The sequence below is a fragment of the Corapipo altera genome, unplaced genomic scaffold, assembly GCF_003945725.1.
Source record: "Corapipo altera isolate COAL_440 unplaced genomic scaffold, ASM394572v1 110, whole genome shotgun sequence".
In the NCBI taxonomy this organism is placed as follows: Eukaryota; Metazoa; Chordata; class Aves; order Passeriformes; family Pipridae; genus Corapipo; species Corapipo altera.
The window spans coordinates 777103-847656 of NW_020884960.1; the positions used below are offsets into that span (position 1 = coordinate 777103).

Sequence of the window (70554 nt, forward strand, 5' to 3'; positions counted from 1 at the left end):
GTTGGAACTGCACTGAGGTCTCCCCTCAGTCTCCTCTGCTCCAGCTGAACACACCAAGTGCCCTCAGTGTCCTCACACACCTTTCTCTCAAGGCCCTTCCCCATCTTCGTTTCCTCCTTTGGACACTCTCCAATGGTTTCAGATCCTCCTTATACTGTGTCCCCCCAAACTTCCCCAATATTCAAGGTGAGGCTGCCCCAGGGCAGAGCAGAGCAGGAAGTGAAATATTTGAAGTGAAATGACAAAATCTGCATCCAGGAGAGTTGCAGACCAGCTGCAGTGTGTGTGGAAGCCATGCCAGGGCCAGGCCCCTCCTCCAGAGCAGTTTGCCAATGCTGGTTTGGCCATGACCAGCAGTATGTACAGGGCCCAGCATTCCTTGTTGGGCCTGACTTGGGATCTCCCCACTGCTCTATCAGATGTTTCCACCAATGCACATCCCTGGTTCATGTGAATCCTTGCTGCTGGGCACCATCCTGACCACGGTGTACAAGTGCTTCTGCTTGGCAGCTCTCTGTGTGCTGTTTCAGTGGCATCTTAGAGCTAATTAAAACCTTTACATTGGTCCCCTGCATAGCAGGTGCCCTTTGAGCCTTCCTCTTTTCTACAGGAGACTCTGACAAGCCTTGGGGACTGAAGATGAATGTGAGAGCTGTACAGGACAGGGCAGGCTGTAACTGGGTACACGAGTGGGCCTCACTTGTACAGAGACAGTGAATCTTTAGTAACTCCACTCATGCAGGAGATGTTACATTTCCAGCATATGAATAATACTGCAGTCCCTATTCTGCACCTTACTGTCAGATTCTCTCTTTGTGCCCTAGCAGATGTATTCATCAATTTAGATACTACTCCTGTATTTTTCTTTAAAATAGAGGGAGAAAGGATTAATGTCATGTCTCCATCTTACTGCTCATGGTCATCTCTGTAAAACTCTATTCTTGCTCTCTTCTCCTCTCAAATTGGGGAGTTTTTGGCTTGTTATTTTTGGAAGTCCAGAGCTGCCATTGATTTGAGTATCTCCATCTGTTTGCTGTGCCTGAGAATCAGAACCTCCCCAGCTTCACTCCCTTTAGAACTCTCTGCCTCTCCAGCAAGCAGTTTGAGTACAGTGACTTCTTGGATCCCTCTCAGACAGTTCCTTGGACAGAGGGGTGCCTCTCAGCACTGCAGAGTGCACAGCTTTCCCTGCTCAAGGGCAACAGGGTCCTTGGAGTCCTCCTTACAAACCCTGCTGTGAACCTGCTGCCTCCCACCACACAGGGATCAGTGCTGGAGCTGGTGGCACTGTTCTGCAAACTAACAAATAGCTGCCTGATGAAATTATTCCTCTGTATCAGTTAAACTGACCACCACAGAGGCTTTTCTGAGCCATCTGTGGCAGCAGAAATGCATCTCTGGTTTGGTCAGTGCACAGCAGTGTTGGCCTTTTGCAAAGGGGAGGGAACGAAGAACTACAGCTCCCTTCTGTTTGTGTAGCAATGTGCTATAGCTGATCCTTGTGTCAGCCTGTTGGCAGGGGAATCTGATCCTGTAGGACAGGCATTTGAGATTTTCCAGTATTATTTACCAAACACATCCCCTCAAAGCCATGGGGAAGGCAGCACAAGAGTGAAAGGGTCACGCTGTTGTTTAAGGAGAGACTGCAGTGTTCAGTAAATCGCTGCTTCTTGTCCCCTTGCTTAGGTCCCAACTTGCTTATCTTTCCCTAATGTAAGAATTTCCTATCTTCACCAAGCCTGTAAATTGTTGGCTTTCAGACTTCATTTACTCAGTTACTGTCACTGGCACCAAGTGCCATATTTGGCAGCCAAAACAGGTTGCTAACTTCCTGCTCCTTTAGTTCCCCAAAACAGGAGCTGAATGCTGCTCCCACCTCCCGTCTGAACAACCCAGAACCCTGGCTGGCTTTGTGCAAGGTCTGTCTGGGACCTCTTTCCCAATTCTCAGCCTTTCCTCTGCAGCTTGTCCCACTTGTAGCAAGTCAGTCCTGCATCCATGAGCTTTCCAGATGCACCAGATGTCCAGCTGTAAGGTCCTGTGTCTGTGTGAGCTGAAACAGGAGCCAGGCCAGAGCAAACAGGAATAATACTAGCACATCTGCAGATAAATGTATACAAGTGTCTCTGGAGATACATTTTGAGGTAAAAATGAGTCAAACATCAGTGGACATGGTGGGAAAACATTGGAGCTAAAATCTGAGATGACCTCTAGAGGAGAGAATGAGCATTTTAAGGTAAGCTGAGGGAACCAGTAGTGGACAGGTTGGGAAAGTTTTGGAGTTAAATCTGTAGAAGAGAAAATGAAAACATTGAGGTGAACTTAGGTAATCAGTAGTGGACAGTTTGGGAAAATATTGGGGGTAAAATCTGAGGTAATGTGTAGAGGAGAGAAAGAATGTATTGAGGTAAACTGAGGTAACCAGTAGTGGACAGTTAGGGAAAATTTAGGGATAAAACTTGAGGTTTTACATTAACATACAATGGAATATCTAGGGATGCTGTTAAGTAAATAGGATGATGAGGACTTGACACCCACTTGGTATAGATTTTGGGGAAGGAGGTGGTTTTGTGGATCAGCTCTTGCTCTGCCCTGTGGTGCCTGTTTGCAGCTGCAGCATCCTGGATGTGCTCCAGAAATGCATCTTTGGATTTAGTTTGGTCCAAAAAGGATGCATTTCATGAACTCATGTGTGACTCAAAGCACAGCAATTGCAAAGGACAGGACATTTCTCCAAAAGCACCTCCTTTGGTGCACCCCTGATCATTTGCAGCAGCAATATCAGAGTTTGGGAATTTTATGGTCTGCTAAGTTACTGAATGGGCACTGACCAGCTAAGAATGGAAAGGATGAGCAATACACAGCATCAGTATAACATTTTTATTCATTTCATGTAGACAGCTTTCCGAGGGTAATTATCAACTGAGAATCCTCATCTAAAGCAATATTTGATGTCTTTTATTAAAGCTCTGGAATAAAGTAAATGAAAATAGTTGCTAATAAAAATTGCACATGGCACAAAATATCACACTGTGAGGACAAGTTACCTTGAAGAAATATAAAGATCCATTAGAAAAGCTTTAGAAAAGTGGTCTGTCTAAAGATCTTAAAACCAAAAGCCGTTGCAGCACCAGACCAAAGGAACTGCTCTATAAATAGCAATTCTCATTAAGGAGAATGTTAAAAGCATCTCCATGAAGATCTATAAATGATTAAATGTTGAGACACTAGAGATAAGAAAAAGAACGATGAAGCTAAAGCTGCACAAACTGAGGCAAGGGGTAGCACACAGACTTTAGCAGTGACAGGGGTTAATCGTTGACACAGTTTGCTGTGCATTATAAAGGATTTTCTACACTTGAAATTTGGAAAATGTGCTGTATCTGCCCCAGAAACACTGGGCTCGTTGCAGGAGTCACAGGTGAAGGTTTCTGGCCTGGCACTGCAGGAAGTGGGACTGTATCATCCAAGTGGTACTTTCTGAACATAAAATCCATGAAACCCACACACAAGATTCTTACTGTTACATCCTTATTAACAATTAATAGAATGGGTTTCTCTGATGACTTCTTTGTCACTGGCTGTGAGAATTTTCACTAACCCAGTCACCCTTCCAGGACGTGTTAAGCACTCATTCATTCTAGGAACCCTTTGAAAAAGGAATGTTTAAGAGCTAAGTTACCATGAGGACTTGGGCACCTAACCATCATTTGAGGCACATAGTTAAAAATGTTTATGTACAAAAGTCCTCTTCTAACCCCACGGGTGTGTGGCCTCCGTGGGTATCTCAGTCCTTCCTCATACATCCCTTCCCTGGCTATGAGCAATCACACACCTTGGGGTAACCCTTGCTGTGAGGATGAGCTTTGTCCAGGGCAGGTGTGCAGTAACCCCAGCTGGGCTGTGTTGAACCCCCAGACTGACTCTGAAACAGCACCTGTGACAGCCAGCCCCAGTTCTACCCACAGCTGGGGGTTTGTCCTGCAGGGTTGGAGTGAGGTTGAAACCCTGATCCCTGCAAATAAACAATCCTCAGATATAAAACTCACCAAAATCTCTGGCTTCTGTTTATTGCAGATTAACTCATGGCCTTCTCTGAGAAGCAACAAGAAATTGGTGACTCTCTGAATGAGATTTGGTCCAGACTTTATCACTGTTAATGAAATTGTCCTCTGGCAGAGGCAGTTTAAGAGCAGACCTCTGCTCCAGTCTCACTCACTGAGTAATTTTATAGCCATGTCCATTCCTGCAGCCTTTAAAATCCAGAGCTGAGCTGGGGAAGGATTGAAAGGGAGATCTGTGCTGGGAGGGCATCACTTTAATGAGAGCAAGGTCCCTTGTCACAGCTGTGTGTCAGGGAGCTCTGAAAGCACTGACTGGTGACTGAACTGTGATAAAGTAATTGCTTTCTAATTTCTAAACTCCCTGCAGTTCCCCTTCAGTGTAGCATTGGTTTTCTGGTTTTGCATTGAGTTTGGGGGGTTTTTTGTTGCCTTTTTTATGGTTTACTAAACATTTCTTTTCAAGGCTTATCACCTTTCACTTCAGCTGGGAACATGACTGGTGTGGTTCCTCCTTCCATTTAGCTCCAGCCTCCTTGGGAAGACCTACAAAAACATTCTGTCTCTTCTTCAGTTCTTATCACTCATCTGTTTTGGGACATCTTTCATGTGTGGATGCATCTTGTTCTGCTCCCCATTTCTAGGGAATGAGCTCTGCCTCAGGAGTGTGTAAATCCCTGGCAATGCTGTCCAGCCACCCCGGTGCCTTTTAAAGCTTGCAAGGGAAGCACGGAAAAGCCAAACTTGTCCACTTTGCTGAATATTTTCCTTTTCACTTCTAGGTCCTCCCATTGAGCCCCTGGAGCCAACCAGGCCTTTACCAACTCTTCCTGTTCGCAGAATTCACTCGACTTCGGAAAGGAAACACGAGAGACAGCCACGACCCCCCAGCCCTCCTCTGGGTGACAGGCCAGCTCTCCCTGGCTCCAAACCGAACATCTGTGATGGCAACTTCAACACTGTGGCTCTCTTTAGAGGAGAAATGTTTGTTTTCAAGGTACTTGAAAACTTACCCATGAGTCTCCCTTTAATTTTATCGCTGGAAAAGGTTAATAGAAGTATTTAGTAGTGAGATCTGAAATGTCTGTGAAAATAACTCTGTTCCTCTGAGGCTGATGAGTGAGCAGTATTAGAAGGACATGTAAGCAGTTTGGCTCTGTAATATTTGGAATCTGTGCCTGATGGGATTCACAAAATTCCGGGGCAGTCTTGTTCAGAAGTCAAGTGACACAGAGGGGGCACTGTGGAATTGTGGAGATTGCCCAGGGAAAGCCTCCAACACCTCCTGTGCCCACCCTCAATCCACCTGCAGACCACCTCCAAAACAGCTCAATCCATCCACAGACCACCTCAAAAATCTGCCTCAGACCAGCTCAATCCATCTGAAAAACTAGCTCAATCCACCTCAAAACCATCTCAGTCCACTCACAGACCACTTTAAAAATCCACCACAAGATTTTTCCGGCTCAGTCCACCCTTAAACCACCACCAGTTCAAAATGTGAACTGGGTGCACTGGCAGAGAATTCAGGCACCATCCAGCCTGAGAGGAGCCACCTGTAAAGCCATAAAGCAATGCCAGTACCTACCCACAATTAATCACAGAATCCTGGAGTGGTTTGGGCTGGGAGGGACCTTACAGACCATCTCATTCCACCCCCTGCCATGGACAGGGACACCTTCAACTGGATCAGGTCGCTCCAAGCCCCATCCCAGCTGTCCTGGAACACTTCTAAGGATGGGGCAGCCACAGCTTCTCTGGGCAGCAAGCCTCATTGTCTTGAAGGTGACCTGCATGGAACCAGGGCTTCTGGAGTGCTCAGCCTGCCTGAAGCTCCTGGGTTGTTTGAATCAACCTTCCTTGTAAACTACAGCTGGGGAGGAAGGAGAGGCATTGCTCATTAACCTGTTAGAGTGCCTTGAATATGGACATCCATGGTCCCATTCCCAAAATACCAGTAACTTTCACTGTGTCCAGTGGGTATGAATGTGGAGAGGGATATATTGAAGGTCATTAAACGGACAAACCACATCAATTGCAGAAAATTCTTGAACTGAAAGTAGTTGAAGGCTGGGACACTGTCTGGGAGAAGTCTCACAGGTTCTGTCCTGCTTGTTAAAGCATCCACTGCAGCTTTAACTAATGATCTCATATCTGAAGGGATATTTAATAACTCCTTTGTGCCTTTAGACCTTATGTGTTTCACACAGTCACCAGGTACTGGTCAGGCTGTCCTGGGCTCAGAGAGCTGAGCACCACCTGCACCAGGACAAGTGTGACACCTCAGTGACAGGACACGCAGGGATCACAGTGCTTATAACTTTGGAGTCACTTCCCCCTGCTCCTTTCCCCTCTTTTTTCTGCCCTTTTTCACAGCACCAGCAATCAACTTCTCACTTTTTGGGCTGCCATCTTCCCCACGTGGCACTTTGCTCTCTGGAGACAGTGCTGGGTTGGAGCTGTCACCTGAAGCAGGACATCTGTCTGCAGTGGGGCCTAGGCAGGGATTAGGGATGCTGGATGCCCAGCAAGATAAAAATACTCACTCTGAAGAGGCTTCTGGTTTTCCCAGGATCGCTGGTTCTGGCGGCTGCGCAACAACCGCGTGCAGGAGGGATATCCCATGCAGATCGAGCAGTTCTGGAAAGGCCTCCCCGCCAAGATCGACGCGGCCTATGAGCGCTCTGATGGCAAATTTGTTTTCTTCAAAGGTACAGTACAGTTCAGTACAAGCCAACCCCTCCTGCCTCACCTCACACACTGCTTTTATGGCTTGAAGATGGTGAGAGCAGGTACGCTGCACCCTTGGCCTTTTCCCAGGGGGCACTTCAAGCAGCCACTAATCCTTAAAATATAGTTTAGTGCGGGCTGGCCTTGCCAGGACAATCTCTGTATAGAGCTAATATCAATTAAGGGAAGTTGGATTTCATGTGATGGCAAGAAACAAATCCTGTTTCCCAGGAAGTGTCAGTCTCCTGCCTATCCCCTTGAACACATTTCAGCAGAGCATTGTGGCCTCTCCAAGTACCGGGTGCTCCCAAATCACATTTCTGGACAGTTGTCTCCTAAAGAGACAAAATGACCACCTTGTGCTGGGGCCCCACTTTAGCCCTGGCACCATGACAGTGTCTGAACAGGATCCTGTAACTTGAGAGCAAGTTGTGAGCAAGGAAGAGTGGCTGGAAAACATCAGCACGGCTGGTGCGAAATCACAGTACCTGGGCTTCTGAATTTGTGTCTGCAGCTTCAGCACCTCAGCTCACTAAACTGTACTAAAACTTGACAAGGCTCAGGGAAAGGCAACATAAATGACTGAAAAGTTTGGGCTGACCTGGAAGGAACTCCTCAGCCTGAGTGAGGGATTCCAGACAGGGGATGAGAGATGTTTTTGAAATCATGACTGGCATGAGAAGGTAAATGGAAAAGGGTTGTTCAACATTTCTTCTGAAACAAGAGTTGAGCAGCAAATGAAATCAGGTTTCAGGTTCACAATGAAGTGGAGGAGCAGCTTTTTCACAGTTCAGGCTGGAAGTCCTCAATGTGCTGTGGTTCTGGGGCTATTCAATGTTTGTAGCGATTCGACTCCTAACTGGGCAAACCTGTTTGTTGTTTGTGTCCCCCCTGATCTCTAGGAGATAAGTACTGGGTTTTTAAGGAAGTGACAGCAGAGCCAGGCTACCCCCACAGCCTGGTGGAGCTGGGGAACTGCCTGCCCCGGGAGGGCATCGACACGGCCCTGCGCTGGGAGCCCGTGGGCAAAACCTACTTCTTCAAAGGGGACAGGTACTGGAGGTACAACGAGGACAAGAGAGCCACAGACCCAGGATACCCAAAGCCCATCACCGTGTGGAGAGGAGTCCCTCAGGCTCCTCAGGGAGCTTTCATCAGCAAGGAAGGCTGTATGTATCTGCATCATTGCTTGTAGTGATGACAAGTATTACATTACAAGTAACAGCTTGTGCTGGGAGTTGGGGTTGGGTGTGGGGTATTTCAGGCATTTCCTGATACAGTAATCGAGTTGCAGAAGCCCTGGGGTCACCTGGGCCCTGTGAGCAGCAGCACTCTGAGATCTTTCCTGACCCTCATCCCAGCCCATGCACATCCTCAGCTGTTAAACCACATTATCACATTGCCAGCTCTGGGAGGATGGGACTTTTTCTGCTACAACAGCCCCTGGTTTTCCTGGGCTCTGGTTGTGAGGGTGCTGTAACCTACATTTCCTCATGATTTCTTACCTGTAGCTGGCTCGGGCTCTCTGTGACAGGCTCCAGCCTGTCTGATGTTGGCAGTTAGAATCATGGAATCAGCCAGGTTGGAAAGGACCTCTGAGATCATCAAGTCCAACCCTTGATCGAGCCCTGCCCTGGTTCCCAGCCCATGGCACTGATGCCACATCCAGTCTCATCTTAAAAGGCTACAGGGACAGTGAATCCACCCCCTCCCTGGGCAGCCCATTCCAATGGCTGATTACTCTCTGTAAAGAATTTCTTCCCAATATCCAACCTAAACCTCCCCTGGCACAACTTAAGACCCAGCCCTCTTGTCCTACTGATCGCTGCCTGGGAGAAGAGCCCGACACCCACCTGGCTCCCCCTCCTGTCAGGGAGTTGCAGAGAGTCAGGAGGTCTCCCCTGAGCCCCCTCCAGGCTCAGCACCCCCAGCTGCCTCAGCCTCTCCTCACAGCACTTGTGCTCCAATCCCTTCCCCAGCCTCGTTGCTCTCCTCTGGACCTGCTCCAGCCCCTCCATGTCCTTCCTGAGCTGAGGGCCCAGAGCTGGACACAGCACTCCAGGGGTGGCCTCACCAGTGCTGAGTCCAGGGGCAGAATCCCTGCCCTGCTCCTGCTGCCACACTGTTCCTGAGCCAGGTCAGGATCCATTGGCCCTCTTGGCCACCTGGGCACACTCTGGCTCCTGTTCAGCTCCCTGTCCTTCCCCACTCCCAGCTCCCTTCCTGCCTGGTTGCTCTCCAGCCACTCTGTCCCAGCCCATGGGGCTGCAGGGGGTTGTTGTGGCCAAAGTGCAGGACCCGGCCCTTGGCCTGGTTGAACCTCATACCTTTGGAATCAGCCCATGGATCCAGCCTGTCCAGGTCCCTCTGCAGAGCCCTCCTGCCTTCCAGCAGATCAACACTCCCCCCCAGCTTGGTGTCATCTGCAAATTTGGTAATGGTGGAGTCAATCCCCTCATCTAAATCATCAGTAAAGATATTAAATAGAACTGGGCCCAGCACTGATTCCTGAGGGACACCACTGGTGACCAGTAGCCTTGAAGTTATGCTCCCAGTAGGGGTTTGGACCTCCAGAGGCTCCTTCCAGCACATTTCTTTCTCTAATTTGAAGATTTCTTCCTCTTCTTCCAGTTAGGGAAAGAGCTAACAGAGGGGGCTTGTGCCCTTGAGGCTGTTTAAATTTGGGGCTGTGGTGTGAGAGCAGGGCTGTAGGGCTGGGCCAGGCTGAAGGATGGCAGTGAGAGCCAGCCAACCTGGGGGACAGTCCAGGAGCCCCAACACTTTCACCACAGCTCCCTTCTCCTATTTTCTTTAATGTTTTTCTAATCATTTGAGAGTCACTAGAAAAGGAGTCTGGGGAGAGGGGAGTAATTCAGACAACACATAGCATAGAGCATCACCCTTTTACTAGCAGCAGGACAAGACTCAACACAGGCCAAATATTCTGGATTTTGTGGCCAAAAGGATTCATCTTACCTGGCATCTGCTCTCTGTGGCTGGGTGAATAGAAACTGAAATGTTCTTCCAAACCGACCCAGGCACACACTGGCACTCTGCAGATGTTGTAATTTACTTGGTAATGACAAGCACACATTTACAGATGCTTTAGTAAAAAATAACTCACTGCAGCACACTTCTTCAAAGTTAGTAGGGTTTTCTTTTAATGCCCTGCTTGTCTTGGTCAGGGGGAAGGTGTTCCATGAGCAGTGTTGAACACACAAGCCAGGGTTCTGGCTTCCCCTTTAAAGCTCAGCTCCAAAACCACCTTCACTTTCCAATGGTTTGGGAATGCCCTGGATAAATGCATTTTATTGACCCAGGCAGTGCCCACCTCCCACTGTTCAGGCTCCCTGAACACCCTCACACAAGCACAACTCAACTTGGAAATGGTGAAAAATACCCTCTGTTTTGTCTCCTAGTTTACACCTACTTTTACAAAGGGAAGGAGTACTGGAAGTTCGATAACCAGAGGCTGAGCGTGGAGCCAGGCTACCCCAGGTCGATCCTGAAGGACTGGATGGGCTGTAACCAGAAGGATGTTGAGCGGAGCAAAGACCGGCGGCTCCCGCACGACGACGTGGACATCATGGTGACCATCAACGACGTGCCCAGCACCGTCAACGCCATCGCAGTGGTGATCCCCTGCATCCTGTCCCTGTGCATCCTCGTCCTGGTGTACACAATCTTCCAGTTCAAAAACAAAGAGGTGCAGCAAAACGTTGTGTACTACAAAAGACCTGTCCAGGAGTGGGTATGACACAGCCTGCTGCACATTGCACCTCGTTGAGCTGATGAGGACTATGGATGTGCAAAAAAAAGAGAAAAATGCATTGAAAAGCCTACCAAACAAAACTACTTCAGTGACCTACAAGTTTTGGACAGCCTGGGACTGAAATAAGCAGGAAAACTGGAAAAAATACAGGCAGGCAGCCTTGCAGTGTGGAGCCTCTTTTCCTTCGTGCTGCCTCGGTCGCCTGTCGGTCGCGGTGCATCCACAGGCTCGCTCTGCCAGCACCAGAGTCTTCGAGACAGGTTTCAACTGATCTGGGAAACTTCATTCAGTTCCCTGCACCAGTGCCCCCTGTTAAACCCAGCATTCTCCAGTGTAGCTAAACCACCTCTGAACAGAACCATTTTTTTAATAGCTGTCTCATAAACGAATTAAGATCATGAAATCTATGAACGGGAACAATTCAGTGTCATAAGCAGAAGACATTCTGATGCTGAACCATTCTAAAAGATCTTCTTAGTTTATTACAAAATCCAGGGAACTACCTGGATAACAATTTCCAATACCTGCTGGTCAGATGTTTTGTACATTCATAACTAATCAACGCTGCCACTCAGCACAGTGCACAAGGAACCACCGAGCACTCAAAGAGGTACCGGAGTGCGGAGCAGAAGCTCAAGAAGCACCAAACCAGACACTTGGCAACATCAAGCCCTAGACTGGGACAATCTGAAGACAAAGTAATTGGGTCTAAAAAAACCAAAACAACCAATCATAGGAATACATGTTTTTGTTTTGGGAGCCACTTCTGAAAGAAATATTTAAATGTCATATAAGTTGGTTTAAGCTCCCAGCAGCAAGAACCAATGAACCAATGGGTACTGAAATACCAGGAATATGTGTAGACTTAGACTGCACTCTGCCCCTGTTAAGACACCGAGAAAAGATGAGTTGTTGTTCTGTGGCATGTGTAACTAGATTGTGGAATTTGTACGTTGGGTTTCAGGAGAATGGAAATGTTTGTTTGGAGTGAGGTCGTCATTATATTTTGCTGAAATAGTCAAGGTACAGTAAGAATTAGGCCTGTTTATAAAACTAAATCCAAGCCCTGTAGATGTTACAAACATTGTATGCCTTCGAAATTTGGGGTTTTTTTTGTTTTGCTCACTTCTTCACAGGCAAATATTTGGCAAGGACCAAAGGGAGCATGCCACACAGTAGAATGAGTTCATCACTAGCCACGTTTGACAGAGCCATAAAAATCAGGTAAAGGCTAGAAAAATACCTTAACTTCCAGCCAGTGAGTTTCCACGAGTCTCTTCCTACAACAGTAGCTTCTGCTTGTCCCTCTTCCAGTCGTGAGTGGTTCAGGATGTTCTGTCCTAACCACAAACTTTTGATTTTCCTGTTGATGCTGATATTTCTACCATGTTGAATAAGAGTGGAAGAGCCTCCTGCAGTACAGTGTCATGGCAAAGTCCAGCCCTGTACAGAAGTGCCATCCATGTCAGCACAGGAACTGCTTTGCACGCTCACCGTGATTACAATTCCATGATAATCACGGGTGATTAGCCTAAGCCCTCTGCCTATAACTGAATTTTATTCAGTGCAAATGAAGTGCAATGCACAGAATGTCCAGTTAGTATAGAAAAAGTATAGCTTTATAATGTCAGCTCTGAAACAAACCCCACGGACAACAAACATGCTAAAACTATTCCTAACTACAGTGAGGAACGAAGCAGCAGAGAGATTGTTAGCATTCTGGATTGCTAATTAGTGCTCAAATATTGCTCTGGTGAAGCAGGATAGACACATAGATACGTCTGGTGAAGCCCACTAGGACTGCATAACGCGTGGTCTCAAACTGTATTTTGTCCTTCATAACTGATTTCCATAGCCAAGCTGTTTATTGTGTTTAAACATAAAATATTACCAACATATTACAAAATAAGTGAGAAGCAAGTAGATGAGAAACTTCGAGTTGTAGTGAAACCTGTGCTAACGTCTCATGATGGGTGAAGGAGTGCAAAGGACCAAACGAAATCGGAGCTACTAATCAGACACCCCCACGCTACTCCGTGTTGCTCTGTGTACTAGAGGTGTGGTAGGACGCACACCACGGACTCCACAGCCACCTCGGTCTCATCTGTACGCTGCCATCTCTCTGGGGCTGGCACAGCCCAAACCTTTGAGCAACTTCCAACAGCCATCATTAAAAAAAAAAAAAAAAAAAAAAGAATTTACAACAGAGAGCGTTGTCTGGGTTCGTTTATATCATTTATATTCTTCTCCTGCCCGAAGGCAGATTTTTGGCCTGTCCAAGGAACAGGCTGTTCAGGCAGCAAAGTGCCCGGGTGGGCACAGGCTGAGCCGTGTCCTCGGACAGCTGCGTGTGCCCCAGGGTGCCAGGCCCTGCTCAGCAAGGCTGAGCTGTGCTGCCAAAACCCAGCCTGCCTGGAGCTGCTGCTGCACAGCCACAGGAACACCACGGGGCCTGTCCTGCCTGCTCTGTACCTGCCCCCTGGGGCACAGCTCTGATTTTCCAGGGCATGAGGTACTCGTGGAGGTATGTGGGGATGAGAACAGCCCCCTGCAGGTACAGGTGGTGGCACTGGGGGGCTGGGGAAGGGGTGAGCAGCTGACCCTCTTCCCACAGTACAACCCCATTCACACCATTATCACCTCTCTTTTGCCAAGATCGGCCCCTGGGCAGTCCTGGGGTGACCTGGACCCGGGCACAAACATCAGTATTTGTGTAAGGAGCAGTTCCTTAGTATTCCCACTCTTGCTGGGATCCTGTGTTCTGCTGCAGCAGCTGATCAGTGGAGGGTGGACTCGCTGCTGCCCATCAGCTTGGCCAGAGCTCTCTGTGATCCAGCTCCTGTCCCAAATGCAGCACCAGGACACACTGTCCCCACAGGGGAGCAGGGAACAGCAGAGTTAATTCAAGCCTCATGAGCAAGAGGCTGTTGTAGGTGTGTTCCTGTGATGCCATCCTGTATTTGTACAGCCCCAGGGCCATTTGTCCAGCCCAGGGACTCTGGCACAGGGGGACCTTAGAGCAGCCAACTACACACTCACTGCACTGCACTCAATATCCTATTTGGTTTTCCTCCAGTTTTTGACTACTTTGAATAATTGCATCACCATTAAGGCTCATTTTCCCAGGTAAGTTAGAAATTTGCTGGTATATAGGATAACTACCGTCAGAAAAGTTGGTCCTCCACTAAGAACAGATTAGTTATTCCTAACTTGTAATTAGTCATCTCATTCCATGGCTCACTCACCCACGGTCCTAAAAGCCTTTGGCACAAAAACCTGCCAGTGCAGTACAAAAGACCTTCTTCATATCCCTGTGGACTCCTTTAAAGAATTGCACAGATCTTTTGAGACATGACTTGCCATTAAAACACCACATTTATGCTCTCTCGTGATCTGTGTTTCTAAATCCAATCTTTATTATAGTTCATTTTTCTTGTATACAGGTCCATCTCACCAATTCAGAATTCCCACAAACCCATGTTTAGAACAGGTACCATGTTTGCCACCTTCCAGTTCCCAAGCTCCCAGAGGTCTCACCCCAGTTGGCAATGCCCTGTCCTGCCCTGACTCCTGGGCATATCACAACACCCAACACTGCACCATCTTTCCCACTTAAGGATTTGGATTACACAGAGTGGATTATTCTTCTCATTTACCTCTAAACTGTCTATAAGACCTAACACAGATCAAGGTCACCAGTGCAAGCCAGGATTCCTGCCTGGAGACAGGAATGAGAAAAAAACAGTGACAGGAGTTGCAGGGGAAAATTTCAGCCTCCCTCGCTTCCCATATGATGAACACAGGCCAACAAGGATGGGAACAGTCAGAATCCTGCCATGTCCACCCAGGAGCTGAGCACTGTGAGGTGACCAAAAGGAAGCAGCTTCTCGCTCTGAATACTGAGACAGGCTGAGAGAAGGAGACCTGGAGTCATGCCAAGAAAGGTGGTGCTCATATCAAATGGCAGGGCTGCTCTGATCAGAGACCATGGCAATCTTTATTTAACAGTTTAAGGAGCAGCCTTTAATAAACTAAAACTTACAAACCCTTCCCTAAACATCCAGACAGTAGAACAAAAATAGAAGTTTCCTTAATTTTTCACAAAGCCCGAAGCACCAGGGCTGAAAAGAGCTCTGCCCACACAGCCCTCAGGCCAGCACTCCTCAAGAGAACCCTCTTGCTGAGAGCAATCCAGCCATGAGGGAATGGCTTCCTCTTACCCTCAGGAGGCACTTCTGTGCCTTCAGTGCACCCTTAGTGGGCAAGCAGAAAAGCAAGTGAAACAAGAGATCGGTGAGAAAAAGCTGTTTGGAAAGCAACCACTACTTTACCCAAAAGTAGCATCCACAGCTCCTTCCCATCATCACTCCCGGGCATGGGCAGAGCTCTTCAGGAGGAAGCTCCCAAATCTGTACCCTCTGACTCAAGTGACTGCTCAGAACCGTATTACAGAACCTTTGTCCCCAAGGTAACTCCAGATGAGGTGGTTCAAATTCAAAATTGGAGTTTGCTGACTTCCAAGGGTTTCCCAGTGCAGGAGGTGAACTCCTGCAGGACAATAAAACCCACTGGTTATAGTGTGCCTTTAGGGCTCTCTCCTGTGGGTGCCTCAGGAGCAGCACAGGTGACACCAGATCAAACTCTGCTCCAGGCACTCCCAAACTGTTGCTGTTAAAAGCCCTTGGATTAACTCTAACAAACTCCAGGTTTTATCCACACGGTCACTTCAGAATCACCATTCCCATGGGAACAGCTCAGAGAAAAGAGAAGGTGATGGCTTTTAGATTATTTTGTGGCAAGTAAACTCCTCTATTGTTGGTACTGGACATCCAAGGGGTTCTTTTGTCTACCTATAGCAGGAACACCATCAAGCAGCTGTGTGGAAAGAGAGGGCAGTGCATGTAGTGCCAAAACAAACTGCTGTGCTGCAGGACACTGGTGCAAGACTTAAGGCAAAGCAATCTCTAGTGATCAACATCCAAGAGCCACAAGAATAAATATTGTGGGTAATCTGAGGGGCTCAGTCAGCACCACAACACCAGAAAGCAAAGCTGAAGAACTCGAGAACATCAGCAAAGGGACAGAGAGCATTCCTTATTTGCATCTTAGGCATGTTATTTGTCAATACTTAAGTTTACAAAACACTACAAAAAGTTGATTTTGCAGCCTCTTCCTTGGGTCAGAAATATCATCAGAAGGTCTGGATGCCTGTGATCCACAGTGCAGCTCAACACTTCACTCCTTAGGAGCTTTCTGGGAAGTCGGAACCAGCGCTGCTCATGTCAGGCTGAAACACAAAACAGAAGGGAGGTTTGGCAGTGCCAGGGAGTGCAGAAGGCATTTCAAAACACCAGTACAGTCACTTCTCACCCTCCAGTTACAAAGGCCCAGTAGAAATTCCCCTTCCTAGAAGAGAAGGGCCTATGGAAAGAGGGAAGCAGATGTTGTGGCTGCTAACAGGCAGCCACAGGAACAAACCTGTCAAGCTGGCAAAGGTAAAATGCACACTCAGCCTGGCCCAGGGAGTGATTAACAGCTCAGAGCAAGTTTAATTATGGCTCTGATATGCTCAGAGACATCCAGGCTTTGTACCAGAACTGTAAAGGGGCAAAGAACTCTTTCAAAGGGTTCCAAAGTCTAGGAAGTTGTTATGCATAACCCATTCCCATAAATTCTTATGATACCCGAGAACTCAGCCACTAAGTTACAATGCTCTGGTAGCTCAGGAACACACTTTTAGCCCCACAGCAATTGCCCTCAGAGCTGTAATCAGATGAAAGCCCAAATGCAGTTTGCAGAGGACACTGACCTATGTGCATCCTAAATCTTGTGAAAACATTTTCATACATAATGAAAGGGGAAGGTCCTGTATCTTTACTGCTCCAGGCAGAAAACTAAGCCTGCCTTGCATTAAAAGATAAGATGGACAAAGCCTTTCACAAAAAGGCTTTAAAAAAATTCAAGCTGGCAGTTTTAAATTAAAAAGATTTAAGGCAGCAGCAGCAGCTGACAAGCCATAGTCTTTTTGGCTCCAGAAATGGTTGTAGCAAGCATTTGAAATAACTTTACGTGGGTTACAACAATCAAAAGCCAAGATGTCAAGCAAAGTCACTGGCATTTTAACTTTTAAAACAAAGTTTGTTTAAAAAAAACCCCTGAACAGGTAGGGAAGCAAACCTGACAGCTGAAATGGATGTTGCTTCCCACAGAAATGATTCTCATTTCTCGCACGTTCCATCACCCAACTGCTGCCAGTAACCAACAAAAGGAAGGAGGCAGCAAGAAAAGGGTAATTAAAAAAAGATAAATCAACTGCGAAACCATCAACTTCATGATAAAATAATAGTTTATAACAAAATCTGTGCCCAGAGCTGGCTCCCCCTCACCTGTCGATCAGGGAGTCCCTCATGTTGGTGGCGATGGTGCTGGGCTGGGCCTCGTTGAGCTTGAAGATGCTCTCGATGACGGAGAGCTCTGTGCTGGTGGTGTCCAGCCCACAGAAGGCACACCAGTCGTTCACCACCATCCCTGCCGCGATCACCTCGCTGCCGCGGTTCACCGTCCCCGCCTGCGGGCAGGGCACAGCGTCAGCCACAGCAGCACAGCTCCTCACACACCCCTGCCAACACCTTCTGTGGGGGGCTCAGCTCACGCCCCTGAAGAGCTGAAAGCTCCTGCCCATCAGCAAAGCCCAGGTGACATGGTTAATGACCAGCCCGCAGTGTGTGGTGAGAAGGTGGTGTGGCATCCACGGAAACAGAGTCCGGCCAGGAGGAAGGAGGATGGCACAGCAACAGTGGCTGAGCACATCCAACTGAGCAGGCACAGGGGTTTGTTACTTAATTTTTGTAAACACTGGCTTCAGCCAAACCAGATAACCTCACATTCTGTGTCTGCACCACACACAATCCCAGCAGAAGCAACATTTCAGGAGCAAAGTAAAATCACTGAGCAGTTTATCCAGACTCAGGGAAGACAGGGAACTGTCTCAGGAGACTTGGCCTGTTCAAGTTTTCCCTCATCTCCCACTTGGAATTGCTCTGCAGAGAAACAGCATCCAGGAGCCCAAGAGATGGAGCCACACTAGAACTGGGCTGGGAGGGAGTGGGAAAGGTAAACACAAACCCACAAAAGCCTTACCACAAGTGGGACCTGGAGCAGTGAGGACAGTTCATCCTGGTCATCTATTGAAGTTTTGGGGTGCACGAGTCCTCCCTGGTTACTGAAAACACAGTAACTTCCCACCAGCACTTGATCTGCAACCGTTTGCCTGAAAACCTCCACCTTCAGCACATCTGCCAAGATCTCCTCTGTCTCCTGCCAACAGGAAGAGAACAAAGCCTTCAGTAAAATGGCACTGTGGAACTGGAAGTCAAGCTGTTCCTGCACACAGCCCTCTGAGAGCCTCCCACTCTGCACAACCCATTGCAACCCAGCCAAGGTAAAACACAACCCCAACCTCCATATTCTACATATTCCCAGTGTCACCACAAGCACAAACCTGTGCCATTACTGGGAAATGCCCAAATCCCCCCTCTTTCTGCTGGCAGTACATCAGCTGTGTCAATGTCTGTTCTCTGGGCATTCCCAGTGAACCAGTCCTCCCAAATCACCATGACAAAGTCATCTTAGCCTTCTGCAGAACTCTTAAGAACTTCCTTCCCCTCCAGGTTTCACTGTGAACTATTTTGGTTTCTCTCTGCCCATCTTACCTTACTTTTTGCGCTTATTTAAAACATATTATGCTGCAAAGCCCATTACCCTTATTTTTCTTTTCCATTTGCACTCCTAACACCAAGTCCCATCTCTTCTTCAGCTTTAGCACCAGCTGAAAGCAAACACTGTCATGACCTGTAGCCCCACACACCTCTCTTAATGCTATTAAGGTATCAGTTCTGAGACATAAAGTAGCAGCAACTTTGTCTCCTTTGCTCTTATTTTAAACTTTCATTACAAAACTTCTTGCTTTTCTTTCAGCCCTCTGTAATCACTCACAACCATGGCCTCTTTCAGCTGTTACAGATTTTGGGTAGCTCAGCTGCAGCTTCCAACTCCTGCTGTGATCCTCAGTGCCCTCCTCTGGGTGCTCTTTATTACCCTCTAATTCACTCAGTTTTACCACCCAAAGCAAACTGCACCCAACGATCATGGAATCACAGGATGCTTTGGGTTGGAGGGGTCTTAAAGCTCATCTCATCCCACTCCCTGGCATGGGCAGGGACACCTTCCACTAGCCCAGGTTGCTCCAACCTGGCCTTGGACACTTCCAGGGATGGGGCAGCCACAGCTTCTCTGGGCAACCTGTGCCAGGGCCTCCCCACCCTCACAGGGAAGAATTTCTTCCCAATATCCCATCTAACCCTGCTCTCTGGCAGTGGGAAGCCATTCCCCCCCGTCCTCACACTCACCCCTCTGATCCCCCTTCCCTCCTCCAGGGCTGACCCAGAGGCCACAAGCTCAGCCTGGGCAGTGCTTCCCAGCCCTCCCATGCCCACGGCAGTGCCCCAGGGCCCTGTACCCTGTCCAGGTCCGGGTGCACCAGGGCCACGTAGTCGTTGCAGGTGGTGACGTTGCCCAGGGCCGAGAGCCGCTCCTCCACCCGCTGGATCCGCACCGAGTCCGGGAGGCTGTTCCGGATGTGCTGCAGCTCCTGGTCTGTCGTGCTGCTCGGGACCAGCAGCCCGTGTCTGTTCCCTAAAACGGCAAAAAAAAAAGCAGAATGGAATAAGGAGAATGTTCCTCGGGGTTTCCCAGCACTTCCCTGCCGTTCACGCCCTGCCCTGACTCAGTGTGCTCCTCCCAGGACCCAGCCCAGGAGATTTGTTACCATTTAAAAATAACCAAGACCACGGGAAACAAAAAACCAGCGTGAGGCACTGCACTGGCTGTGGGGGAGTGGCACTGCCACAAATCCCTTCTCTTTTGCAACAGGACTCAAGGAAGCTCGAAGCCCTCAGTGAGTCCCTTTGACAAGGAACTCCCCGTGAAGATGCCAAGTGCTCCACGAAAGGTCCGGGTGCTGCTGTTCGTGTGACCGTGGCAGCACCATAGGATGGTTAAAGGAACAAAAAACCACTCGGGCATTAGAACAGCCCCCGGGGTCGAGGGACGCGGCCCTGGCCAGGCACGGAACCCTTCCCGTCTCCCCAAGGCTTTCCCCTCACGTACCCACACACATCCTGCCGATGATGCGGCAGCCGGCGATGGACGCGTGCACCACCGGGATGGTCCCGAACAGCTCCCCCTCGAACACGCTGCAAGGACAAAGCGCCGTCAGGGCCCCGCGGAGCCGGGCAGGGCAGCGCCGGGGCGGGCAGGGCAGGGCCATCTCACCTGTAGAAGTTCTCTGAGCCGCCGATGGCCACGAGGCAGTAGGCGTTGGTGAGCTTGGCGAAACAGCCCAGCTCGTTGTTGTTCTCGAAGCTGGCGCGGACCGCCATGGCGGGAACGGGTGTGGGAATGGGGCTGGGAACGGGGCCGGGAATGGGGCTGGGAATGGCGCCGGGAACGGGGCCGGCAGTGAGAACGGGGCGGGTGCCGGGCCGGGAACGGAAATGGGGCTTGGCCCTGCTCTGGGGCTGGGGCCGGGAACGGAAATGGGGCTTGGCCCTGCTCTGGGGCTGGGGCCGGGAAGGAGCAGAGTCCGCAGTCACTCCTGGCGCCGCCGCCTCAGCCGGAACCACGGGGTGCGCCCGTTTCCGCTTCCGGCGGGTGAGGGGCAGAGCGGCGCCGGTTACGCCCGGCGGTCACAGCGCCCCCCACCGGCCGGGAGGTGCGACCGCCACAGGCAGGGGAGGGACAAACAGCGACCCTCGGAGGGACAAACACCCGAACATCCACCCAGGAGGGACAAATACCCACCCTGGAGAGACCGTCCCGTGGCGGCAGCACTGCCCCAGGCACCCCCCGCCAGCCCTGTGGGACACGACCCGTCCCCGTGTGCCCCGATCCCACTTCGGGCCGAGCCCGCCCGTGTGTCCCCACGGACGCGGGCCCGGGTACGGCATCGCTGTCCCTGTGCCAGGTGTGCCGTGGCTGTCCCTGTCCCCACTTCCCTGGCCACCCCCCATGTGCAGCCCCAGCCCACGCCCAGGTGCTCCCCAGGTGCTGGCACAGTGTCCCTGTCCCAGCAGGAGCCGTGCCCAGGCACCACCCCCGTGCTCACACGGTGGGTGTGTGACAGCAGACGTGTCACCTGAGTGCGCACAAGGCCACCCGTGACCCGGTGCCTCTCTCGTGTACCCTGTGTCAGCTGCCATTGGTGTTCAGGTTGACCCAGGAGCAGAGCCCACCTATGTGCTGACACCTTTTCCATGCCAGTGTCAGCCACGGGCAGATGCCAACCATGTGCCAAGATGTGTCCCTGTCACCTCCTTGCACAGCTCAGTGCTCACCCCCCAACCAGGACCCAACATGGCTCTTTCCAACAGAACAGCTCCTTTATTTTATCATCCCCCTCACTTTGGGCATCTGATTTACACCAGGCAGGGAGAAGAGTTGCTCAGCACAGAGAGAACCCCGGCTCACCCCACAGACCTCAGCGGCCAGAGAGTTTCCAGCTGTACAATGGTTTTGCTCCAAGTTTGTAGGGAAATGGTTCTTCCCCAAATGGGTTAAGAGAGAGTGGATTACGTTTATGTGCTTCCCTCTTCCTGCCACGATTATGCCATCGGAAATTTGAACTGTAGTTGCTAATCTCACCTGAATCAGTCATCTGCACAGATTAAACAGGCACCTTTTCACAGCAACAACACTAATTTGCCACCCATATTTGGATTCCAAGCCCCAAGGAAAAGCAAGCACTGGAAAACCAGAGCCGAGGCCCCCTGGAGGCCCAGGTCAGAGTTCGAAGCGGCTGTGTATGTGTTTGGATTTTAGCTTGTTGTACTTGGTGATCAGGTCCAGCTTGCTGTGCCCCAGAGTCATTCTCTTCTCTGCCCCGTACGCGCTGTTCTTTTCCATCAGCACGTCCTCCGGGAACTTGTCATAGCAAGGCACTGCAGGCTTTTTATCCCGTCGGAGCTGGTTGTATGGGGAGAACAGGTCAAATTTCCCGTGTCCGGGGCTCTGTCTCTTTTCCACCCCATAAAACACGTCGTTCTCAGCTGGCAGCTCCCTGGGGGTGCCCGCAGGCCCCCTCTGCTTCAGGCTGGTCCCGTTGCTCCCAGCACCCTCCGACAGGGATTGCAGCGGCTGCTCCAGCCTCGGAGGGGAGCAGTGGCTGCTGTTGGCCTTGGAGTCCCCTTGATAACCAGGTTTATTGGAGCTCAGGGCAGGGGAGGGCTCTGGCTGCAGGAATGTCCTTGTTGTCACGGGGTTTGGTTTGGGAAACAAGGTGGGTTTATTTGGAGGACTGGTCGCTGAGTCTGGTGGTTCTTCTTGCTGCCTAGTGGGCTTCAGGGATGTGTCTTCCTTCCCCTTTTTATTGCCAGAATCAGAGCTGGAGTCTTGCTTTTCCTGCTGTGCACTGCAGCTGGAGTTTTTCATAAAGGGAGACACTTTTATGCTCCTGATGCTCACGTTGGAAAGGCTGCTGGAGGGGCTCAGGGTCTCAGCATCATTCCCCTGAGGGGGTTTCAAAAGGCAGTTGTCAACTTTTGAGGTATTCCAAGAAGAGAGGCACGTCCCAGGATCCGGCACACAGAAGCTGGTCACTGCTCTGGACTCTGCGTACAAGTACCGGAATTCCTTGTCAAACTCGGCAACAATTTGGCCACGGAAGTGGGTCACCAGGCCAGTGTGGACCTGGCTGCAAAGCCAGGTGAAACTGTGGGAAAAGAAACAAAACACATGGAACTTCAGTTCACAGAGTGCCAAGATACCCAGCTTGGATTTTAACATTCCAGGGATGGATTGCTCCCCAGTTTGCGTCTTCAGAACTTCCTCTAAGTCTGCAGGTCTGAGATCACTCATGGAGATGAATGTGCCCCTCTCATGATTACGGAAGAGCAACCTCAAAATTGTCATTTCATTTCAGCTTAAGGGTCACCTCCTCACCTTGGAAGGAGCTACAGTCTCATGTCCTGACACCTGCAACACATGATGGGCTTGAAGGAGCTGCTTAGGCAGACAGGAGGTAAGGAATGGAGACCCTGGGCACTGCCTGGAGGAGCAGGTCTCCAGAGCCCACAGGAGTAGCTCAGGGCAGGAAGGCTGATGATGTTTTCCATAAATTTGTCAGATTCCCAGATGCATGGTCTTAGAAGTTTGCTCGGCAAGGGCAGTCCCTGCCCTCGCAGTACAGTGTTTTGGAATCTTTTCTGGGCACTTGTCCTATTCCACCTTAAAACCAATCAGGTTTTGCCCCAGCTGGAGAAAAACTCCATTAATTGCCACTCTTCATATTTTCCTTATCTGTTAAATCCTACCTGTTGTTTGTGCCAAAACTGTAACCTAAATAGTTCTTCCCCCATATAGCTACAGATCATAACCACAGTTCTCCCCCTAATCTTCATTTTCCTGGATTAAACAGGGAAGCTCCTCTTACAGAGCAGGCTCCTCAGGCTCCTGATCATCCCAGTCACCAGCTGCTTCTTTTTTATTTTTGTTCTTGCTATAGTCAAACCAGATCAGCATGTTTAATGTGTCAAATAAACCAGAACCTTCAGAGATGGCAATACAAGCTTAGGGCTGTGTTATCAGCTGCTGAAGTGAGACACTGACTCTAAAGAGGAGGATGAAATGAGAGAAACTCCGGGAGAGCAGTTGTAATGGGAGATTATAATTATTCTCAAGTAAATGTCATTTCAGGACAAGATACTGGCACTGTGTTTTGGGACCTCATCAATGTTTACCTCACAAGACAGATACTTGGGAACTTCTAGTAAAATGCAGCTGTGGCCTGTCCCTGAGCACTGGGCAGTTGTTATGGGTCATACTGGTGTTTGGTGTGTTTACAGTCAGCAGATACACCCCAAAGAGCAACACAGAATGAAATAAATCAATGCTCTGTTGCATAATAGCAAACCAGGTAAATTAGTTAAGAATGAAGAATCAATGAAAGAGACTACTCAGAAATACCATACTGGAGGCTCAAAGCAAATGCTTCAAACCTTCACGAAGATATGAGAGAAAAAAAACCAAAGCACAAACTGGGATGACTAAATGACAGAGGAGAAGCTCTTAAGTCCAGAAAACCCAACTTTAAAAAAGGTTGGATCACACATTGCAAAGGGTGAAAGAAATAATATTCAGCTCTCTGTGGGGCACCAGGAGTGCTCAGAGAATTCCTCTGCATGCCTGTTTATTGTGCAGGAGCTTGGGATGATCCCTGCCCTGAGCCCCCCTTTATACAGGGCATAAGGGAAGGTGGAGATCTCTGTAGAAGAGATGAGAAAACATCAACAGAGAGCAGCAAATGGGCAGGACCAGGGAATGTCAGCCCTAGAAGTGCCACAGGATGAGACAGCTCAGGTACCAACCAGGATGTGCCATCTCCCACTTGAAAGGGCCCTGGTTATCAGGAGAGTGGGAGGCTGCTAATGTGATAAAATGTTTCTAATGTTCCAGACCATTACGTCTCAAAATGCACGGCACAAATTAGATAGATAGAAGTTGTGTAGGTACACAAATTAGTAGAGACTCTTCTAAAGAATACAATTAATGGCCAGATAGGAAACAAGAGATGGTAGGAAAGGCAGCTTTGGTAGAGGAATGTTATCTCTCACAAAGCCTTGAGAGTTGTTTGAAGAAATCCAGGAGTCCAGACAGGGGAGATTTCATGGACTGACACTGTCAAAGGCGTCTGTCCCAGGGCACTGCCTGGCTCCCAGGGGTGCTGGTGGCCACATTGCTCACAGCTCTTCCCCTGCTGCACAACAGAGTCTGCCTTGCACCCCTCACCCTGTGAGCATTGGCTCCTGAACTGGGAGAGAACCTGGTTATCCAGGGGGAGGATCCTGCCTGCCACCCCTGTGTGCCCAGTCCGGCACCACTGCTGCCAGCACACCTGGAAACAGCTGGGCAAGTGGTCCTGTTTGCCCCCCTCGTTCTGGCCAGGAGGTCTCAGACTCATGTTCTAGCAGGTACATCCCATGAGCTCCCTGCCCATGGCCTCTGGCCTCACCTCAGCAGAGGCAAACAGCAGCTCTTGCTTAGGTTCTCCTTGCCTCCCTGGACAAAGAGATTTCTACCTCCTGTCCTCTCCCAGCCCCTCTGACCTAAGCACTGCCCCCCAGTCCCAGCACACCCATCCATCTCCCCTCATCCATGGGAGCTGTCCTTCCTGCTGTGAGGGGAGAGCATTCCCCTGGCCTTATGACTGTCCCTGCCACTGATGCCTCTTATGGCTCCTTGCCCAGTCCGAGCATTCCTTGCCCCAGATTCCCATGCTGATCCCACTCTGTGTCAGGATAGGACCTGGAAGGAATCATCCAAGTCCCCTGGTGGCACAGCCCGCCCCCTTGCCATGGTTTCCAGGTTTCCATGGTCAGACATGTGCCTTGCCCATCACAGCTATTCCCATCGCTACAAACTGATAAAGACCTTTTTTTCCATGGATGGCATGGAGGAAATAGCCAAGGAATGAGCATCCTTAGTTTCTTCTGGTATAAAAACAAGGCATTGGATGAAGTGAATGGGTTACAAATTCAATGCAGACAAGAAGAGGTTCTTCCAAGGCCAGACTGGATGGGGCCCTGAGCAACCTGATCTAGTGGAGGGTGTCCCTGCCCATGGCAGGGGAGTTGTAAGGTCCCTTCCAACCCAAACCATTCTGGGATTCTACGACTCTAATTCCTTGCACAACACAACACACAGGTGGGCTGTGGAGCTCCTCTCTGCGTGTCACCGTGGATGCTGAAAGTTCATGTGACCTTCTAACAGCGTTAGGATTTTCCTCACATTATTTTTTCCCACAACAAACTGCTGCACACAGAGCCCATATCCAGTTCTGGATCACCCTGGATCACGAAGGAGTCTGGAAGAGCATGGCTGTAGGATAGGATCCCTTCCCTGCCCTGCTTCCAGACAGTCCAGGAGCCGGTGCAGCTCAGCCCTTGGCCGGGAGATGGAGGTGCAGCATCGCCTCCGGGAGGGGGGGCACCTGCCTGTCCTCGCAGCACCCCCTGCCCGGGGCTCTGGCAGGGGCCAGGCAGGAGTGGCAGGAGCAGCCGCGGGATCCTCCATCTCAGCAGCATTTTCAACCTCCGGAGTAGCTCCCTGTGTGCCCTCCCTGCTCTGCTCTGGGGTCATGGGGGCCTTTCCCCAGCTCTGTGCAGGTGACTCCACATCTCCACACTCAGCCTCTCTGCCTCAGCTCTTCCCAACATACAAGATACCAATTTTCAGCAGAAGGTTTTTCACTTCTTTCAGCAGCTTCTCAAACCCGTTTTTATGGCTCTTCTGTCACTTGGGCTGTCAAAGCCACTCTTTCCTTTCCATATGCCAGTGCAAACTTCTGTGTTTTGGTTTTGCCCGTGGCTAAAAGTAGGTACCACATAGCACTCATTACTAGGCCTTTCATTTCCAGTGACATTTTCTTTGATAAGGTCACAACAACCTGCCTTTATTGCAGCAAGGCCTTTCAGCTGCTTCCAACACACCTGAAATCATTTCCACTCCTTGCTTTTCATCTTCGTTTTGATCCAAACCACTGCAACGTATTCAGCTAACATGGACACCCATTTCAGCTATCTCTTAGTTGTTATTTCCCCTTCCAGCAGCAAGACTTGTCCCTTTCTGCTGGATCCACTTTTTATTTATACACCTGAGGACCTGCTCCTCCCTGCTTTGGTGTGCCCAGCAAGACTGTGTGTACCTTATCTCCTGGCAGTGTTCACTGCACTGGTTCCCCTGCTGACACACTGTACTTCCCATTCCTTACACACTCACTTCCTGCTTAATTATCATTTCTTTCTTGAGGGGACTGCTCAAGTTAAATCTGGAACTCACTCTTCAAAGCTCTTTCCTCCTGCCTGGGCCTCGAATACCTGGGAGTATGAGCACCTTGCTTTGAAAGAAATTCGAAGCCTCCTCCAGCTTCAAACCCACGTAGCTGTGCCTGTCTATTGCCAAACACTTCTGTACTGTAATTTTGTTTTGTCTGAAGTCACCTGCAGAGCTTTTGTAACCCTGTAAACTTTTGCCTCAAACTTTGAGTCTTTCACTGTGGCGAACACTGAGCTCCTTCCTCTCTGTGCCCATGGCAGGACACGCCGAAACCGTGACCATCTGTCATTGTGAGCTGAGAAATTAAATCTCCTCCAAGGCAACTCAAACAGCCCTTTCAGGTTGACAATACCAGCTCTTTTTTCTAGTCTTACTCTGGCAAATGTTTGCTCTACTTTTCCTGTTCAAGATCCTGTTTAGTTCTAGCCCCTGTTTGCCCTTAGACTCCTCTCTCCTGCTGCACCAGCAAATGTCTCCATATCCTTCACTCTGTTACTCAATCAGTGCTCAAAGGAACACACTATTGCTTCTGGTGCCCAGAATAACCCTAAATAGCTAGATATTTAGGGTTAGATATAGATATTGCCCAAATACCTCAGTGTAAGTTTTTTCCTTCATTTAGAGGAAATATAACATTAAAGATGGAAAACACAGGGAAACATTTAATCAATAAACACGTAAAAGTTGAGAGGGCTAAACTAATTTGCCTACAGCTGTTTAATAAAAGCCATGAGCTTGGTTCCCATATTTAGAAAACCCTGCAAAAATATGCTTCATCCCTACCAACAGGTAGCAATATATCAGAATGAATTAAAGAATGAGAATCATAGACTATCCTGATCTGGAAGGGACCCACAAGGATCATCTAGTCCAACTCCTGGCCCTGCAGAGACACCCCAACAATCCTACCCTGTCCCTCAGAGCGTTGTCCAAACCCTCCCTGAGCTCTGGCAGCCTTGGGGCTGTGCCCACTGCCCTGGGGAGCCTGGGCAGTGCTAACCACCCTCTGGGGGAAGAACCTTTGCCTGAGATCCAACCTGACCCTGCCCTGACACAGCTCCAGCTGTTCCCTCAGGTCCTATTGCTGGTCACTGGAGAGAAGAGATCAGCATCTGCCCTTCATTCAGCTTGCCAAGGGTATTTTGGAAAATAAGAAGGGCTTTTGCAAAACTATCAAGGAAAATGTCAGCATAGAGAACAACAGTTCACAATGGGAATGACAATACATCTCCCACTCTTGTTGCATGTGTAATACTGCATATAGGGCTTGCAGAAGAGAGACTCTGATGGCTACAGATGTAATTAGAGACTAAAACTGGATTTCAGGTGTGATTTGAGCATATATTTGAGGAGAAAAGGGTCTCTTCTTACAGCTGATGAATTAACAGACAACTACTGAATACATAAATAGCCAAGGATAGAGTAGGAAAATACCCCTCTGCAAGAGAGGATACAGAGAGCCTGGATGTGTGGATTCACTGTCAGTGTAGAAGGACACATGGGAGGTCTAGAGGTATCTTCCAATTTGGCTCTGGTGCTTCATGAGCAGCCTAAATAATGGGAGGGTGTACACTCAATAAATTCACAAATCATGTCCAGTGGAGAGGGAGTGCACAGAGAGGAGTCTGAAAAGGGTTCTGAAGAAATGGATGCAGTTCAGTGGAAAAATATTAAAGGAAAATACATTCCAGGCAGTCACAATCAGGTTGGAGAACGAGTAGGCAGCAGCTGTGGGGGTTGGAGTGTGTCTTAAGGAAAACACACATCTGTAGTGTCACAGAGTGAGAGCAAACCCAAATATCCTGGGAGTGCTTGAGCCACACCGTGGCCCACAGGACACTCACTGGACTGGAATCCTCTGGGATACAGGAGATCTCTCTGTGGAAGAGACAGCTGAGGGTCAGGTGGTGTCTGTGCCCAGCCTGTACAATCCAAGCTACATGGAAGGCATTACATGTGGGTGTCCCCTGGGAGTGAGTGCTCAGCAAGGAACGAGGAGTGAGCGGCTCTCTGGGATGGAGGATATTAGAGACATTTGGATCTAAGTTATGAAGCTCTGCAGAGAGGCCACTGGTCAATGTCTGTACAGGTCCCATTAAAATAAAAAGATATGATGAGTCTCAGGGGTAAAATAAAAAGTAGGAAGCTCAAAAAAAATCAGTATTTTATTGGCAGCCTTATAAAATGCTCCCTCTTCCATGCTTAGAATGGGACAGAGAAGTAAAAGAGCATTTCAGGATATGGGTATGGAAATTATGTTAGGGAAAGGGTGGTAGAATCATAAGGAAATGGAAAACTGTAGGAACATAGTGACTCTATGAAGAAAGCTGGATTCCATCTTAACCTAACTGCAACCTGGCTGTTGCACAATATAGGGCAAAAATTAGGGCTTGAATTAGAACCTGAAGCAAAGCTGGGATGTGTAGAAGGCCACACAGTTTGGGATCACCCACTTCACCTCAGGAATAAAAGCAAGAAAACTGTATTTGACACAAGGACAGGATGGAAATCAGTGACACTTGGGTAAGACATTAGTACCTATAAGAACATCTGAACAATTAAATCTGTGTTTAGAAAGGTGGCTGGTGGTGAAAAACCAGAGCAGATCCAAATATTGACACACACATGAATTTTATGAGATAAAGAAAGAGAGAGATGATGTGAAATACCTGAGCTGACATGATGACTCTGACACAGGAGGCATCTCAGGAACTTACTGGGCCAAAGAAAATCAAGGAACAGTAGAACTGCAAAGGTAGAAATTATACAGAAGGGACAAGTCGAGGTTATGTTGCTGGGCAGTGGCCCAATACATTAAAAAAAGTCAAATAAGGTAAATGATATATCAACAAATGAAATATATTCCTGTTGGATTAAAATTCCACTCCCAAATAGGAAAAACATAATATCAGGGCTATACTGGGAACTTTCCAAGCAGAGTGCTGATGGTAAATATGCCACATTGAGGAGGTGCTGGGAGACTGAGAAGGCAGAAAGCAGAGGAATAAAGGGAGATTCTGCCAGGTTGAATGGGGGCCACTACAAGGAGAGTTACCAAAACTGCATTTTAGACACTGTAAATGACCACTTTTTTGAGAAACTAACCAGAAAAGTAACAAAAGAAGAAATAGCATAACCAGTTCAGAGGGTTTCTTTGGTAAGGCCACTCAGCAAAAAATAACCATGACCTAACCATATCAAATACTCTTGCAGGACCAAAATAATCCACAACAGTAATACTTAACTTCAAAGAGAAAGTGAGGAATGCTATTTAAAAGAAATTTTAAAGAGTAATCAAAAAGGTTAAATGCTTGAGGCAGCATGAAGATTGTTTAAAGATGCTATATTAGAGTCTCAGGGAAAATGTACCTATCAAAATAAAGACATTTTAAACCATCCAAAAACTCACCATACTTAAAAGGTGCATTAACCAAAAATATTACAGCAAACAGCCTTCAAAAACTGAAAGTCAGCGATTTTCCAATGATTAACCAGGGAATAACCTATCATTTAAAATTGAACTCAGCAGCAGAGGAATGGAAAGCAATAAATGTGAACCTTTTAAAGAGCTCCTGGAAAACTACAAACCAGCCAGTCCTATTTCCATACTGAACAAACTGGTAGAAGCAAATAGGGGGTAAAATGATTAGATGCATAAATAACTATAATCATACCGCTGAAGACTCAGCATGTTTTTGTGGAAGGCAGCCATGCCTCAAAAGCCTCTTGCAGATCTTTAAAGGAGGCAGCAAGCACAGGGATGTGTGTGCTCTGCTTGATGTGTCAAACTTGAACTTTCAAAGAGATTTTGACGTAGTCATTCAGCAAAGATCGTTTTTGGTTTTGGAAAAATTAAGTGACCAGGGAGTACACAGGACAGTCTTCTTGAGAAGTGAAAGTTGATTAAAGATGCAAATGTTATCAATAGTTTTAATTTACCCACTGGAAACCCTCAAGTTTTGTGCTGGGACTGCTGCTGTCCAACATAATCAGAAAAGTCCTGAAAAAAACTGTCCCTGTCAGAGCTCATGACAAAATTATCGTGGGTGGTCAAAAGAAAACTGGATAATCAGAAGCTGCAAGAGGATCTTATAGTAATGGGAGAACACGTGACAAAATGATGGACAATTAAATGCCAAAAAATTCAAATTCTGGACACACAAAATGACTGAACAACCAAGGATATCAAGGACAGCACCTGCAGAAGGGATGGTTCACTTGAGGAACCAATGGAGGAGGAAAAAATCATGGATGCAGCCAAGAAAGTAAACAGAAAACAGTGATTTCCTGTGCACAGGCTGTAGAAATCAAAGAGAATTATCTAGCAGCAGGTCTAATTTAAACACCACAGATCCCTTCTTCACAAAACATAAATTAAACTGTATAACCCGTGGCCAGAGGGGATTGTGGAGGCCAGACATGGTGGGAAAGTCTCCAATGGCAAACTGAACACACAGAAGCACATACAGCATAAAACTCTGGAGCTTCTGAAACCTCTGATCCTTGCACACAGCACTGTGGAACTGTAAAACCTCCTCTTGGCTAAGAACACTCTTACCTTCTCTTCTGCGCCATCCTGAGACACACCCCTGGGTCCATCCTGGATCTTTGGCTTTACTCAATAACTATTCTCATCCTTTGAAATTAGCTTTCCCATCTGCAGGAGCAGTAATCTAAATATCTCCTATACAGGTTGCAGTATTCCCAGGAACAGAGTTCCTGATTTTCTCCTGTGGAAGTGTTTCTGACCACTGTTGAACAAATTCCTCAAGAAGAGACTGTTTATTTTAGTCCAAAACATCCTGTGCTTACTGGGACAGCAGAGAATCAGATACAAGACTGTATTCAACTGAAATATTGTCTTCCAGAATTCCAGAACTTTCAGCTCTGCAAAGATCTGCAGAAAGAGAGCTCATGGCAGCCCCCAGTCCCTGCCCCAGAACAGCACAGGAAGGGACAAACCCAGGGAATTGAACTGGTGTTTTAAGCAATGCCCTGACTCCGGGCCCCAGGGAAATGAGATGCTCCTCCAGCTGAGCAGTTCAACCCAGCTGACACAGCTACTCCAAAGGAGTGGGCTCAGTTACCTCATCCCTGCCCCTGCAGCCAGTGGAGATGGATAGAGGGATTTAAAAGCTGTGTGGATGTGGCACTTGGGGACATGGTTTAGTGCTGGGCTTGGCAGTGCTGGGGGAACAGTTGGGCTCGAGGATGTTAGAGGGCTTTTCCAACCGAAATAATTCCATGATTCTAGGATCCTGTCTTTCCAGGCAGCGATTCACTCCATTGCTCTCAGACATCTTGAGATGGTCAAAATGCCACCAGACACTGTTCTCCATGTTGTTTATGTACAGAATCAACGAAACCAGCTTCAACCAGGTACTTATGTCCATTTTTCAATCATTTCGCCAGAGTTTGATGAGGTGAGAGCTCCACTCTTGGAGGTGATGCATCAACACCAGAGGAGAAGCTGCAGTTTGGAGCTACAGCACTGGGGAGGACACTGGTGGCCCGAGGGTCCAGCATGTGCTCACAGGGAGATGGAAAGAGAGAGAAAGGGAGAGGGACAACAGTGTTCAAGCAGACCTGGTGGAAAGGGAATAAAGTACTGCCAGGGCATCCAATTCACAGAAATATCAGAGCAATCTGTCCTGGGGAGCTGCACTGTTAGTGATGGATAATATGATGTGAAACAGTGTGAAAATACTGTGGGAAAGATATGTAGGTGGAAAACTCAGAGTCTAGCAATAATAATATAGTACAAGAACAGTAGTCCTGACCCTCTGATCAGAAGTGTGATGGTGAAGAGTGTTAACTGAGATCACAGAGGCTGCAAAATTAGGACACAGTAATAGTGGAGATTCATCCACTCATATACATAAAGGTTAATGCTTCACTGGGATGAACCATGGAGAAAAACTTCTTGGAAGCAATAAAGGATTACATGCCAAAATTAACTAGTCTAAATTGTTTGACCCACAAGAAAAGATGCAATTCAGGATGTGGTCTGGAATGATGCACAGGACACAGTTCCAGGGGTAGAAGTGGAAGAGCCCGTTTGTAAGAATGATCTCAACACAGTTTTAACTCTCTAGTGGCAGAGAGCAATCTAAATAACTGCAGCACGTGGGGATTCCATTTCAAAAATGTAAAAATGCAGCAATCGGCCAAAGGGAGCTGAAAAGGAGCAGACCAGAATTCCCCAGGATGACGATGGCTGGTAGGTTGTTCACAAATGCTGTACTGGCAGACAAGGAATTGGGGGTCCCACGTGAGACCTGTGGGTCAAAAGGGGCATTCCTTGATGTCCAGGCCATAGCTGAGAACCTCAATGGACTTCCTGCATCCATTGCTGGTGCTGGTGACACCGAGACGTGTTTCACTCCTGTGTACCAGCACCACTGGAAAGGCTCTTAGCTGAGGGCTGGGAGGTTTCCAGTAAGATCCCACCTGCAGAGAAGGATCTGGATATAATCTTGAGACCCTTGGAGCTGCCCTCCACCCCAAGGCATGACAGAGTGTGCTGTGAAGAAGGAGACTGCTGATGGTGCTGATGGCATGGAGAAGCACAGCCTCTTGGAAAAGGACAACAGGGATACTGCAAAGGCAAGCCCTGCCTCACCCACCTGCTGGAGTTTGGGGAGGGAGCCAGTGAGCTCATGGATAAAGGGACCAGTCAACTACATGTTTTTGGGTTTTCAAACAACCTTTGGCAAGGTTCTACACCAAAGTCTATTAGGAAATGAAGTTGCCCTGGGCATGGAGGAAAGGTCTTGTCTGGACCAAGAGCTGGTGAAAGCACAGGATGAAAAGGGCAGTGTGCTGTTGCTTTCCAGCCTGGATAAGAGTCAGCAGCAAGACCTGGGACTGGTGCTGGGACTGGTTTGCATCCTGTGTGTGCCCTCAGGCATCGAGGGGTGCAGTGAAATTCCCAGGTTTGCAGAGGATCCTCAGTTCCTTCAGGTGGTTGGATACCTCACTGAATGTGAGGAAATCCAGAAGGACCTCACAGAATTGAGCAAGTGGACAAAAGCCAAAAGTGTGGCTGATGAACTTCAGTGTAGGAAAATGCAGTGTATCCATAGAGAAAAATGATCTGTATCAGGCCTGTATGATGCTGAACCTGGAACAGCTCAAGAAGGAGCTCAGAGTCATCATCAGTTCTCTTGACATCATCAGCTCGGTGTGCAAGAGCAGCTAAAACATGCAGGGAGTGTTGGACCCTGCCAGCAAAGGCCACCAAAACAAACCAGAGTCTGGGCATCTTTTGCCCCTCTCCAACACCTTGGTGCAGCGTGTCAGGGGGGACCACAGGCAGTTCTGGTCTCTGCATCTCAGGAAGGATGTGGTGAGGTCAGAGGGGGTGCCGAGAAACAAGAATTAAAAAGGCTGAGGGATGCAGCAGCCACTGTATAAGGAGAGACTGAAAACTCCCAGGTCTTCACTTCAGATAAAAAAGAGGCAGGGAGGGTGGGTGAGATGAAGGCTTGGAAAGCTGTGGAAGCACTGACTGGGGTGAATGCAGGGCAGCTGTTGGACCAACCCACAGCACTACCTTACAATATTCAGTATTTCGGTAACAAAAATTTCCTCAGTGTCACCAGTCTTTGCCACAGCTGTTGCTATATTTTCTTACCTGTATGTACCAGCAAGAACTTGGTCACAATCAACCAGGACAAACTTCTCCAGAACCTGGCCTGCAAATTTCTTGCCTGCTTTGCTGTAGTAGGTGTCTCCACTCAGGCATCTTATGCGCATGTTCTGAAAGCAAAGCAAGCAGAGCTGGTAAAGGACTGAGCTAAAGGCAGGTGTTCCTCAGGCATCACTGCTGGACTCCCACAAGCCTGTGCTCTGTTCCCAGAGGTAGAGCCCAGCAAGGCATCAAGTATTTCTTGGCTTCTGCATACCGAATATTTTGTCACACTGTCTGCTTCTCTAAGATAAAAATACCAGCAGGTATTAATAAGTTGCACTCAGGTGCAGATTCTAGCTTGAAAAAAACTTGGGGAATCCTGTGAGCCTACAGACCCCTTCTGAAGTATGTAAAACTATCCAATTTCTTCCAGATTATTAATAATATTCAACTTGCCAGAGCTGATGGCTCTGCATTAGAACTAAATTTTGGTACCCATAACAACCAGCCAGTTTCTAATCAATCAAATATTCTGATTTTATGCAGTGACAGGCTTCTTAAAACCAAAACATCACTCAGTAAAAAAAGATTTACAGAGAGAAATGTCTACATTGTAAGAATTACCTTTTATCAATATATTTTAAAATTATATTAACATTTTCAGCTGCTGTACTCAAGTGAAACAGATCTGATCCTCCTCTGCTTTAAAACTGCAACAAATTGTCTGATACAACTTTGGCCTGTAAAACCAAATAGAAATAATAGAAATCATTTGCACCTCAACTAGGGAAGGCAGAAGAGCAGAACAGTGGCTGGAAACAGTTACTGGCCTGGTCTGTGTGATATAGTGCCAAACAAAACATCTTGCATGAAAATAAACATCCCTAAGGCTGCACCTAAGCGGGGCTGCCAGGTCATCCCTTCCTGCCCTTGGGGCCATCTCTTCCTGCCCTCCAGGTCATCCCTTCATGCTACCCAGGTCATTTCTTCCTGCCCTCCAGGCTATTCTTTCCTGCCCCCCAGGCCAGCTCCCCTGCCAGCTGCAGCACCTCTGGCACAGCAGGAGCTGTCACAAGCTGTCACCAGCTGTGTCTGGCAGACCCCTCTGTGGGCAGCTCACCCCAGCCCCGCTCAGGACGAAGCCCCACAGCAGCTGGTTTGGGCCACACGTGATGCCAAGGACAATCTGCCCCTGGCAGAGGTGGGCACTGCCCAGGTGGGTGCTCAGGGGGAGGTGGCAGCCTCTCCTCTGCCACCCAGCAGATCCCTGACCAGGCACAGCCCTCCCTCTGACAGTGCTGCAGGAAGACACGAGCACCACCAGCTGGGATTTGCCTGCAGACGTTCTCCACAGGGTGCAGCCCCACGGCCCTGCCACCCCTCTGGAGCTGCCCCTGAGCATCCCTGTGCCCCCTTCGCCCCCTCTTCCTCCTGGCAGGCTGAGCCTGTGTGGGCTTCCCAGGACTCCTGTAGAGCCAGGACCGGCTCACCCAGTCCAGGACCTCACGGCGCGGAAGTCGTGCCTCGGGGGTGAGGAGCAGGAGGCAGGTGACTCCATTCCTGATGGATCCCAGCCACCTGCGGCAGGTGACTCCACTCCTGATGGCTTCCCTGTTCCATCAGAGCCCCTGCAGGCAGGAAGGGGGATTCCTCCCTGGAAACACCTGTGGGGAGCCCATGGCAGCAGGGTGGGAAAGGCTTGGTTCTCACCAAGCAGGGAGAGTCTCCCAGCCCACCCAGGAGCACCATTTCCTCCAGGGCTACACAACAGCAGTAAATCTGCTCCCACCAGGGTCCATCCAACCCTACAGGCTCTCTCTGGTGCTGGGCAATGGCAGCTGGGAAGAACAGGAAGAGGGCTGCCCCTAATATTGCTGCTGACCCTCTTTTCTGCTCAGAGGATTTCCTGATCCTCTTGTGGTTTGTCTCAGTGGGAACCCCACCAAGTAGTGGTCCAGCCTTCTCTTGAGTTCATGGAAACTCTTAGCAGGGACAGAGCTGAAGCAGGGACAGTCTTTGCACAGTGGCTCTCACTTGTTGCCTTCTTGTGTCCCAGAGGGTGTCCTCCTCTGTATCCTATGAAAAGGGACAAACCTTCTCCCTGTAAGGACACTTGGGCATTGGAACAAGTTACCCACAGAGGCCGTGCAGTCCCCACGCTTGGAGATTTGCAAGACTGGGCCAGGTAAGGCCCTGACCTCACAGGTGATGCTGCTCTGAGCAGCAGGTTGGACATGATGACACCCCAGGGTTCCTGCCAACCTGCATTAGCCTGTAATCCTCTGAAATGACACCACAAGTTGTTGATACAGACCAAGATACTCTGGGGAGGTGGCCAGTCAACACAGGGATTTTTTTTTCCAACGCCAAGGTTTTAGTAACACTAGTTCTCACTGGGAGGAGCTTCCTCTTCCCGTCACTGGGGAAATTCAGATAAGGGATGTTCCAGAAATTTGTCACCACAGTATTTCTTCACTCCCTTTGTCCTTTCCAAAGCTGGGTGAGTTGCTGATATCTGGTTAATTTTTTCCATCCTCTCCTTCCTCTTGGCAATCCAGGCCCTGAATCATCCCAACAAGATGAGAATCCTGCAGTCTTGCAGGAAAGCCAGACTGCCAGGTACCACTCTTGCTCCATCCAGACAGCAAATCCAGGATCAGCAGATGGACATTTGAAAACTCCAGATTAAGTCTTCTGCTGTCACCGCTGCCAACACTCCTCAGCACCAGTATTTGCCACCAGCAGGCTCACATATTGTTCTCAGAAGTAAGATGCTGGAGGGGCAATTACCCCAAATTCCCCATCAAACCCCAAATTGTCACCAATTATTCCAAATGGAGATTTACCACCACATCCTGTCGCAACTCAGAGGCAGGAATAAAATATGTACCCTCATTCCACTCAAATGTGAGTATCCAGCCTGTATGGTTGGTAATGGGCTGCTTGAGGTGCATCAGTGTAAGAAGCACTTCAGATGGAGAGCTGCTGATGAGTCACAGAATGAGGAGGTGAGTTAATTACCCACTGAAGCACAAGACATGACATCAGGCCTAACAAAGAGATGTAGGCATCTCCATGGATATAAACTCATTCTAATTTTAATTAAAAACAATAGCCAAATCTTGGATAAGAAGAAATAAAATAAATCTTGGAGAGGTGGAATTCATCTGGATCCACCAGGTGACTTCAGTGAGAAGGCTATTTTTGACAGCAAACATGCTCCAGCATGAAGCATTTTTCCCTAACAGCTGCCATCTCAAGAGGCATGAAATGGGTCTGGCTTGTGAGAAGTAAGAAAGAACAGAGCTTCTCCAGCACAGGGGAAGAATCACAGGATCACAGATTCACAGAATCATTGAGGCTGGAAGAGACATTCAATGTCATCGAGTCCAACCTTTGACCAATTCAGCCTTGTCAACTAGACCAGAGCACAAAGTGCTTCTCTAAAGACGCCTCTCTAAATTAACCTTTAAAATTAACCCTTGTGTAGACAGGTTAAAAACGAGGGAAAATTAAGACATTTGTTACTGCATCTATTTTGAATGCTGTAAAACACTATTTTTGCATTTTCCCTGGCCTGTTCATAGGGAAAACCTATGAAACTGATGGCTGGAGGAGAATCAGTGCTCCAGGGAATCCTGTGCACCCAGGGAGGGAGAACAGGCAGCACTGCTGGCCTTGCAGGACTAACAAATGACAACAAAAAATTGTTTTCCGTTGATTTTCCATTTGATGTGGAAATTGAATATGGAATTCCAACTGAATTTCCATTGCGAGGTGGTTGCCAGAAATGGGGAGCAGCAGGATACTGGGGTGCATCTCTGAGGCTGCAAGTTCCCAAGAGAGCTTGTGGCACTGACACATTAATTTGTACTGTTTTATCACCCAAACCTTTGGTGATGGGCCTCCACTGAGCAGGAACTGGGCATTTCACAAATCCCTCATGGACCCACAACTGAATCCCAAAGCCTAAAAGCAGATGTTAACATGAGATTTTTAACCTGTGGGTGCAGCAGGAGGAAGTGATGGGGTTTGCAGCAGGACATCTGAGGGGACTCATTGTTCTCCTTCCCCTCCCAGGTACTGCCCTGCAGCAGCTCTGCCTGGAATCTAAACTGAGCTCGGGGATAAATTATGAGAAATTTAAGTCTTGCAATTCTGTGTCCTACAGCAGGGGCTGTATCACCTTCCCCCTTGTCCAGGTGATACAGGTGCACATGAGCTAAATTTCCTGGTCTCCCTCTGCCTCTGCACCAGCCCAGCAAAGTGTTCAATAATTCACTGCGTCTCCCTGGCCTCATGTTCACACTCCCTGCGTATCAGACTGAAATGAGGAACACAGAACATCAAGATATGGGACTCTGAGGCTCCTCCACATCTTCCCCTGTGCATCCAGACAGATCTTGATCTCCAAGACCAAACAACTGTGGTCCCTTAGCCTGGAACAGTGAGAGAAGGGAGAGGTCCCAGGGAGAGGGGAGAAGTCTCAGGGACCAGGCAGAGGGACCAGAAGAGAGGGTACATGGTTTTTATCAATTCCAAGACCTGTTTATCATATCCTGTGTGTGACTGAAAACTTACTGGGAAGCTGTCCTGAGTAAGAGCCATTTTATTGCACATCTCCACAAAATGCTTCAAGTACTCTTCATCCAGGATCAGGTAAACGGGGACATGCCGTCTGCTCGAGGCCTCCAGAAGGTCACACAGAATTTCCATGTCTGTAAACAGATCCATCACAATTGCTATCACCTGGCCAGGAGAAAAGAGGTGGTGTGGGGGGGAAAAAACACAAGAGACTGTTGAAATCTCATGCCCAAGTGAACTGTGCTTAAACTACGAGATAAGCATTCAAACCTCCTGAGTTACTGAGCATCTGTGGCCACCTGAGCAGAGATGCTTCTGGATGCTTGTCTTTAACAGCCCTCACCCCACCATGGCAGCTAAAATAAAATTTTAATAACTATGAAGACAATGTCCACCCAGGTACCTCCCACCTCATCTGTCATTCACAGAAAGGAATGGCTGAAAGGGTAACACATGTGCATAAACTCTCAATGTCAGTGGTGCAATAAGTATGTGTTGTCCTAAGCAAATGTGCCAGGAAAAAAGCATATAAACAAGAGCAGAGACTGAGCCAAATCATCATTCAATCAGCAAGAGTAACTCCATGTGAACGGCAGATTAACATGAAAAAGTACCATTTTTTTCAGGAAGGACACACTGCCAGGTAAGGGAGAAGGTATCCTGAGTATGTACATGTTACATCCCAGGGGTGCCAAGACAAAATCAGAGAAAAATGTGTGTGGAAAGGATCCCTTCCCGTTCCTGGCTGGCAGAACTCCTGCACACAGAGCCCAGGATGCAAGTGATGGGTATGAAACCTGCCAGGAGGAAGAAGGAATAACACTAAGATTATAAAAAAATAAAAATAAAAATAAACCAAAGACTTGCAAGGTAAAGTCTCCAAGGAGGTGTTTTAAAAAGGAAAAGAATTTTAAAGAGAACTGCCAGTTCTTTAGAGAATGAGGTAGAAGAGGTACCCATCCCACTGTGGAGATGGAAAGGGACCACCATGGCCACATGAATTCTTCAAAAACTGGAAGGAAAATACAGAAAATAGAAGGTAGGTCATGACAAGAAGCTACTACAAGTGAGTTGACCCAGAACTAGAAAATTCAAAGTACAGTATGACCTGCAACAAGAACAATGGTTGGTTCCCAATGGTTGGGAAATCAACCATACAGGAATAGCCTGAAGAGGCTGTTCCTCTGTTCCTCACAGAGTGAAGCTGCCAGCAGACAACATGGGGGGCCATTATTTGGATGAGGAAGTGACTGTTGGGATCCACCTGTTGGCTGTCACTGCCAGTGATGGGAATCAGGAGGGCACTTCGGAGAAGGAAGGAACAGGCAGGAGAGCTCTTGCTGAGCAGGATGATTTGTCACTGCACCTCAGGGTGCAGAGCAACCCAGTGACTCAGACCTTGAACCATCAGCAGTTAACACTGAGAACTCACGGAAGATGGGAACACACTGTGGGATGGAGGAAGACAGTGAAGGATTTACCAGCAGGGCAGCTTTGTTTCAAAGCTGAAAAAGCAATAGAACTACTGCCCAAATACTTTAGTTCCAGCCTCTATCATATCATAATAGTGAATAAGGTCACTGGTACTTGTAAGGTGGGTGCATAACCCTGATGGGAGTGTCTGCACCCAGCAGAGGATGCCCAAATAAAGATGGCCCAACAAGCAGTGATCTGGGAGTGAAGCTCCACCAGCCTGCCCTGCTACTCAGTGTTCATACCCTGCACCACAACTGACACACGAGATGCATCAGTCTGTCCTGCTGCTCCCCATGCTCCCCACCCTCCCCTGCCTGGGTTAGAGCATGGCTGCAAATGCAACTCTCCATAGCCCAAATCCTCCTCTGCCGCTGCTGCTCTGCTGCTTCTCCTCAAACCAAGAGCTAAATGCAGAGGGTGGCAGTGAGGTCAGTTTTTACATGTGCAGTGGTTCAAGATTTAAATAGGAACAGGGGAAATCGCTTTCATGGCAGGGGTCTGATCTGGAATTGCTTCAGGGAAGAGCAGATGAGCTCCAAGTATTACTGTCTTTGGATTTGTGCTCCAGACTCCCATGCTGGCCCTGGAGTGCCCACTGCCCAGTAGCTCTTCTGCTCCGTTTTCATTAATAAACTCTTTCCAGGCTCACACTCACGGCCTCGGTGATGAGTGCAGGCAGCTGCCATGGGCAGAGTGGGGATCCATGGGCTTCCCTCTGTTCTCTATCCCAGATTTCTGCTTGGGAAGCTGGCTCCTCTCAGCCTGCACACACCCTTTGCACCAGAGCCATGGCAGAGAGGGCAGCAATGCCAGAAGGTTGCTTCCTGCTCCCTTGGGGATTTAGCCCTTTTGCACACGGACAAGATTTCGTGGCTCTGTCTGTCTTGTCCCCAAACCCCACCTCTGTGGTGATGCTCGACTATGATTGCTCCTCAGCATCTCGCAGAACACCCCAGGCCCAGCCCACCCCAGCAGGGATTGGGGAAGAACCTTCCCGGAGGTGGTGCAATGCCAGGCACCCATGGGGGACACAAGGCAGCTGTCAAGAGCTAAAAATCATTCCTGCTGTCCAAGCCCAAACCACATCTTCACCCTCTCACTCTGGCCCTGCGAGACACAGCCTGACTCTGAAGGGCACCTCTTTTGTTGCCCTTGTCAGTGTTGTGTTCTCAGAAACCTTACAAGGCTCTGGCAAACTCTTCTCCCCTCCTGAAATGTGCCCACCTGGCATGGACAGGAGGGTCAGCCCTGCAAGAGGTCTGCAAGCAGCAAGTAGCATCTTCAACTTCCCAAATTAATGTTGCTGCTGGGCTCCCAGCACTAGGTACTGCTGAGACCCACACCAAACAGGACCTCACCACATCTCTCCACACTGTCCTGCAGCCAAAGGCCAAGAGGAATTTAGCCAAATGACTTTGATGGGTCACACATCCTTTGATGATGAAGCACCAAGAAAAAACTATAGCCCAAACCTTGTGTAAGGCCTCAGGCAAGTCCCTCTCAGCTGTGCTTTGCCTCACGATACTCCAGCTCATCTCAAGCTTAGGTTTGAGGCAGGCTTGGCCCTGGGGACAGTCTAAACTCTGCCTGGGAAGTCAGTATGATCGAGTCAAGGGAGACCAGTGCTCCTTTGTCCCCAGATCCCCCATGCCCAGAGGCACTGCCTGCACTGGGGATGCACAGAGGGTCCACACCGTCTTGCTTTTCCCTACCAGTGCTCGCAGGCTTTGACAGGGCTGGCTGGCACAGTGCAGGGCTGGTGCTTGCCCACAACTGGCACAGCCAGGCTGCAGTGAGAGGGATGGGGCTGAGCAGGCAGCACACGTGGCACAGGGTCAGCCGTGCCCCAGTGCCCGGGCTGGGTGCAGCCCTGCACCTCCTGCAGCCCCGGCTGGGCTGCGGCGTCAGCGAGAGCCCCGGGCCGGCTTGTGCAAGCTGGGTGGAGCCCTGACAGTCACACTCATGCCTCCCAAAGCGGGTCTGCCCTTGGCATCAGGAGGTGGCACAGGCTGTAGCTCTGCTCACACCCCCCTCCCCATCAGGGACTCGGGCAGAGGTGCTCCTGGTGTGCACCACGGCCAGTGCCAGGTAGGAGGGTCAGAGCCCTGTGTCACTGCACAGGGGGACAGAGGGGGGCTGTGCCCTCCCTGCAGGGGGGAGATGCAGGTGCCCGTGTGGGGCTGCTCATTCTAACTGTGGGTAATCCATAAGGACACTCAGATCAGCATGTCCTCTTGGCAGCAGGCAGCTCTTACAGTAACATCAGCTCAACCCCAAAGCCAAGAGGTTTTTGGGGGGAAGAAGACCCTGGAAGTTTTTCCCTTGAAGCCTCCTAAGAACATGTGGTCACAAAAGTGAGGTCTAAATCCTCAAAGATAATTCCCAAGAGTTGGATATCCAAGTATCATCTGCAATTCAGGCTCTGGACAACACAACTCATATTTTGACCATTCAAGTCAATCGGGCCTTACAAATTTAAACAACACGTCAGTACCTCCAGCTCCTCAGTTTCAGTGGTGGGAGCTGCAAGGCTGGGCTGGCTCAGAGCATCCCTGCTCCTCACCATGCTGATCACAGCCTCCAAGCCCATGGCAGGACATTGCAGAGACACAGCTGCCCCACAGGCTCTAGAAAATTCACACCTTGCCATTGTAGGGCTAAACCATGACATTTCCAACCCCACTTCTGGAAACTCACAATTCAGCAATTACTGGAGTCATCACTTTGGGAATTACAGCACTTACCAGCACCCCACTGGGGTTTGCCATCTGTCTGGTTTCTAACCAGCACAGCTGGTTTTACAGGTATTTGCCAATAGCCCTGTGGTTTGGGTCATTACTGCAGTGGTGCCACTTGAAGCGACACGATGCTTCCCTGGGCACCATCAGGGACCCTTCTGCCATCCCACAGAGACCTGGGTGCACAGCCAGAGTCAGAGTTGTCCAAGAGGGTTGAAAGAAGCAGCATGGACAGTTCACACCAGACTGGAGCTCATCCAACAAGAGTAAAATTGAAACAGGATTATCAAATGAAGCAAAGGTGTGGCTGCACTGCATCTTCTTAAGTCTGCAAAGAGAAAAGCTCAGATCTGAACATCTGTCTTCAAAGAGAGCTGGTTAAATACAGCCAAGTCGAAAGACCAACTGCACCAGCAAAAGGTACCAAGGAAACCAGCTCTTTTTGCTGATTTGTCTGTACAAATGTGCTGTTGCAAAAGATGTCAGCTGATGTTGTTCTGTGTGACTGTACTGGGGAAGCACCAAACAGCATTTCCAGACACACACCCTTCTGTCTGCAGGACCCGGAAAAGCCATCGGGGATCTCCACAGCTTTCCCACTTCCCAGCAGCACTGTATCCTCAGGGGAGGAGAAACACTGAAAAAGGGATCTATGACAAGAGCTAGAAGCCTAGTGGAAAAAATACTGGAAATGGAGAAACAGCAGCTGAAAAGTGAACAGCAGGTGATCCTCCACATGGTTCCTGCTGGCATTTCAAACAAAGGATGTTTTTACCTTTGGTTGCTCTTTTGTCATGAAAACACACATAAGTAATATCCTTTTGCACAGTTTGATGAGCAAAATGACTCAGTAAGCACTTAAATATGTGTAACTGGGGTTGTGAATGAGCTGGAACCACCATCAATCACAGAGTTAATCATAGGAAGCACTGGCCAGAGCTGCTAACCCAGAAGCCAGTAGAACACCAGTAATAAACCAATAAGATGGTTAAAAACTCATTCTCCTGTTTCACACAACAGTCAAAAACATTGTGTGAAATCCCCAGCTTGGACACAAAGGGCTGAAGATTGTTGGGGCTTTGTCAAGTGAAGCAAAGAAAGCAAAAAGCTCAAAATGTACCGAGAGTACAATAAAGCACCCGCTGCCTGGGCAACCTGCCCGCAGCAACAGGCGAGTTCCTGTGAACTGAGAAAGCAGCAAGATGTTTTTCCTGTGGCTCAAAGGATCATAATACCATGGGAGATGTGGGACACGTGCTGAGTGACAGGAGGACATTTCTTGGTAGTCATTTACTCTGTGCACTCTGCCATGACTGTGCCTTAATCCCCACTGCTGACAAGGTTGGAGTCAGTCACAGAACCTTTCAGATCATTTAAGCTACCATAAATCAGCTGCCTGCAAGGACAAACAAAGCTTTTTGTCACTTACTTCCTGGACCAAAACTTCCTGTATTTTCCTGTAAGGTGCAACAGAAGTTCAGGCATTAAGCAAGGGCTGCTCACAACTGAGCAGCAGCTCACATGGCACAACAGTCTTTTGGGCAAAAGAGAAAAATATCCTCATTCACCTCATCTCACGCCCAAACGTCTTCAATATGTGGTTCTTTGAGGATGTTCTGATGCTGCAGCAATCTGAGCTGCTGAGAACACATGAATTCCTTTGCTCAGCTCTGCTGATGGTGACAGATCACACCTGAGCTGCAAACAGCTCACGTTCTCAGCACAGCCAAGGTCCAGGCAGGACAATTCCTTATCTCCTGATTTTGCACTATGAATATAAGGAGTGACTGAGAAGTTAAATAGGAAACTACTGGAGTGATAAGAGAAATAGCCTAGAAGACGACTGGTTAAAGTGAACTTTGCTCTAAATATTTCCTCAATATCTCAACACAAATACTACAGAAGAAAACTAATGTGGAACAGCTGGAAAGAGCCATAAAGAGGACAAAGACAATAAAAGCTGCAAGTGTCTCTGTGGTACAGTTTTCTGAGTTGCTGCTTTCATACAGAGTAGAGTGGCACAGCAAAAAGAAGCAAGAAGTAGCATAGTGAGTAAATTCATGCCAGGATTGTGCTTGGTAGGCAGGTACTGTAGTCATCCAGTTTTTATGACATCTGAGGGTTGTAATAACACAACAGAAACTGTGAAATGGGGCAAAATGGGCTGATCTCAGAGAGGCACAGACATCAAGACTAGAAGACAGGATTCTAATCTACTTCAAACCACAGGCAGGGATTTTCAGTCCCACAAATTTACTCAGGTCACATGTGGTGAGGCCCTGGCACAGGTTGCCCAGAGAAGCTGTGGCTGCCCCATCCCTGGGAGTGTCCAAGGCCAGGCTGGACGGGGCTTGGAGCAACCTGGGCTAGTGGAAGGTGTCCCTGCCCATGGCAGGGGGTAGAACGGGATGGTCTGAAAGGTTCCTTCCAACCCAAACCATTCTGTGATTCTCCCACAGAAACTCACCGGTGGTGAGTCCTCGTGTCCCGCTTAACATGATGTCCAGGGCTGGAGAAGAGCCCTGGCTGTGCAAACTCCCTGGCTGAGGGAGCAGGACTGGCTGGGACAGCCAAATGTGAGCTCTGCAGGCCCTGCACTCGCTCCAGGCTCTGCATCCCCACAGCCATGGACACAGAGTGCCTCCAAGGGCACTGCCTGGATGACATGAAATCCCAAGCAGAAAGAAATTACAGGAAAGGAAAGGAGCAAGAACAGTTACAGATCTGCTGCAGACAAAGCAATCACACCACACCAGACACGCAGAGAGCAGCGACAGCACGGAGCATGTGGTGCACAGGTGTGGGAGCAGCCCCCACAGTCGGGTGCTGTGGCACAGGACCCCACTCAAGGGACACAGCTCTGTACATACCGTCCGTGCCCGGCTGATCAGAGACCGGACCAAATCCTTAATGCTGTTAGTTTTGTTTCTTTGGAAAACCACAGTGGCTTGAGTCTGGCCAGACACCGTGAGCAGTGGTGTCCCTGGCCACCCCAGCTCCAGCTCTGGGGGGTGCACGTCAGACATGAGCGGGAAGTAGGTGCCCGACGTCAGTTCGGAGTTGAGGGAGAACCCGTCTCCAGTGTCTGCATCGCCAGGGTCAGCATCCTTGTCTTTCATTGCACTGGGATCTGGAAGGCTTTGGTTCCTCTGCTGGCTGATGTACTCCATGTCCAGGGCGGAGAGGAAGGGCAGCTCCCGCTCCTCGGCGATGGCGCTCAGGTACCCGCGCTCCCCCTGCTCCAGGAAGGCGTCGATGGCCAGCCTGGCTGTCTCACTGTGCTGGAGCACCAGCGGGCTGGGCTCCCTCCACCACGGCTTCTTCAGCTGCTCCAGGCGGCTCTTCAGTGGCCCAGAAACCCCTTGCTGGCCCCCATAGCTGCGGTGGAGCTGGGGCCTCACCTCTACTGCCAGGTAGTTGAACATGACTGGAGCTGCTGATGCTAAAAGTGTCTCTCCAGCTGTGCCCGTCTTCAGGTCTTTTCTGCCCCTCCTGCACTCCTGAGCTCCTCCCAACAGGTTCCTTCAGGACTCAGCATGAGCTCCACTCCTCTGCTTGGGAGTTAATCACCAGGTACAGCCTCCCACTCCGGGGGAGGAGCTGCCTTTCCCCGGCTCCCTCACCCAGTTCCCTCAGACACACACCTGACACTTGGTGCCCAGAGTGTCCCTTTTGCTCAGGGAGGAAGATGAGCTCTTCAAGCTGCTCCTTCCTTTTCCTTGTAACTGATTAATGTACTGCCCTCCCCTTCCCTTCCATAGAGAAGTCCCCACCCTTGGCCAAGCAGGCTCTAACCTGTTTTTTGTCCCTCACTGTGCTCACAGTGGAAATGCAGATGCTGGAACTTGTTCCTGCTTGAAATTGGTTCCAAATCAAATATGCTGCTCAGTGTCAGTTATAATGAAATACAAATATCCCAAGTGGGTAATCAGACTTGGCAAAGGAACTTACTCATCCCTGAGCCACAGCTAACGCTCCTCCTTAGCATTTCTTGGGAGCCTGGCTCTGCTACACCAGCGTTGGGCAGAGAAGCCAGAACATCATATTTTTTGGTACCACAGTGTCACAGTGTTTGTATAAAGCACAGCAGGAATCTTGGTCATCAGATACCACAGGGGAGAAGAGCAATAGCTCACATGCTCTTTTAGCATCTCCCTGGAAATCCTTCAAGGAAAGGACATTCAACCCTAAGAACCTGGAGCTGTGCAGAGGACGATACTGCCCACGTGCTGCCTATTCTGGGATTAGTTAACTCCTGCTTCCCAAAAGCACCATGGAGCTATTTTTGGAGGAACAATACAGGCAGACATGGCTGTGTGAATTAAAGCACTGTGCAGGAACACAGCATGAGAACACAACACAGTGTGTGAGGAACAGAGGAGCACACGGGACCTCCCTCCCCACTCAGCTCACTCTGGAGCTACTGAGCTCCTCAGGGTCCACCAGGGAATGAAGAACTGGCTGGAGAGTTGATCTAATCAGTTGGCCTTTTATCTATAAAATCCCTGGAGATTAAATTCATTCAGGCTAAACCAGGTCATGTAAAAGCTAAATGTGTGCTCTGGAATAATCACGGGGCGATTGTCAATGGAGAGGGGTGACCACGCCTGAGTGTGAACCAGCACATTCACACACCAGGCTCTAAGTCAGCTGGGATGAATCATGTACCCCAGGGACTATCACTCTCCAGGGACTAGAGCTGAGTGGGATGATTAGTTCAGATTAGCTGTCTAGTCTTTAGATGCCTGAAGTCAGGATGTAGCCTCAGCAGGACTGTGCAAATGGCAAGAACAGAAGCAAAAGCGGATGGAATCAGAAAACAGAAGTTGGATGTCATGGCTTTGCTGTGGTGCAGCAAACAAGGGCAAAAATAGCAGCAGAGATGGGACAAAATTGTAACAAAGCTGCTGGCACACAAGTGTTACAGGTGAAAATACGTGTTAGAGCAGCTTAAAGAATAACTAATTTAAAATGTGAGGTGACCAGCCAACCCAAGGTAAGGAAGTTCGGGGAAATAACACATGGAAGGGGCAGTAACATAATGGGTGTTTTTCTGGAGCTGCTTTGCCAGTGATAACATAAAAGGAGGGTAACACCACCCTACTTTTTGCCTTCCTAAAGAGCTGAAGAGAGCATGAATGTTAAAAAAGTCATCAAATGCATATCTTCTGCCACATAAACAACTGCTGCTGACTCTCTAAAGGGATTTACACTGTCTCCAGCTGGTGTTTGGTAATGACCTACTCTCCCTCCAGTAATTTCTCATGGACCTCAGCACATGAAAGGACACACGATGTAAACATCTCCAGCCCAGCTTGTCAGGCTGGGCTCCTTCAGGGTTAGTGGGGAGAGGCAGAGACTTCTAGGAGTCAGTTAGCTCACCCTGCAGCAGACACCTGAGACAGGTCCCATGAAATGTGCCTGGGAAGTGCTTTATCTCTCCCCACCAAGCAGCAGGAGCTCAGGCTGCCAGTCAGGGACAGAGGTTTACCATGCAGACATCTAAAATTAGATGAGAGGTGTCCTGTCCCTGCTGTCTGGCAAAGAGATAAATGTCTATAATTGGCACTCCACAGGCTCATTGGCCAACACAGGATGTGGGAATCGCATCAGCCCATTTTTGCCAGCTAAAAGCAGGGATCTTATCTGGAAGTGTTGTCTGCACACCTTCTGCAATCAACACAGAAAGACAAGGAGAAAATTCCCTCTGGCTGAACACACCCCCCCAAGTGCCACTTCCAAGCCAATGTCCCTGGGCAGCTCTGCTCTGGCTGATACCTGAGCCCAGCCAGGATCCAAGCATTAGGCAATACTTCATCCTTGCATCCCACTGCAGATGTTCTTGGAGCTCAGCAAACACAAGTGCCTTGCCTGGGTTTTCCACAGAATGTACCTGCTGCTTCCTCTTCACGCACACATGGAAGGCAGCCTGCCAACCTGTTTCCTGATAGTTCTGGGAGAGCACTCACCTGGGAACATGGGAAGCCAGATTTGCTTCCCCCCCCCCTTTATTTCAGACTGAAACCCACATCTTCCACCACAAAACATCACAGTGCTCCAAGACACTTCTCTACAGGCATTTCTGGAAGGCACTGCATAGCAGCATTCCACTGTGTGGAATTCACTGGCCAGATGCACACAGCCAGCACAGCTGGATGAAAAGTCCCAGTTGTAGTTCTGAACTGAGCTCTGCCAGCACTGAACCCACAGAGCAGTGCAGAGTCAAATCTCCCCCTATTTTGTTCGAGGTTCCCAACCATGGCATTACAGAATCTTCCAAACACAGAGGCAGCACACAAATTCCTTGTTTCATCTTTTCCATTTGTTTAGGGCTCTCTCAAATTAGGGGACAGGCAGCCTCACACAGGGCACTGGGCACCAGTTGCCAGCCCCAGGTCAAATTATCCATCCACAGGTGATGGCAGGGGAGGCAGGGAACCCCTGTGCCCAGCAGTGTTCCCACCATGTTCCCAGGTTCTCTCCTGTTGCAGCTCTGAGGTCCCAACTACCCCCTGTGCCATGCAGGGAAACCAGTGTGTGGCCATGGATCTGCTGCGGGGGCCCTCCAAGGTCCAGCCCCGAGCTGCTCAGGGCACAGCTGTCAGGAGAGGGACCACCCTGTGCCACTCCCTCGGCTGCTGCCCTGCGCTGAACACGGGGAAAAAGCACTTTCACACACCCCTTCCTTCCCTCCTTCCAAAGGGAATACACAGGAATGGAGGTGGGGATTGTGACATCAGTGGGTCTGGCTACCAGCAGGAAGAGGGTACGCAGGGAAGGATGTGGGACAGTGAGTAAATCTGCATGAGATGCCTGGTTTTTGACAGGATGTGGAGCAGCCCAGGAGCGGGCAGGTGGGATGAGGAATGCAGGAGCCTGGCTCACTCTTTCAGTCAGTGACACTCATTAATGAATTTGCAGGGCTCCTCGCTCCCGAAATAAGCACGAAGGAGCTCTCACCCCCTGGGAGAGCTGCAGCAGCTTCCCAACAGGATCCAGGCTTGGCAGCACGTGCAGGGCCCTCCTGCATGAACACACCTGCACGAGACAGCAAGAGCAGGACAGTAGATGTTGATAGTTCCTGCATTTGTGTGCAGGGAAGTGTTCCCAGTAACCTGCCGCAGGTCCCTCCAGCAGATCCTTTGCCATCAGACCTAAACTCCCTGGCTCCTCTCAGCACATCACATCTGGAGCAGCCACTGAAATGTAACAGCAGAAGGTGGAATCACACTCCTGTGAGCTCCTGCTCTGCATTCCCAATGGAAGGATGAGGCCCAACCATCTCTTCTGTCCCACAAATGAGCAGAACAAGCTGCTCAGCAGGTTGAATGACTGTAAGCAAAACAAGTACTCCCTCAACATGTTCAGCAACTTCAGGAAGAACACACGTAGGATGCACAGGACAGCCCTGAACGCCTGAAGAAGGGGCAGTGGTAAAAAAAACCGTGGGAAGGATCACGGGACTGTTAATGTACAACTGCCCCATCACAGCGCAGGAGGCCGGGCAGCCAACAGCACCCCCGGGGACAGTCCCTTGGCAGACAGGGGAGAGGTGGGCACTGCACAAGCAGCAGAGCCCACTGCTCACTCATGCTGAGCCTCTGAGTCTGTCCTGTGTCCTCACCAAGTTTCCCAGACTCCCTTGTAAGCTCCTGCCCTCTCCTTCACTTCTCAGGAGAACACGGAGAGCGCTCAGGGCCAGGCCATGCACACAATGTGCCCAAGAGATGGAGACACTGCTCCTATGGCACAGCACAGGGGAACCAGCACCCAGAGGGCTGCAAGGGGGGGTTCATCCAGCCTTGGGTACCTAAAGGCCCAGGCAAGCTGGACACAGCCCAGGTCACAGGGCACAGGCTTATCACAGCCTCTTGTAGGAAAAAGAGCAAAGAAGCCTTGATTAGGGTTTATTAATCAGAGAGACAACAAAGATCATACAAAGAGCAGTAGATGTGAGGAGGCAGATGGGGAGGGCAGGAGCCTATACAGGGGAGTCTCCACTAGGAAATGTGGACAATGGCCTCAGGTGCAGGGTGGGATTCTTGAGGTGTGCTGCGCAGGGACAGGAGTTGGACTTGATGATCCTTGTGGGTCCCTTCCAGCTCAAGATATTCTATGATTCTAAATTAGCTGCCACCAGCATCATCCAAGGAAAAACCCCATGTACTCACAACCAAACCCCTGCACTGGGGCCTGAGATGACCACTGTATTTGCGGCACAACTCTCTTGGCAGAAAAGTTAGAAAGACACAGAAGTTTCGAGGTGTTAAACCTTTCCAATTCCCTCCATCATGACTTTCATCTTCCTGGAAGAAAGCACACACGGTCTGGCTGTGGAGCTCCAGGAATTGTTCAGCCCATCTGTAGAGGGGATCAGCAAACCTCTCCAAATGCTCAAGAGGCACTTCAGCACATCCCTGGGATGCAGACAACCCTTGCTATGTGCTCAGGATTAAACCAGTCCCACAGAAACGCTGCAAGTAGGAGAATGTGGAAAAATACGAGTGGGACACAAGGTCAGGCACAGCTCCCACTGCTCCTCAAAGTGGTGCCATGAAGTGGCAGTGGCACATCACAGGGACTGGGCCTGCAGAGCCAGTCCCCTCCCAGCTGATGCTCACCTTCCTATGGCTTTGCTACTCTTCATCTACTCTATATTCATCTGACATAAAGCTCTAGTGGAAAAATTTGCTCTTACTCAATCCTTCAAGCGAGGGGCAGGATAAGGGACACAGGACAGTGGTTAGTCCAGCTGCCAGGTCAGGAGCAGCAGTTCTGACCCAAGGGCTTGGTGGGGCAGAGGCACAGCTGAAAATGTGGAAGGTGCAGATGGGAGTCACAAATCTGGGAAGTGGTAGTTGCATTTCAGCAGGGCTTAAGCACTGGACAGCACAGGAATAGAGATCACCCAGGATGCCCATGCTCTCACCACTTCAGTGTTTTAAAGATGCAGGGAAAACAGTTCAATACCCAAATGTGGTGTGAGCACAGCAGCTGAGATGGCACAGAAAAACATTTAAACACCTAAAATAGAGAATGGGCATCGAAGGGTATCAGATGACTCCGCCCTACTCCAAAATGTCTTAAGAAAATCAGCCTGAAGCAAGAGTCTTCCCAAGTTTGACCCTGTGAGGCAAAACATGCTCCTGTTCTCCTACTAGTGCAAAACAGGAGAGAAGGGAAGACACTGAGCAGTGGCCCTTCTGCTCACAGAGAGCAAGCCAAGATCCAGCTGAAATCCTGAGTGTTCCTAGGGGCTCATGGCTCTTCATTTCAAGATACCTGGGAAAGCTGGGGGAATAAGTCCTTCCGAATAACCAGTGATGTCCAAATTCTGTATATGAGACAGGAGATCAGGATGGATGATAAAGTGCTTTACAAGGTTCCTTCCAGAAGAAATGCACGTGCATATGTTCACTTGAAATACAGTAAGTGCCCTCAAGCCGATGCTCTGAGACCACTTTCCAAAAACCCAACAGCATAAACAAAGAACTGTCCATAAGCAAAACACCTTCAATCATTCCCTTTGGAAAACCTTGAAAATGGGAAAAGGTGGGTTTTACAATGTTTGGTTCAGACTCCTCTGTTCTGCTGCCCTTGGAGCAGTGCTGTGCACAAGAATCACTCACCTGCCAGTCACTGCTGCTGGAACACTTGCAGGGAGCAGGTTTTGCTACTGGAAATGTATTTTCTTTCAAGGACTCTAAAATTCTGGCTGTAAAGGAAGATGTCTTATATACTGGCAGTGGCACCTTTCCAGCTCACCTTTCTTCACCTCTTGAGAGTAAGAGAAGTCATATCAGAATCATGGAATGGTTTGTACAGGAAGGGACCTTAAAGCCCATCCAGTCCCACCCCCTGCCATGAGCAGGGACACCTTCCACCAGCCCAGGTTGCTCCAAGCCCCATCCAACCTGGCCTTGGACACTTCCAGGGATGGGGCAGCTACAGCTCCTCTGGGCAACCTGTGCCAGGGCCTCACCACCCTCACAGGGAAGAATTTCTTCCCAATATCCAATCTAATATTGTACATCCAGATCCTGTCTCCAGGTAACTAATGACTGGGAAGCAAACTCTTCCCTGTTGCTGTGTAGCCTCCAGTGGATGTTTCCTCCCTAACAAATTACCTTTTTATAACTCAGAGACAGTTTCTGCCTTACTTTCTCACCATGCCCCACACCCCCAAACACACCCCAGTGCTGGCTCAGCCCAGCCAGCGGGTGGGTCCAGCATTTCATGGCCCAGGCAGGGCTGTGATTACAGGTCTTTATTCTCACCCTAATAAAAGGAGCAAAGGCAGATGCTAATGAGTGCATCTGGCACCATCATTTCTGGAGCCTCCTGCCCATAAACACAGGGAAGGGTTCCATTTTGACCACATTCAGAGTACAGAGGGCATTGTCACCTCCAGACCAGCTGCCCCAGGAATTCCAGCACCTCCTGGTTTCACGTGGGCACCACAGACGTACACGGACTCTCAGGCTGGACGGTGGTGGAATCCCAGTCCTGTGTTCCCATGGCATGGATAACAAGAGTCCAGGTTTAAATTACATAGCAGGAAAGGGGTTAAAGTTTAAATAACTGTTTTGTATATGAATTAATGTATGTAGCTTTGAGCCAAAATATCTACCATTAATTTTTCCACCTATTTCAGGAGCAGTAAGATACACAAAGTAAAGTTTATTTTGGTACTTGGTATACTTCACTCTCATTAAAAATAAATTAATCAGCAAATTCCTACACAGCTCAGCCTTCTTTTATGTAAATACAAGCCAGCTGTAATGAATTACAAGGTGTTATTATCTCACACACACTGTATAATACTTCACACATAAGAGGTTTCTCTGCTTAGCTCAGCTTTCAACAAAAGCATCTTAAATAAACTGCAAGCAAGTTGTTTGGGCTGTAATGTTTTCACAGAGAAGGGATACACCTCACACAGAGAGGGGCTCTTTACATGACTCATTTTATAACAAGTTAAACTGAGGAAGTTCGCCTTGGAAAAAAAATAACAAAATGCCTGTTTTATACACAGAAGGCTCCCTAAGAGAAGATTTAAAAAAAAAAAAATACAAGGCAGTGTTTGGGAGCCTCTATCCTGCATCCCACTGCTCTTTGCATGGAGAAGGGATGGCAAATATTCCCCAATGCACACACACTATGAAGAAAGCAACTTGAGAAGGAAGAACAGTCACAGCCAGGCACAGTCACACTTTCACCAGATTAAGGAGTCACAAATTGAGGATTAAAATCATAAATTAAGGACTATCACCTTCAACTTTTGTTTAATATTTTTATTAGGAATAAGCCCTGATTTTATAGGGCTTATTCTTATCAAAAGCACACAGGGCACAAAAAACAAACACACACCAATTTTACCCAGACTGACATTTATTATTGACTTGGATTTTGGACAGGAGAGAAATGAAAACTGGTTTTGCCACTGACCTGGAAACAGCCTGGTGAACCCTCCACCCACACAGAGCACCTCAGCCTCTGCTGATCTCACCAGTGCAGCTCCTGCTCCCCTAATTACTGTGTTGGCATCATTTGCCTGCACAGCCATAGAAGTTTTCTCTGGCACTGATGGGTCTTGTTAAAAAGCCCTGGACCATGTTATGGGGTAAGGAGGATGGCAGAGTCCTGTCCCAGCAACACAAACAGGGATGTTCTTTTCAGGAAGAAATTCCTAGAGCACAACTCTACAGAGAACATGGAAGTATCAGCAAGGCAGACTGGAACATCAAGTACTGAGGCAGCTTTTAGTGCCAGCCCAGCCATGATTTGGGCTTTAATCTCCCTAAGATGGCCAGAGACACAGAGGATTGCTGGGGACCGTGCATTATTCTTTGCATTCTCTCATTCTTGTGCAACAGAGCAGAGTTTCTAAAAAAGGATTTTCACAGAAAACCCTTAAGAATCTTTTAAAGCAATTCTTAACTCCACTAAAGCAAAGATGGACCATTCCATCTCAATATCAGGCTTTTAAAATATATATTTAACATCTAATATGCAAAGCTCAGATTTGCATTGACAACCATTCAGGGAGCAGAGGACACCACTGTGTCTCTGGGTAGCAGCTCTTTAAACGAGGCAAAGGACAGAAATGTCTTCTTGAGAGAACTCTATGTCATGGTGAATACCTGGTTTCCTAAAGACAGAAGGCAGCTCTGTCCATTTGACAGCCAGGGCCACTCAGGGCCATAGAAAGGACAGAGGTTCTCAAACAAATGAGGATTTACTTGCGGGTGAAGGTTCAGAGGAGTATGGCTGTCCAGGTTGCTACTGAGGCACCACGGATGGGATAGCTAATGAAACATTTTTCTTCCAACAGCAGATTTTCCTTCCTGAGCCCACGGCCTCAGCCCAGTCCCACTTCAGTCACGCCTCCCAAGCTGTTCCAACAGGGATCTCAGAGTCCTTCGTCGTTGTACACGGGGGAGAGGGGCTTGAGGATGCTGCGGGCGTCGCTCTCCACCAGCGGCCGCCAGCTCACCTCGCCCGTGAGCAGCAGGTCCTCCCCGCTCAGCGCGTCCAGGTGCTGCACCTGCAAGCACAGCAAGTCACTGCCACTGTCCCATCACCCAGTCAAGGCTCTCAAGAGCTGCACAAACATGTGCAGAAGGCAAGCACAACAGGGAGATTTTCGCCTACTTTGCCGTTTGCACGAGGCAGACCTAAAAAGGTCGCTTCCCACTGTGACAAGACCCGAGGGAATGGCCTGAAGTTGTGTCAGGAAGGTTTGGGTTGGATATTAGAAAAAGGTCCTTCCCCCAGAGGGTGGTTGGGCACTGAACAGGCTCCCCAGGGCAGTGGGCACAGCACCAAGGCTGCCAGAGCTTCAGGAGGGTTTGGATGATCCTCTGGGGCACAGGGTGTGACCCTTGGGGATGGGCCTGTGCAGGGCCAGGAGTTGGACTGGATGATCCTTGTGAGTCCCTTCCAACTCAGCATATTCTGTGATTCTGTGACTGCAAAGCACCATGGCAAGGCTCAGGAGATAAGGATCTGCAGATCCTCTGGAGTCACCTTTGTCAGGCTCTCCACTAACACCTCAGCTAATGCCTCCTCTGAGAGTCTGGCATCAGGGAAAGAGGAGCCGCAGAGCTACCATGAGTCATTTTATCTTCCTGGCGCTCCTGCAGGTGACACAGCCCATATCATCACCCTGTGGAGGGCTCTCATTAGAAGGGCTTCACACAGACTGAGGCTTTTCACTACACAAAAAAAGGCTTGACCAGTAGGGAGCACCTGGGATTTATCACATAAAAGCACAGGAGCTGGCGGAGATGAACATGGAATGAACACTCATCCTCACAATACAAGAAATCCCAGAATGGTTTGGGTTGGAAGGGACCTTAAAGTCCATTCCATTCCACCCCCTCCATGGGCAGGGACAGCTCCCCCTATCCCAGGTTGCTCCAAGTCCCATCCAACCTGGCCTTGGACGCTCCCAAGGATGGGGCAGCCACAGCTTCTCTGGGCAAAATACTTGGGGATTTAATGAAATTTAAGCAAAATAAAAAAACCTCTTGCCATATGGCATAGAATTAACTTGCTGCCACAGGACACTGTGAATACAGAGAGGGGAAAGAAAAAGAAAATAGTCCCTCAAGGGTCAGTGGAAGCCAAGCTGACCACTGCTGGCTCAGGAAGGCTGGGAGAGCTGAGCAGAGGCACAGTGCACATGTTGCCCTGTTAGTATATTCTTCTCTGGCATCCACTAATAGCCAATGTTAGAGAAGGATCCACAGGAAATTGTGGGGAAGTCCTGGTACACAATGTTACTGGAAACAAAGGATAATTGGACATGGAGTTTCTCAACAGAGGAAAGAATGCACCAATGGCCACATCAAAAAGCCACCTAAGCACAGTGCCCTGCTCCTGACAGCCACCACCTGCAGATTCCCCAGGAGGAGTTAAATGCACACAGTGCTATTTTCCGGATTTCTTTTCCTGCCCTCTCAAAATCTTTTCTTTCAGGGAATGAGTCTGAAGTGGTTGTAATGGCCCTGGACAGTGCCTTTGGAATCCATGTGCAGTGGCAACATTCTGTCCCCCCATTCCTGTGTCACTGAACACCTTTCCTTGCTCACCTTTCACATGCCTTCAGGATTTCCCAGAGCTATCTCCTATTCTTTCTCAGCTGGTTTTTTTTGGACGGGGGATCCTACTCTTTGCTAATAAAGGAGCTGTTTCACTGTCACCCTTACTGCTCCTCTCTGAGCCTTCTCCAGTGCAGGTTTTGCTTTTCTCAATGGTCAGCACCCAAACCAGACACATTATTCAAGCTCATACAGGTCCCATGGATGTAAAAAGTAGCAGGACAGCACCATTTTATTCTCTATTCTTTAATAGCTCTGAGCATTTGTTTTACATTTTTTTTTAAACACTACAGAGTGCTGAGCTGAAGTTTTGATAATACAATTGTAATCTCAAGGCCTTGTTCTTGTGTGGTAAAAGTTCAGAGCTCACTGACATATCTGTAAAGCTGGGAATGTTCTCCTCAAGTGCACCACCTGCCTGCAGGAATGACCTGCCTGCACAGAACCTGTGCTGATTCCTCCCCAAAGTGCCACATTTTTCTACCTGATCACTCTTTCCTATTGAACTGCTGATTGCTTCTGACCTTTGCTTGAATATACAGAAGTGCAACAAATTCCCTATCTGGCAGAAAATTGTCCCAAGTGACTTCTTATATGTGTTTGCTCCCTGCAAACTTTCCTACAGCCCCACCGATTTTAAGCCTCAGCAACCCTCAGCATTAAATTAAGCCAGTCCCTCCTGAGAGCCTTCTGGCATTCCCAGTGTCCTCAGTCCCTTGGGAAGCCTAGCCCTTGATTTCCCATGCCATTTTCTCAGACACAAACTGAAATACTTTCTCTTTAAACCTCTATCTGATCCTGAATACAGTATTGGAAACATTACAGAGAATGATGCTGTGGAAATTCTGGTCCTCAATTCCCTGTCCAACACCCTACACTCTTCCTCCAGAACCTCTCTCACCCTTTTCTTTGATGCCCACCTGGGCTGTATCCCACGAACATTTCCTAGAAACCTTAATCACAAACCTCCTCAAGGTTAAGAGGACAAACACTACTCAGTACTGCCTCTTCCAGGTAATAACTGAAAGAAACAGAAGTTAGTCCTGAAAACAAAACCTTTTCCTTCTTTCCCCCAAAGATCATCAGAGACTTTCAAGCTATTTCACTATGAGGATCCCAGCTCCAAAACAACAATTATAACCTACAACGAGCTGCAGCCCATTTCTGACAGATTTTTCAAGCCCCTCCATAGCAGATGTCCAGAAAGAGATGAGCAGGATTGTTTTCAATATTCTGTGAGCTTCTCTTTTCACCAAACTGCAATAATGATCTCTTCTCTCTGATGACCAGTGACAGGACCTGAGAGAATGACTGGAGCTGTGTCAGGGCAGGGTCAGGTTGGATCTCAGGCAAAGGTTCTTCCCCCAGAGGGTGGTTGGCACTGACCAGGCTCCCCAGGGCAGTGGGCACGGCCCCAAGGCTCCCAGAGCTCCAGGAGGGTTTGGACAACGCTCTGAGGGACAGGGTGGGATTGCTGGGGTATCCTGTGCAGGGCCAGGGGTTGGACTGGATGATCCCTGTGGGTCCCTTCCAACCCAGGATAGTCTCCGATTCTATAATAAATATAATCCAGATTTTACATTTTTACCTTTTTCTCCTTAAACATGATCACTGAATATTAAAATCAGATTTATTTATGAGAACTGAGCTACATATGCAAGCAATAAAAACAAGTATTCAATATTGTAAAGCAGAGGCTGGGGAGGAGCCTCCCTCTGTACCTGTTTGCGCACGTACTCCACGAGTAACTCCAGATGCCGAGGGTCGTCACAGTTCCTGTTAAAAAGGTTCCTCCAAAGAGCTGCTGCCAGAACATGATCATCAGACAAGATTCCCTAAAGGAAGTACGGAGGGGGATTAAAAACTGCACGTGAAGAGGGTCTGAACACGAGACACCCACGTCAGTGCACTTGGCCCCTGGCCATGGCACCTGTCTCAGCCACAGCTGCCACGGGCCCTGCACATGGAAAGGCAGCAACATCACTCTTTCCCAGAATGGAAAAACAACCCTGGCCTTAAATTAATTTACAGAGCAGCCTGTAACCAATATTCTGGCAAGTTAATTTGGAAAAAACCTGGGTCAGGGTATTCCTAATGCAGGAGTTGATAACTGCATTTCTGTGTTATGAAATCTTTACCATAAAAGGGGTGACCTTGCAGAGAAGGCAGCACCATCTCATGGGAACGTGTGAAGCCCATAAGACTTGGAAAAGAAAAATTAGAGGATATTTAATCCAACGTTGCAGAAATGTAGTCTGGATTTTGCTATTTTGCTTTGCTTTTTTACTTTTCATTCTAAATGAGAGAGAACTCCTCCTCATCAAGAATCTTGTAGATTTTTCCAGTTAAATCTAATACTGGCTTTGGTTTATACAGGAACCACATCCATGAAGCTTTTCATCCAAATCCTCTCCCACTTTTATTGTCTTCTTAGATTATGTGGTATTATCACTATAGTCTCTTAACTCCTGTCTTCTGCTAGTACATTTGCCAAAGGCAAAACAGGACTGTAAAATATTCAGTTAAAAATAAAAAAGTCAACATTGTCTTTAATTGAAGCAGACATTTTGTTTCCAAAAAGACTGTCAACAAAACACAGGCAGACACATCTAGTTATAACTAGATTATAAATTTGTATGTGTAACACTGTCCACAACTCTATGAGTTTACATTTACAAGATATTAATAATGCAAATCACTGTGCAAAGAAATAGTACCATTATGTGAATAAGAGCATCTGAAGAGCAACACTCACTAGAGCAAAAAAATAACTACAAAAAGAGATGATGTCATTGTATTTTCCTCTTGGAAGTCCTGCAGACACTTGGGCACAGTGGTGCTTTTGCCCCCACGTATTATTAGGTACTGCCTATAAATATTCTCACATAGACTCCCTATAAATACTCCATAAATACTCTTTGTTTTCAAAGTACAGCTTAGTACAATGGGATTCAGAGGGAGGAAATGATTTAGTGATGGCCAAGCAGGGATGGAGAAGTAGCATCAAGAACACCCTAACCCCTTCCACATCCCATGGTTTAAATCCATGTGCTCTGTGCTGTTTTCTTAGAAGTCCTTTCATTCAGGTACATAACTAAGAAGTCTCTTCCCTAACGTAACATTTCTCCAAAGATATGGACACTGAATGTTCTACCTAATATCTGGATATTCTCTGTTCATGAATTAGATGGCCCAGTTGTGGCACATTCACTGAAAACATCCTTCTTACCTCATCGTATCCAAACAGAGCTGCATAGAAATTTTCTACCATACTTTTCAAATCTTCCTTTAGAGCAACAGAATTAATCTGAAAAATAAACCAGAAAACCATCAGTGTAGGCTCTAAAGAGGGGGTGAGGAAAAAATGTTACCAGTTTCACTGTGAGCAGGCAAAGAAGAACCAGTGCCCCAGCCCAGCTTGCTGAGGAAGTAGCTGTAAGCAAAACCGTGGTGCAGTCAGTCCCTGTAGAACCCCCCTGAGACACAGCTCTGTTCATTCTGACACAGATGCAGTTGGTGTTACTCAATATACAACTGGCAGAACCACCCTGAGCCAACAGCTCTGCCACCACTGCACGAGCGAGCAGAGAGAAAACGTTGCTGGAGCAGCAGGAAGCAAAGCTGTCCTTGCAGTGCCAGCACAGCCCAAGAGAATGGAGACTCCTCTGTAGTTTAACTATTGAGCAGCTTTTCCAGATCTTGATTCATTCTTAGAAACTCAAAGGTTTTTCAACTTCTTCCTCCCAAAGCATGGACTGCAGAAGTGGACGTGCCACTGCAGTGAAAGTACAGGAATGCTAAAGACAGAGACACCATCCCTGCCACTGCTCCCTCCTTACCTGTCAGCACTGGCTCTCAGTCAGCAAGCACATGAATTCTGCCTCTACAGCATCTCTGGGAGCTCAGACTCACGAGTTTTTGACTATGACTAAATTTCTTTCAGAGTTTGTGATGATCCAGGGACTTCCCCCTAATGCTGTGTGCCTCAGTCCAAGTTCCACACTGACTTTCAACTAAATTTAACAACTGCTTAAATATTTGCTGGTTTGGCCTAAGCTACCCATTGGCTTGAGAACTGACCCCATGTGAGCTTAAGATGGAACTGGAGCAACTGCTGGATGCAGAGGGACGGCTGAAGTGCCTCCTGTGCATCTCCCTCGTGCACAGTCTGTCCCTTTTGCCTGTACTTCATCACCAAAGCGATTCAGTTCCTCTCCCAAGGGCTCAGCTACACTTTAGCAAAGTTGCTTCTTTGTACTGGCTCTCGTGAGGGATCCAAGCATTTCTTTTCTACTGAACTATAAATGACAAGGATAATCAAGGCCTGCACACCAGCAGGACACTCAGGTGTGAGACTGAGCCTGGAGACAAGTTTTACAAAACAGAGACAGTGAACAGGAGTGCAGGGTCCTTGAGGTACAGCCCATCACACTGGGAACCTCTTATCCTGAATACTCTCTCAGCATCCTTATGAGTATTCACCTCGGTAATTATGCAACAGGTTTTCTGTCAAAACAGGAGTTAGTTTTTGCCAAGTCTCCAGTTCAAATATTCTTCCATTAAACCACTGTCTTTTTTCATCTGTTGATTTTTATAGCAATGCACATAGTGCAAACACAAGGAAAATTCCTTTTATGTCAGTTACTCATATTTTTCCATTAATATAAACTATTAAAATTCATGCAGATATTTTATAGGCTATCAAGATTTGGAGACTGGTTATTATTGAATGTTTAAAAAAAGAACTAAACATAAGAAATCAGAGGGTTAAATGATGACTGCAACTTCTGTAATGACTTAATTAAATTTTTATTGAGTACATAAACTATGATGTCATTTCTACCCAACCATGCTCGAACCTTCTATGCATGTCAGAGATCGTGGTTTTTCTCAATAGAACATACTTCTAAATAAGCTGCACTTCTACAGCTCTAATAAGGGGGAGCAGGTCTCATGTAACACACTCAATAAATTATCCTTCCATTTTAAACAAACAAATTCCATGAGTTATTATATATTTGCCACGCACTTTTTATGACATAATAAAAATGTTACCTCAAGGATTACTTAACACATACTACAAATGTTACAGCAGGCAACTGCAAGGGGCAAAGAAAACAAATAGTCCCATTACAGAGACAAGTCCTGGACTATACATCCCTGGGGAAGCAGCTTTCCCTACTAAAAACAAAGAGCAGCAGCTTTAAGTTAGCAAGAAATAGATGGATGAAGGAGATAACCAAGTTAAACAAACATGGCAATAAATACATCTTAAAAGACAGTTTCGGATATAAAACATGAGTCTGGGGATGGAGCTGTATCTTAGGCAATAAAATGATATTTAAAGGAATATTGCAGTTTCTGAAGAATACAACTGGCATTGGTTAGGTACAAACACTGAAAGAAAAAATCCTTCTTTATAAATCAAGAAAAATGAGTAAATCCAAATCAGCATTTGCTGGAAGTGCTTCCTCTTTCAGAGCTTGTGCACGTTCTCACTACTGGCAAGTTTCATGATCTGGTTGGTCATGATTCTGCTGACTCTTCCACAGTCTGTTATTAAGAAGGAAAACTGCTAGAGATTTCCAAGTGAGTAATTGCTAATAACAGGGAAAAAATCAGTAACATCTGGAGCTCTTCTTGGGACTTCACCCCTTTGCCTTCCTTGGAACAACCCAGTGCAGAGCTGTCACTGGGGAGATTTATGTACTATCGCCTGACTGGCCCAGGACTGCGTTAGTTCAAAACAAGGAACCCATTTTTGGTACAGATCTCACCTCTCCAAGACCTCTACAAAAGGGAATGTACAGCTAACGTATCTTCCTACTACATCTCACAACTCTTCACTGAAAGACTCCTGCCCATGGGACGACTGCAGCAAACAGATGCTGCATTTTCAGTGTCGTACTGAAGGAACCTCATCTTTGGCCTCAAGGAGTTTGTGTGCATCACCCAACAGCCAAGTGCTGAGGGTCACGAGTTACAGCGTCGAGCCTCAGTCAAGATTTTGCATTCTAAGAGTTCTAGGAAAGTAAGAGCACACTGCTTCCCTGTGCTGCTGGACAGGTAGGAAAATACCTTGCACATGGGCACAGTATTTAAAGTGAACGCTGCTCTAGGATCAGCCCATATCAGTGTCCTGTGTTGGACTGAGAGCATTCCTGGGTAATGAATCTCCTCCTCCTCCCCACTTGTTTTGGCTCCCGGTGCAGAGCAGGCTCAGTGTGCACAGACTGGAAGGTAACAAGTGACAGGACGACAGCAAATGGCCTCAAGTTGTGCCAGGGGAGGTTTAAATTGGATATGAGGGAAAAGAAACAGCAGAAAGAGTTGTAAACCATTAGGACAGGCTGCCCAGGGCAGTGGTGGAGCCACCATCCCTGGAAGTGTTCAAGAAACGTGGATGTGGCACTTGGGGACGTGGTTTAATGGCGAATACAGAGGTGGCGTTGGGTTGATGGTGACTTGATAAACTTAATGGTATTTCCCAACCGTAACAATTCCTGATTCTACAGGCTCTGATGTGTTCTGCCTGCTTGGAGCCATCCAGCCCAGGGATCTGGGACAGGAACAGTCCGTCCCAATGGAGCAGGGCCTGCAGATCCCCAGTGGTTTCACTGCACCCCCGTGTCCTGCCAGCACAGCCCCAGCTGTGATGGCCACAGGCTGCACTGTCTGAGAGCACTTGAACAGGGGTCACTGTCTGAGAGCACTTGAACAGGAGTCACTGTCTGAGAGCACTTGAACAGGAGTTTCTTTCTGCTTTAGCTTTTGCCAGCATATGTTGCACCCTTAAGCTACTTTAACACATTAATCCATCCATAGACTATAAAGCCAGAAGGGGCATTTCTAACTGCCTTGTACAAGCACTAGTCATTGAATTTCAGGCAGCAACTCCTCTCTTTGGGCTGTAAGTTATGCTTGAACTAGATTTTTTTATGAAGAGATTTCAGCCAGAAGAAATGATTAGATCATAGAACCTGACCCTCTGCATATCACAGACCATTACATTTCACCGAGTTCCCCCTGTACTAAGCTCACTAAGTTGTGTTTGGCTAAAGCATATCACCCTCACAGTTGAACATGTGTATCTCATTTCATATTTGAATTTTCTGGCTTGGGTTTCCACCCCCTCATTCTCATTATACCATTCCTGCTAGAATAAAAAGACTCTTCTGTACAATGTATTTGCTCCTGTACCTGCACGCAGCAGATGTGTCAGCACAGTCATCTTTTCAAACTCAGATGAGGCTCTTTCAGGTTATGTGCACACTGGGTGCACTGACACACCACATCAGCAGCACACGGCTGGAGTGGTCAAAGTGGTCAACACTACAGCAAAGTAGTGCTTTTATGCTGATACAGTAAAAATAAATTTATTCTTTGTGCAAAACAAGGTACACAGGTCTCAGTCCACTCATGTTGTCCTGGCTGAGTCCACTCTGGGGACTTCTGCAGCTCCACTGCCATAAACATCATCCACTCCCACGGACACTTCTGATTGCTGGAGCAGGAATATCAGCAAAAGCTCCTGAAGGAGATACAGGACCAAGCTTTCATGATAAAAAGGTCATCCTGCAAACATTTAGACATTTTTATGCCCATTCTCTCAAGTTGCAATTGGAAAGAATGACTTGAAAGGTAGTTTACATTAGTTATAAATAATATTTAAGCATATACAGTTATATATGGGCTTTTTGGGTGTCTGCTGCCCTCTTAATAAACACACATGACATTAAATGGGCAAAGCTGCATGCAGCCCTTTTATTTTGTCCTATAACATCACTATTGCTTGCAGGACAGTAATTTTGAAATTATTGAGACTGTAGCTAGGATCAAAAAGATTAAATTAATAAAAGAGATTAAAAATATTTCTGCAGCAGTAAATAAAGGCCAGTTCCTTCAGGCAATCTCATGTACTTGTGAGCTGACAAAGATATTGAAGAAATTATTCACTTTTAGAGTCTTTTATTAACTGCTCTGCTACTTTGTCTGCAAAGCAGATCACTGCTTGTAATTAGCCACAGCTGTGAGTCCCTGCATAACTCTTCTGACAGATTTTGTAATTTTTTAATTAGAAGTAGTTTTGTAATACACCTCAGTAATCATTAACTTCAGAGAAGTCTTTAAAGCCTTCTTCAACATTTGGTGACAACCTACCCCAATATTGTATTAACCTAGATAAAAGCTAAATGTTACGTTGTAGCAGAACCAGTTCCTGCCAAAATCTTCAACCCATAAAAACACCATGGTAATGGAAAAACTTGTACACGTTCTGCTACCTTCATACCAATTGTGTAATCATTTATTAATTGATTAATAAATAAGACTCCTTAGAGCAAGTTTATCCCAAGCAGACACAGAAAAGCAAGTTATACAACAAGTTTCAGCAAAACCAGATGCTCATTCCTACCTGTCTGATATCCAGAAAATGAGGTTTGTTCCTATCTTGCAGCTTATTAATTAGGAAACTCTGCCATGGCAATAGTTACAGATGCAGAGGAGATTCCAGTACAATCTGAACTGTATCCAGTGTATGGGGACTTATTCCAAATTCCTGCTTTCCTGCAGAACGTGGCTGGCAGAGCTCACTGACAACCTCTCAAGAGAAGGATCAGGGAGGTCAAATTGCTGTGCTCTGTTGAGTTGTGCTGATCCCCTGTAAGGTGAGCAGTTGTTGAGGGGTTTTCCTGTGATGCCTCTTAAAACACTACTTGCTAAAAGCCTAAAACTGGTCACAAACGTGTTTCTGAACTCACCAGAATCAGGAATTCAGCTGGATAAACTGAAAGGAAGTTCCAGAACCAGTTTAGAAGAGGCACTTGTAGGAGACAGTAGTAAAGGTGGATGAATCATTAAGGTAAATATTCACCATGAGCACTCACAGAGATGCTGTGAAACTCCAGTTCTTCACTGAGACGAACCTCAGGAACTGCCAGAAAGTGTCACCCCACAAACACTGATCAGCCCAAGGAGTCCAGGGTATCCTGCCTCCAAGAGCAGCCAGGATCCCTGACAGAAGTCAAAGTCTTACAAGCTGATATGTGCTTCCTCCAAGTATTCTCCCAACCGATTTCAGCTCAGGGTAATTCCCAACACTTGCTGTTTGTTCAGAGAGTAACCTCCAAAAGGTCTCCCTGTCCAGCAACTGCCACTAGACCAGGCTGCTCCAAGCCCTGTCCAGCCTGGCCTTAAACACTTCCAGTCCATCATATTCCAGGTGATAAGATCTGCCCACAGAAAAAGACTTCAGATAACTTAATAAAAGTCAAAAGCAACAAAATTCCAGGGATCATAAGGCACTAAACTAAATGAAACATATTGGATAACATTAACAGGGCTGCAGAGCCAGGAAAGGTGACAGCCATTCTGGAAAGTATTTCAGCAGAAACAGGTAAGTACAAATCAGTAGAAAATACAATAAATGAAAATAAAAATCACAGACAGTTATGAATAGTGATTTTCAGGGCTGATAATGGTACTAGCAGTAGGTGTTAAAAAAATAATCCATAAAGTCTATATAATAATGTGCACACACTTAGCAGCTACAATTCTGGAACTGGATCTTTAAGAGAAAAAAAATAAGTTCTACAATTCAATAGTGCGGAAAAAGACAAATTTTAGGCATTATTTGAAAGGAATATAAAACAAAAGGAGGAACCCTATTCTACCATAAATCCATTGTGTACCCACATATAAAATGCTGCACATATTTGTTACCTTTTAATCTCAGAATAGATCCAAAAGTAAAACAAAACACACAGAGAAGACCAAGATGATGAGACATATGAGGAAACACTAGTTATATTCAGGATGAAATGAGGAGGAAGATGATAGAGAGATAAAATCAGGAGAGGTATTGAGCAGATGAACAAGGAATTACTGTTCACTGTTTCTCATTAAAAAAGATGTAGAAAAGAATCTGATGAAATGAACAAATAATACCTTAAAAATAAAATGAAAGTGTTTTCTCATGCAACACAATTAAGTGGCAGAAGTCATTGCCACGGGGCATTAAAGAGCAAAAAATACCAGAGAGGTTAAAAAAGGGCCTGTGCATTCCTGGAGGATTTCTGTCAGTGATCCCAAACACGACATTCCCCGTGCAGCTCTCAGGTTACTCGTCAGTGAATGCCAGGAGAACAGACTAGAGGGAATAATGATCCACACTCCTGCTGCTTATACTTTATTCCAAATATCTCTGGCCACTGGCAGACACAGCACTCTGAATCTTCATCTGGCAGTAGCAGGAGTTCTGAGCACATTCAGTTTTGTCCAGTTTTTGCTGACCTTTGCAGATACTGGTAGTATCTCCTCTGTCTGGGTATCTATTCCTTCCTGCCCTGACTTCCAGCAAGCTTCCAGTCACAGCTCATTAGATGATCCTGGACACCAGACATCAGGTCACTTTGCTGACTTAGCAGGAATTTCACCTGAAAAGTGCTAGTGCAATTAAAAAAACTTGCTACCTTTACCATAGCTTTTAGTACCCTCATGGGAAGAGGCTACATTTTATGTAGAAATATGAGCAAGAATGATCCTGCTCATACCAAATAGGTCATCCTCCCCTAGGGGAAAAATAAGAAGAATAAAAAACCTCATTCTTTCTCCAAGAATGTGGGACCAGAACAAGCTTCTGTTCGATAGGAACAGAAAGTCACTCATTATCTCTTCTAAAAAACTCCAAAAAAATGTTTATTTCATTTCAAATGGAGTGACAATTGTTAGAGTCCATACAATTAGTCAGCAATTAACCAGCCTAATATCCAGTGACTGAGGCCAGGACAAATGCAAATACTCACAATTACTATTACCTTTTCAAATTCATTTCTGCAGTGCCTGGCAGACTGATCTGTGTTTGCCCCATCAGCCTTCCCACTCCCTCCTGGCAGGGCCCTGCTCATTCGTGACCTCTTTGACATTCTCCCATCAGTTCCACATTTGGGTAAAATTCTAATTTGAAGTCACATTGCTTTCACCTTCTACCAATATTCTGCACCTTCTGGTTTCAATCATAAGCTGAGAAAAACCTGATTTCCCCAAGCACTCCTCCTCCCCAGGGCTTCAAACACATGCAGGCCACAGAACAGTTAACAGTTAAATATTTTCTTGCCAATATTTTAAGAGTGCAGAAGGTTCCAAATTGCTGGTAAAATAAACAATGCCAGACTGTGAAAACTCCTGCCTGCCATATACTCTGATGTTAACAAGAGTTTCTTTATTACTGTAACCTTTCAGAAGCGAACAAAAATTATTTCTCTACCCTAGTTCTGCCCTCAAGTAAAAGGCAAAGGAAGAAAGTGAACCATGAAAAAGCTGCACGGTAAGACACTGTGAGTTTTCCATCTTACTTCTGTATTTCATTCAGATTCGATGCTGCTGTGAATAAATAAACTTCCAGAAGATCCTAAAAGCATGGGCAAGGATTTTAAGAAGCCAAAAATTTCCTTATACACTGTTTCCTGAATAACATGGATTAAACCTACATATGGGCCATCTTCCCCCCTGCAGGGACATACCAGAACAGGAAATACAAGAGAGCAAATTTAGAATGCTCTCAAGGAGACACATTGGTTTTAAGCTCCTTGTACCCAGCTCTGTCTCTGGGGCTGTAGACCTGGATGTCCATCAATTACAGGGGCTCTGCCACTTCCTGGCTTTTGAAAAATGAAGCCTTCAAACAGCATCTACAAACAGAAGGCATTGCCAGCACTCAGCATCAACGAGACAAATGACCATACCCCAGGTGACACCCCCTAAAACCACTGGTCATTCACAGGCCTGCCTTCTGTTCCCTACCAAATCCACGTGGATTTAAGGAATCCGTGCCCAAGCCATCTGAAAAACAATTCAGATCAGCATTGCTCATTTCACATATACCAAGACTGTACTGACCCCACCTCTCATCCACACCACCACCTCCCATCCAAAATATCCACACCACCACCTCCCATCCAAAATACCCACACCACCACCTCCCATCCAAAATATCCACACCATCTCCCAGCCAAAATATCCACCACACCATCTCCCATCCAAAATATCCACACCACCACCTCCCATCCACAACACCAGCTGAATGTCCCTTTTTATGTGCAGTTATCCTTGTGGATTCAAGGCCCTCTGACCAGCCTGAAAATCTACATGATGCATACTTTGCTAGTGACAAAAAGAGATCTCTAAAATTAGATACACTGGTATTTTGGTCAAATCTTTTAACTTTCGGTATTATTTCCTGACCTCTGAATGAAACAACAATATTCAAGCTCTTACAGAAGTGTAAGGATAATTAACTCCAAGCCCCATCCAGCTTGGCCTTGAACACTTCCAGGGATGGGGCAGCCACAGGTGCTCTGGGCAAATGGCCAGAGACACTACAGAGTGTGTCAGTGGCATCTGGTGAGCTGGGAGAGCCCGCAGCAGCTACACACTGCTTTAATCAAAGTCACAACCCATGGGTGCTGCCCAAGCTGCCAGAGACAGGGAAGTTGTGTGAGGGGAAGGGAATGGGCAGCCTCTCAAAGCCCCACAGCACCCCCTGCACCGTATCAGATTCTTAACTGATGCTTGTTACTGTCTTTCAAGACAGGCAGGCACAAAAACATAAGGAAAAATTAAGTTGCTCATTCCTGAAGAGGAAGCAGAAGATATCAGTGACTTTCTCCCTGCAGTGAAAAGCACAAGCAACAACATGATTAAAATGTATGGGAACAACAGGGAAACTCTCCATGGTTGGTTTGGTCTGATCTAGAACAGACACTGGTCTTGGTATTTTCCTTTTTTTATGAAGAAGCTTAAAAGCACATTCATGTTTTCACTGCAGCAACTCAGAGCTGTTAAAACAGAACCAAACGCCGACTGGAGATACCCTGCTCCAGGAGCCTCAAAAGGCTTAGCCAAGCAGACCAGCTGATCTCAGCTGAGGAATTCTGGGGCAAACTCCAAAAGAATTGGAGGCTGAGAATGTAAATGTCCAAAATAAGTGGCATAACAACATGTCACTGAACCCTGCACTGACAGCAGGTGACTCACAGCCTGGCTGTGAGTGAGGCACAAAGCACTGGCAGGAGCCAGGTCACAGTGACAACACAGCTGTGACCCCCCTGCTGAGCCCAGAGACCATGCAGGCCCTGCAGGGATCATCTTCCTGCTCCCACCAGGACCTCCATAGTGCCAAAATAAAATAATGGTGCAGTTGTGGGGAGCTGCCATTTCATTGCTCAATATTTGAACTGTGGCAACTACACCATGTTCTGGAGAGCCCAAGGAACACGGGGCAGCACCAACACCTACAGGCACCACGGGGCATGTGAGTCCCTCTGGTGAGGATGGGGGGAATATTCTGGGTTAGAAGGGACCCACAAGGATCATCCAGCCCAACTCCTGGCCCTGCACAGACACCCCAACAATCCCACCCTGTCCCTGAGAGCATTGTCCAAACCCTCCTGGAGCTCTGGCAGCTTTGGGAGCCTGTTCAGTGCCCAACCACCCTCTGGGGGAAGAACCTTTCCCTATATAACAGATATAGAGTAATATAATACTGAATAATGAGAAAGGTAACTCTAGA

The 70554-nt window shown here is 47.8% G+C and overlaps 4 protein-coding genes across 5 annotated transcripts in view; 1 reads left to right on the forward strand and 3 right to left on the reverse strand.

Moving 5' to 3' along the window:
• Positions 1-12768, forward strand: part of MMP24 (matrix metallopeptidase 24) — a 46305-nt gene extending 33537 nt beyond the window's left edge. The window contains exons 6-9 of the mRNA XM_027664013.1: positions 4844-5058; positions 6634-6772; positions 7694-7960; positions 10211-12768. Of these exons, the coding sequence (XP_027519814.1) occupies positions 4844-5058; positions 6634-6772; positions 7694-7960; positions 10211-10548 (959 nt within the window). The 3' untranslated portion in view covers positions 10549-12768. The remainder of the gene's footprint in view (positions 1-4843; positions 5059-6633; positions 6773-7693; positions 7961-10210) is intronic.
• Positions 12769-13958: 1190 nt separating this feature from the next.
• EIF6 (eukaryotic translation initiation factor 6) lies at positions 13959-20247 on the reverse strand. The gene is made up of 7 exons (XM_027664014.1): positions 20173-20247; positions 19897-20130; positions 19732-19817; positions 19082-19257; positions 17704-17880; positions 16950-17131; positions 13959-15850 (listed from the first exon to the last, which is right to left on the reverse strand). The coding sequence occupies exons 2-7, from the start codon at positions 20001-20003 to the stop codon at positions 15841-15843; spliced, it is 738 nt and encodes a 245-aa protein (XP_027519815.1). The 5' UTR covers positions 20004-20130; positions 20173-20247; the 3' UTR covers positions 13959-15840.
• A 753-nt stretch (positions 20248-21000) lies between these two features.
• On the reverse strand, positions 21001-46544 carry FAM83C (family with sequence similarity 83 member C). The gene is made up of 4 exons (XM_027664058.1): positions 45753-46544; positions 38666-38833; positions 34088-34212; positions 21001-22330 (listed from the first exon to the last, which is right to left on the reverse strand). The coding sequence occupies exons 1-4, from the start codon at positions 46305-46307 to the stop codon at positions 21403-21405; spliced, it is 1776 nt and encodes a 591-aa protein (XP_027519859.1). The 5' UTR covers positions 46308-46544; the 3' UTR covers positions 21001-21402.
• A 7711-nt stretch (positions 46545-54255) lies between these two features.
• Positions 54256-70554, reverse strand: part of LOC113956958 (ubiquinol-cytochrome-c reductase complex assembly factor 1) — a 49236-nt gene continuing 32937 nt past the window's right edge. For both annotated transcript variants that reach the window (XM_027664048.1, XM_027664047.1), the window contains exons 8-10: positions 60217-60294; positions 58709-58822; positions 54256-55429 (exon numbers count right to left, since the gene is read on the reverse strand). In XM_027664048.1, coding sequence (XP_027519849.1) covers positions 55295-55429; positions 58709-58822; positions 60217-60294 — 327 coding nt within the window. In that variant the 3' untranslated portion in view covers positions 54256-55294. The remainder of the gene's footprint in view (positions 55430-58708; positions 58823-60216; positions 60295-70554) is intronic.

Coding starts and splice junctions, on each gene's coding strand:
- FAM83C (XM_027664058.1), bottom strand. CDS start 46,307: ATGTTCAACTACCTGGCAGTAGAGGTGAGGCCCCAGCTCCACCGCAGC. Junction 38,834..45,752: donor TGATCAGCCGGGCACGGACG/GTATGTACAGAG, acceptor TCTCCTGGCCAG/GTGATAGCAATTGTGATGGA. Junction 22,331..34,087: donor GTTCTTGCTGGTACATACAG/GTAAGAAAATAT, acceptor CTTTTCCCACAG/TTTCACCTGGCTTTGCAGCC.
- EIF6 (XM_027664014.1), bottom strand. CDS start 20,003: ATGGCGGTCCGCGCCAGCTTCGAGAACAACAACGAGCTGGGCTGTTTC. Junction 19,258..19,731: donor CATCGGCAGGATGTGTGTGG/GTACGTGAGGGG, acceptor TTGCCGTTTTAG/GGAACAGACACGGGCTGCTG. Junction 17,132..17,703: donor TGCTCCAGGTCCCACTTGTG/GTAAGGCTTTTG, acceptor CCCTGCCCGCAG/GCGGGGACGGTGAACCGCGG.